We start from the raw sequence: 72,089 nt of genomic DNA on the forward strand, positions 1-72,089 counted from the left end.
GATGAACTACCAAAACACTTACTAGCAATAAGTAGCCAGAATGACTCCAGGGAAAAATCATTTCGGTAGAATTTATAGGGAGAAGTTCAGTTTAACCCATAAAGACCCAGTGCTACTTTTGTGGTAGCTCCCAAATGATTTTTTCTTTCTTTTTTTTTTACTTTTTACCTTTTGATTTGTTTCCATTTATTGCAATGTTATGCCCTGTATTTTGCAGTTTTAAGTGAAAATTGCCTATTTCCCCCTATTTAATTTATTGATCATGTAGATGTCCATTAAAACTTAGATTACAGTTGAGGGTTATTATATCAGAAACAAAGAAAACTGAAGAAAAAGTGACTAATTCAGTGAAATCTATGATTAACTAAACATAAACCAAGTGTCTCCATCCACTGTCATTGATCCAACTCCATGGGTTTTACTGGTGAATCAATGTTGTAGAAGATGACGGTGTTTCCGTGGTAACTACAGAGCCTCTGAACGTCCAAATGAGTCATGAAAAGACGACAAAGTGTATTTTATACCAATTATTTACATGTATTGATGGGATTAATGGATCAACAGTTATTAAGCATTTTAGATCAGTAAATAATGTCGGTTGCCAATGGATGTTTGGGTCTTTATGGGTTAAGTCTATTTCCTAATGCAGTGCTGATTCTTCTTGCAGGACTTCTAAAAACTACTTTGACTTTCCACTGTCTTGAGGACACCATGGAGCCACGTCATTCTGAATGTGTTTGTAGGTGATGGGCCAAGGAAGGCAAACACTACTAAGATAGCTACTTCTAAGATATAATTTTTTAAGTATTGCTGTTGTTGAGTCATGAAATGTAGAAATGAAATGGTGACACTAATAGATGAAATGTCACATCTGCGGTTGGTGTATTTCAATAGGATTTTCCAGGATAAAGCCATTCTTGCTGTTGAAGAATCATACTAATTGTAAAGTCTAGCAGGACAGCGTTGCTTGCACAGAGTTCTTGCATGTCTGCCTGCTGTTTGGACCTGAAGTCTATTCTGAAGCTGTTGTTTTTCTTCCTTTTTGATTTAACAGACTAGTCAGTACTCTAGATCTGGATCTTTATTAGCATTGGTCACAAAGTTTTAGTTGGTGTTTTGGTTACGGTGACCCATTCCCTGACAGTTAAGTGGCTCTTGGTTCTAATACCGAGAGTTGAAGGAAACATGACACCTCATTGTAGAGTCATTTCCTGTATTGTTGTCACATGGTTTCTCCACTATCTGCCCCTTTTGGAGACTAAAGGTATTTTCTGTTCCATTCATTCCAATGGAAGGAGAGACTGTGGTTTACAGATATCAACAGATTCTATTGAAATAAAGGCACCCGAGTAAAAACTGATCCGATCTTTGATGACATTAACATGATGTTTTCTAGACACATGGATCAGTAACAAACTCTTACAAGATCGTACATCACAAATCTCATCTGAGAGACTGATCTCATGTAGTCGCGTTGTATGTCACGCCAGTTCTTGTGGCATTTGGGGTGGTTTACATACTCATTTTCGCATGTGTTTCAACGCCGTTTGATTGTGTGTCAATTTACACCAAGATATCTGGTTCACATAACTCTAACTCTAACCTTCAGTGAATGGTATTTGACGCAGTGTGAAGATACATGGGGAAAGCTTATGATGTGTAGAGATAGGATGCCAATTAACACCAATTAAAAGTGGCATATATATTTCTGTGAGTTATAATATTACGTTGGATCTGAAGTCATTACAAACAAGCAGGAAAAACAAAACAGGTGATGATTATGATAAAATATTAGTTCCCAGTAAAACAAACAACAACTTGCTATTACTGTATAATTACTGTATTTAGTAAGTAAGTACATTTTATTATAGAGCACTTTTAAGACCGAGTCGCAAAGTGCTTTACAGTGCAAAATACAAATAAAATACAATTAAAATACCTTTTAAAAATACAATAAAGTACAGATAAAATACAATTAAAATATGATAAATACATAAAGTGCAATCAATTTGTGGCAGCCCTGAGTCAGTTAGGAAGTTAAAATGCTATAATAATGACATTATTATCCTACCTTTATTGATTCATACCATATTCTCAACCTTTCTGACCACACCCATTCCCAGGAAATATACCAGTTCATATCACTGTTGAAGCATGTGGTGGGTGATCTTTGTAAATGGAGGATCTTTGGTTGTCTCCATGTAAAGAGCTGGTGTCATTCTGGGTCCAATTTTCGAGTCAGTTCTTTAGCGGTCGAAACAGGAAGATTAGGACACTGGTTCCAAATCATCCCACAGTAGGAATAGGGTTAATGAGAGCCATTGGGTTTTAGAGCCAGCATCTAGTGGCCATCAGTGGTTTTACACTTTAACGCAGCTTCCTATTTTTAAATGTAGTCATTGTCACTTGGTTAAAACAGGTTTCTAGTCGACTTAAACAGTATGTTTTCGTCTCTCTATTACCAGGGACCTTCTAAGTCAATGTAAAACTCCTGCCCCCCCCTTGGGATTAAACCAGGTCTCGAACCCCTGCTGTAAAGAGTGAGCCATGGTGTATGTACAGAGTGTATACATGCTGTTAGTCGGTGCACACACACTCAACAACAATAGCATCAGGAGGCAGCAGAAAGGACCAGAGGGACATTTTCAGCCTTTGTCAGCCAGCCCGCTTTCTATTCCATGTCCAGGCTCACAGTGACAATAACCCAACAGGACGGTGTGTGTGTGTGTGTGCGGTGGGGTACAGTAGCAGCTGGTTTATGCAGTGTCAGGCAGCAGGTGAACGCTGTCTTGTGGTCGGCAGCTTCTGAAGGCAAACAGAGAAAAGAGAAAGAGGGAGGCACAGGGAGGGGAGGGAGGGTTGACAGGGGCCAAACGAGAGAGGCTGCATTCAGATGAGTGTTTTAGTACGACTTGTACCCTCTTAAAGTCAAAAAAAAGAGAAAAAATAATCAAAGGCAGAGACAGAGTGAGCAATTATCAAATGAAGAACGCAATGAAAGGGAAAATGAATGAATTAATTGCGGCGGGCAGTAAAACCGAGTGCAGTTTAGAGGAGGAGAATTAAGTCAAAAGAGCAAGGAGAGGAAAAGAGAAGTAGAAGAAGAAGGAGGAGAAAGAGGAGTGGAGAAAGATGAGGAGGAAGAGCAGGAGGGAGAGGAGGAGGAGGAGGAGGAGGAGGGACTGAGGTCTTTGAGAGAATGTAGAGGAATGTGGGGAGCAGGTGGTGAGTGGGTGACATGAAAAGCAGTGGTGACAAATGCAGCCGTCCGGCCGGCCGGCAGCAGAAAAAGCCCTCTGAATGAAATGGTGGCATCGGATTTCACCACAAGCACAGCAACAGCTCCATGAGGAGGAGGAGGAGGTGGAGGAGGAGGAGAAGGAGGTGGAGTCACCATGGATAACAGTACAGGCACATGGTTCTCTCCAGAAAGTTTGCATGGACCTCTTGATAACTTTAATTTACATTTATACACATTTAATCCCCAGTTTAATCAAGGGAAAGGTAAAATGTTAAAAAAAATAGTACATGTTTCCATCGTATATTTCATGGATTTCCTTGCCAGGTCGCATGATGACAAATGAACAACTTATCAAAATATTTAAAGTTAAAGACAGTGGAAAATGGTTAAGTCTCATGAAGTATACACAACAAAAGCTATTGTAGAAGGATGAGCAACTGCACAAAGAGGAAAAGCTCACACTAAAATACATTTAAGCACAAATGTGAAGTTTTGACTCGATGTCTTAACCCATAAAGACCCGAACATCCACCTCTGACCAAAACCATCTACTGATCTGAACTGTTTAATACCTGTTGAACCACTAATCCTATCAATACATGTAAATAATTGGTGTAAAATACAGTTTGTCATCTTTTCATGGTCATCAGATATGACCCATTTGGACGTTCAGAGGCTCCATAATGAACATGGAAACACCGTCATCTTCTACAACATTGATTTACTAGTAAAACCCATGGAGTTTAATCTATGACAGTGGATGGACACACTTAGTTTTTGTCCAGTTAATTATATATTATACAGAAAATGTCAGTTTTTCTTCAGTTTTCTCTGTTTTCAATATGATAACCTTCAACTTTGATGAGCTTTTATGAACATCTGCATGATCAGTGAAAAATACCTGATTCTGACTGAAAAAATGCAAAATACAGAGGATTATACTAGAATAAATGGTGATAAATCACTTAACAATAGCTAAATAGAGAGAAAACTTCATTTGGGAACTTACACAAAAGTAGCACTGGGTCTTTATGGCTTAATCAGATAACCCAAAAAGCAGATACAGGGGGTATAGTTTTATATGTGTTTTACGTGCATTCTGAAGTTTAACATCGGAAAATGTTTATAGAAATGACAAAATTAAAAAAACAAACAAACCCAAAAACAAAAAAACCCAGCAACAGAACAAACAAGAAAAAACATTTTTAGACTTGTTCATGCTTGTCTTTGCCAATTTTCAAGAGTCAATGTAGTAGCAGTTCTGATGTGAGTCACTGATTATTGACCACAACGAGGGATTTAGTTAAATTTCGGTAAATTTCATTATAGAAAATAATGAATAACTCAAGAGTTATGTGAAATATTATAGAACAACTAATTTCATGGAAATTATATGACTTTTTTATGAAGTAGGTAAATAATCATTGTGGTCCACACTCCATACCAGTTGGTGGCAGTAGTGCATCAACTGTCAATAATTCCTCAATAAAAAATTGGAAAAGTGTCAAAACATGAACAGAATGCTCTACTTCTACCCTGGTAATAGAGAAATAAAGTCCTATGGGACCAGACTTTGGGGAAATAAATTACAGTCAGAGGTGAGAGGAATATTATATTATATATCAGTTTTATTTATATTTATTCATCAATTACACATATGGTGTTTGTCAAGAAAGTCATAGTTTGTTATAAGACTGTTGAAGTATCAGAATGTGAAAATACGTACACAGAAACAACTCTACTACTGAATGTTGTAGAAGCAATGTCTTCATAACCTTCTCCAGAATCTTTTCTGAGTTGCTGTAAATGTCTTCGCAGCTTCATCATGACCAGACTTGGAATGATTTTCACCTCGTTCTTGAAGAATGAGGTGAAATTTGCTCAAATAACCTTTAATGTGTTGGTGACGTTTACGACACGTGACGTGAGATGGAGTCGACTGAGCTGTTTCACACAACACTGGTTGTTATTTTATTGTCTTTACAACAAACTGTGACTTTCTTGACTCGTAAAGTTATATGTTAAAGAGACAAACACCTTATGTGTCGTTGATAGAAACAGGATAAAAAAAAAACACACTGACCACTGTTTGTATTTTTTCTAAAGTCAGATCCTGTGGTCAGACACTGGAAGGAGCGGAACTTCACCACTTTATTACAAACATGTAATGAAGCCAATACTGCCAACATCTGACGACGTTATTCAGTCTCATTTATTTATTGGAACCATGTTTATTTAAATGCACATAATTCACATTTTTATTTGTTTGTCTTTTTATAATTTTGCCTCAAATTCACTTTATTTTATTTTGGGAAATGCCTACCGAGTATCATTATGGTTGATACCTTTCAAACTATGCACATGTACAGATACTTTACATAACTGGTTAAAGTACACAGGACCATGATATTGGGGGGGGGGCACTGATCTGCCTTGGCGGAGGTCTGCAATCTCTGAGTGCTTTTCTAGTTTTTAAATGTATTTTTGTAGTTAAGTTGCTGTGTTGGTTCCAGGTATTTCCAGTCTTGCTGGAGAATTATGGTTTCTCAAGACTGATATAAAAGACATTGAACCTGTTTACATACACACCAATACTCTGATCATTATCTGATTTCTGGAGTAATCAGATTATTCGAATGATCATGTAAACAGCATAATCTGATATGCTTTATCAGATAACAGCAGTAATCTGATTATGAGAAATTGGATTACCACACCTAGATTACTCTTCAATACTCCGATGTCTTCCTGCAAGTATACAGGTTAATCTGATTTATTTAGTTCTTTTACATCTGCACACATGTAAAAACAATTAAAACCGTAGTAACTGAAGTTAGTCATGAGTGGACAACAATTAGCCTGTTTACATGACAATAAAAGTCTGATGACTGGGAGTAATCGGATAATTGTAATAATCAGATCTAACACATTTACATGCACTTAAGAAATGCGATAATTGAAAAACCCTGGTTCAGACGTTTCAGTCCATTATCAGATTTCTTTTGGTTGACTCAAACTTCCTGTTATCGTCTTGCACTTACGTTTGAGTATGTAAGTTCTGTTCTCTATGATTTGAATTGTGTTTACACATGCATAGACATGAAAGAATTAAATAAATCAGATTAACCTGTATACATGCAGGAAGACATCGAAGTATTGGGGAGAAATCCAGGTGTGTTAATCGATTTTCTTATAATCAGATTACTGCTGTTATCTGATAAAGCATATCAGATTATACTATTTACATGACCACTTGCATAATCTGATAACTCCAGAAATCAGATAATGATTGGAGTGTTAATGTGCATGTAAACAGGCTCAATAACACAGGGTGCTTGTGCAGGTCTTCAAAGTCTTAAAAAGAATGGAATTTTGATATTCTATTTTCCAGACCTTGAAAAGTCTGGAATTTTATGTGAAAGTCTTAATAAAGTATGGAAAAAAGTTTCTCTCACAGATGAATTTTAGAGTATGCTCAAAGGTACATAATCTTAAGAATAAGAAATACATGAGGAAAGTATATAAACTAATATGATTTCACTAACTGGTCGGTACTGAAATGATTGTAGTAAAACATGTTAGTGTCATATTCATGCACTTTTGTGATTTTCATATTTTTTCAAAATGTTTCTGTCAGTAAAACATAATTTACTGCAAATTATACATTCATTCATTTATACATTTATTAAAATGAACTTTTCTACTACACACAACAGGTACAATCTCAACCAAAAAAGTAAGTACGCACGTATAAAAGTACATAAAGTCAAGGTCTGGGGAAAAAAATAGCAGTTTTGAAAAAGTCTGGAATTTTTATTTGGATAAAACAGACTGATCGAATGAAATTGCGCTGTATGTCACACCAGTTCGTATGGCATTTGGTGTGCTATACGTTTGCATTTTCATCCTTTTGTGTGTTATTCAACGCCATTTGATCTCGTGTCAATGTATGCCAAGACCTCCAGTTTACATATCCGTAACTGCAAAACCTAACCCTAACTGCGATTCGCGTGGTATTTTACGTGCCGTGAACATACGTTATGAAAGCTTATAATGCATATGGATAACATGCATATTAAAAGTGGCATGTTATCTGTACACAATTCATGATATCACGTTGGAAAAAAGAGCAAGCACCCTGCTAACAGGAAGTTTGATTCTACCATCACTACATATGCACATATTCTGAAAAAAATCCAGTAATGGACCAGAGTGTCTAAAACCAGGGTTTTTGATTATCGTATTTCTGAAGTACATGCAAATTCGTCAGATCTAATTATTACCATTACTGAATACTCTCAGTTATCAGATTTTTATTGTCATGTAAATGGGTTCAGTGATATATGCAAACTATGAACAAAAAACAAAGCCATTGTGGTAGACTGTGTTCCTGGTTGTAAAACCTCCAGCTCTCCGGGCAGAGGCCGGCAGCAGCAGACAGCCCGGCAGCAGGACGGATCCTGGAAATCCTTCCCTCTCTGTTTGATGTGGTTTGCTCAGCAATGTCTCCCTCTGCTCCCAGACCACAAACACTTACCTGCGACAGAACCAGAATAGTTTATCGCATGTCAAATAAGTGTGAGCTGATTCAGTCGGGAGGCGTCACAATCCTCTGAATTTTCAGTCTCGACACACAGTTCTATGATACAGGAACTGATTCAGCTTTGAGTCTGACCGCAGATATAACAGTTAATGACCTGATTAATGCAGACAGGACTCATGGTTGGATTCACGATCGTACTGCAGACATGAAGTTAGTTGGTCAGGTTAAACTGACTTAATAATCTCACAGGTCAGTCAAACATGTTGGAATTAGAAGTAAAACCTGGACAAATATTAACATTATTTTTTCACTTTGACTGTGATCTCTGACTTTCTTTTATAAGATTCTTTTGTTGTTTGATTTTAATACGGTATTTGAAATAAATAAATAAACAAACGAATCTCTGAATTATACTGTTTCATCTTTTCCAACTTTATTCCGTCATTTTAACAATATTTATACTATTCCCACTAAATTCAGCCATAGTTCAGCAGTGGTTTTCAGCTCCTTCTTCAACATTCATTTTTCACTTTAACAATATTTTTCTGCTTTAACCCATCTCAGCTTCTACTTGAACTTGAAGCCATGTCATCTCCTCCTTCAACTCAAATTGCTTATTTTAACAGTATTTGTGCTTCAAGTCTCTTAATATTAATAACTAGTGCGTTGACCTGTGGGGAACCACGGGTTTTACATGTGGTAGATAACAAAGTCACCTCTGATACAAGTCATTCCTTTACTTTCTTGGTAAATTCCACTGGTATTTTCAGTTGAATAACCTCTCAGCTGACATGTCTGTTTCTGCACATGAAACTTGACACCATGGCAATGTGGCCCTATTGCTTATCTGTTGCTAGGTAACCCATTTCAATGATGATTCTATGATTCTGGGCAAGGCTATTGTAAGGCTATTGTATTACAAAATGACTAATATCTCCCAAAATACTGGTCCTATCAACTTGCCGTTTTCTGTAGTCTCTTCCTTGGCCAAAAATATGTAAATACGCCAAACTGCAGCAGTCAGTTCTGTACAGATTTTGTGTGATGCCTGAGACACATACACAGAGTCAACTTCCCCTTTATAATATAGACTGCATTTTAATAAAGCTTCAGCTGTCAGCAATCACACACAATCTCATTAAAAATACATAAAACATACATAAGTCTGTAATCTGTACATTAAGTACAGATTTTACAGGGAGCATTGCATTATGGGAAGTTTATAGTATAATTGTTGAGAGGCAGGTGAGTTTATTTATTTTTGGTTATAGTGAGTCTTTCAGATGGTCGACTCTATGGAGTTATAGCTTTTGAAGTGAAACCGCAGAATTTCTTCTTCTTCTTCTTCTTCTTCTTCTTCTTCTTCTTCTTCTTCTTCTTCTTCTTCTTCTTCTTCTTCTTCTTCTTCTTCTTCTGTCACACAAGCTGAGAGTTTCTTAAACCACTTTCCAAAGTGAAGATCTTCTTTAAACTTCAGTGTTTGCAACCACTTGGATGTAAAAAATTGACTTTTTAAAAAATATGTCACAACCTAATTCACAAACCAACTGTCTCTTTGTGCAATGAACATGTAGCTGTGTACTGTATAGAGACATAAAGACTATGTTGATGCCAGAAACAGCAATAGTGGCCAATATAAATAACATACATGCATCTCTACATTTGGTTTGTCTTTTCTGTCACAATTAGCATTTCTTTACGACAGCAAATTACCTATGGTACACAATGATCAGTATGAATACAATAGGGTGTGGGACAAATGCACAAAATCTTTATAATATAAAAACTATACTTCAGAAGATCTAAACCAGCACTTTTTTTATTTAACTTTAATTTTTAACCTAACTTTTAGCTGTTTAATGTTGTGGTAGAATAAATGTGTGTGTTTATGGCATCTAATGTGACCTGATCCACAGCATCTGCAGTTTAAAGATCCACACAAACTACGTTTTTTCTTAATAGATGCGGTATTTAATGTACATTTTGATCATTTCCTTTGGGAGATGTTTACGGAAGCTGCAAAAATACAAATGCTGTAAAAAGTTCATTTTAGGCATTCTTTACCATTTTTTGCTCATATAAGCAATGGAAACAGCTTTTTCAAATGCATTCTCATGTAGTGTAATGCAATTTTTCCCACTTCTTTTCACTGAGCTGATTAAAAAAAAAGTGAATTTCCCTCATCAATATCAGAAAGGTTAATCTATATTTGTACAGTCGAGGAAAAAAGTATTAGACTACCCTTGTTTTTTTTTTTTGTTTTTTTTTCAATTTCTTGTTCATTTTAATGCCTGGTACAACCAAAGGTACATTTGTTTGGACAAATATAATGATAACAACAAAAATAGTTCATAAGAGTTTAATTTCAGAGCTGATATCTATCCATTTTCCATGTTTTCTTGATAATAACCAAAATCACTTCAGTTCTCACATCAATATCTATGGCATTGTACTGACAAAAACAGTGCTTTTAGGCATTCCATGTTTTCTTTTCTGTCTGTTTTAGTCACATGATACACACAGGAGTTAGTACTCGATTGCATAACCATTGTTTTTGATGACTTTTGATGGTCAAACAATTTTTTCCATGACTGTATCTATAATCATGTTATTGATCAGCTGACTGCTCACCTGTTTACTGCATCTTTATTGTGATATATTGTGAAATCACTTCTGGTACAACAGGTAATGTGGACTGATGATTAGACATAATTATTATTCTGTCTTGAAAAAAGCTTTGAAAAAAGACCTCACAGCTACTTTAGATGGAACAGAAACAGCATTCTCTGCTTCCTCTACTCTGTTAAATAGAGCCATGTGTAACAACAACATCCAACGTAGCCTGGATCATTTGCTTCAAACCAGTTCATGTTGTGTTTATTGTGTTTGCATTATCATGAGCTCGGAGATATTTTATAAAACGGATGTTGCATGGACAGATTTTTTTAATGAGGGAGGGGGTAGAAAAACATCCCTATTGGCGTGGACGGGGCTCTATAAGGTGATACATGCTAACATGGCTAAACGTTTAGCATAAGGGGCTTGTCATTGTCATCAACTAGTCTGCCATGTCCTCGACCACATGAAAAAACACTGTGGTTGCGTGTTAATAAGCCCGAAATGTCCTTCATTTTCCACGTTTCAGCTCTTTTTTTAAGGCATGTGCTGGTAACACCCTTAGCAAGAAATGTCATTTTTTTCTATTTCTTTTCTATAAAGTGTATTTTTAATGGATGAACTGAAGTGAACAGTGTGTGTGAGAGTGGGTGTTTAGGGTGTCAAGTGAAAATATCACTATACAAGACGGACACATGGACAGAGAAAAGTGAAAGCATGGTGTAACCCAACAGCAGGCTGCGAAGCATGTTGTCGGTGTGTGGTAGTATGTGTGTATTAGTGTGTGTGTGTGTGTGTGTGTGTGTGTGTGTGTGTGTGTGTATGTGCGCTGAGGGTCTTTGTCTGCTGCTGGTTGAGCTGGCGCTGGCAGGCCTGTGGGAAAGGATTAGACTTTCACGCCTTTTCCTCCACACTGAAGCCCCATCAAAGACATTCCTTGCATAACAAATCAATGAGTACTGTCACACACACACACACACACACACACATGCATCCACACACACACACACTCCTGTTAATCATTAGCCAAACAATAACTTTCAGGATTCAGACAGAACTTTCTTGTTCTACCCTCAAATGTGGGAAGAAATTAGCAGAATTGATAGTTTATGTTGACATAAGCACGGATAGTGAGAGAAATAGAACCTATTATTGTACAAGTAGCACAAGTTTGTATGCATATGTTAAATCTGTAACGCATCCATCATGCAAAGAACTTTAACGAAGCACTTCTGGAGCAATTTCTGACAATATATACCACACATGCATACTTCTTGTAGTTCTTCATTGCAACGACGCTGGCACTAATTGTAAATGTTTGCACATCCAAGAATGAAACAGTCGTGCTTTTCTTCCTCTGTGCTTGGTGTAATATCCAGGTTATCAGCTGATACCATGAACCAACTTGATAACGGTGAAAACATAATAAATAGCACAAAACGACAATGTTTAGCATCAAGTTTTGTACAGGATGGAGCTGTGTAGAGAGGAGTTATACTGTACATTCAGGACACCAGGAGGTCTGTGCTACCATGTACAGCTTCAATTCAATTCTGTTTTATCTATTTAACCCTTTCATGCATGAATTATGAGAACCTTAGTCAATATTTTGTTCTTAAGACATGAAAAAAAACAATGCAATTGAATTTTTTTATGAACCTATTTTTCATGGAGTTACAAAAATGTCCACTCACCTGGACACTATGCATTTAATTTTTGACGCAAACGAAACATGCATTTAAAACCCTCATCAGAAAGTGATATACTGTGTGAAACTATGAAATAAAAACATTTTTAATGTTGCTAATGCTCACATTTAACATACTCTAATACTAGTTATTACTCACTTTAAGGAGATATGAAAAAACAAACAAAAAAAACGCTTTTTGTTTCAGAAAACTTTTAATTACAGTCTAATAATTAGCAATTGATTTACACTAAAACATGTTACTGTAGATCAGGTTTATCTAGAACAGCAAAGTTACAGTAATGGTATGAAGTGCAGTGTTTGGGAAGATGCACAAGTGCCCACTGTGTTGGTTGATATGGAACTAAAATGACAAAACCCATGAATATACAGTCGTGGAAAAAATTATTAGACCTTCAAAGTCGAAAAAAAAAAAAAAGTGGTTACGCAACCAGGTACTAACGCCTGTGTGTATCATGTGACTAAAACAGACAGAAAAGAAACATGGAATGCCTAAAAGCATTGTTTTTGTCAGTACAATGCCATAGATATTGATGTCAGAACTTAAGTGAGTTTGGTTATTATCAAGAAAACATGGAAAATGGATAGATATCAGCTCTGAAATTAAAGTCTTATGAGGTATTTTTGTTGTTATCATTATATTTGTCCAAACAAATGTACCTTTGGTTGTACCAGGCATTAAAAAGAACAAGAAATTGAAGAAAACAAGGGTGGTCTAATAATTTTTTCCGTGACTGTATATACCTAGGTCTTAGGAATATAGAATTAAATAGATTAATTAATATTTTGCTTCCTGAAAATCATACATAAAGGCCAAAATTACAAAATTGAGACTATTCCACCAGAAACCTTTACTACTCAACAAAAGTTCTTCTGATTGTGTTTCTCCAGTTTATATGACATATAGTTTTAGTATAGATTTATCACATTTAATGATTGGCATGTACAAACTATCTATCTATCTATCTATCTATCTATCTATCTATCTATCTATCTATCTATCTATCTATCTATCTATCTATCTATCTATCTATCTATCTATCTATTATCTATCTCTATCTATCTATCTATCTATCTACTATCTATTTATTTATTATTTTTACAAGTATGTACAATGTTAACTTTAAAAACCGAGAACTACTGATTTTGGTTATTATCAAGAAAACCATGGAAAATGGCTAGATATAAGCTCTTAAACTCTTATGAGCTATTTTTGTTGTTATCATTATATTTGTCCAAACAAATGTACCTTTAGCTGTACCAGGCATTAAAATGAATAAGAAATTGAAGAAAACAAGGGTGGTCTAATAATTTTTTCTGTGACTGTACAAGAGAACAGATGGAGAATAGGTATCCACTCTACTGACCACTATGCATGAAAGGGTTAATATCAAATATAACAAATGTTATCTCTAGGTACTCAGAAATATACAGAAACCACACAAATACCCATTGAGTAAACATGGTGACAGTTTGATAAAAAAGAAAAACATCAAACCAGATTCAGAATGGATGACTGCGTCGCCTGGATGAGGTGATCGGAGGCAGGATAAAGAAAGAGACAAACAAACAGTGTCTTTGTTCACGTGGAATATCTGACACATACTGGAGGTAGTGATATCTGCACAAAAGGAAAAACGACAGGAGACAGAAGAGTTATTATCTCACTAATGCATAGAGGGTTAATGTTTATTTCATGTATAAGCAGCTGTACTTCCTCGACACCTCCCCTCCGACCTGGACTCTTCTGTTATTTCACCACATGTGAGACTCTGACCTGGTCATAAGTTGAGTTTCTGACTTTACCAACAGGCATTTAGTATCAGAACATGATCAGTGTGGAAACTTACCAGCTAATCCCTCCAGTGGAAAAGTACTCTGAGTAAGAGCTCGTCTCTTCATACAGACTGATTCCATTTTATTCATATTTTAATAATTTAATATTTGATTTAAGTTAGTGTACAACGATCGATCGGGTAACACAGTCTTAACCCATAAACATCCACCGGCGACCAAAACCACCAACTGATATTAAATGATTAATATCTGTTGATCCATTAATTCTAACAATACATTTGAATAATACACATAAAATACAGTTTGTCATCTTTACATGGTCATCAGATAGGACCCATTTGGACATCCAGAGCATCTGTAGTTACCGTGGAAACACATCTTCTACAACATTGATTCACCAGTAAAACCCATGGAGTTGGATCAATGACAGTGGATGTTTCCCATTCTATGACTGGGCAGTGTTATGTAATCTTATAGCAATCTAATCTAATCTAATCTAATCTAATCTAATGTAATCTAATCTAATAGAACCTAATCAAATCTAATTGAACCTCTTAATCTAATGCAATCTAATCTAATCTATTCTAATCTAACCTAACCTTATCAAATCTAATCGAACCTCTTAATCTAATCTAATCTAATCTAATCTAATCTAATCTAATATAATATAATATAATATAATATAATATAATCGAACCTCTTAATCTAATCTAATCTAATCAAAACTCTTAATCTAATCTAATCTAATTTAACCTAATCAAATCTAATTGAACCTCTTAATCGAATCGAATCGAATCTAACCTAACCTAACCTAATCAGATCTAATCGAACCTCTTAATCTAATCTAATCTAATGTATATAATCTAATGTAATGTAATCTAATGTAATCTAACCTCTTAATCTAATCTAATCTAATCTAACCTAAACCTAACCAAATCTAATTGAACCTCTTAATCGAATCTAATCTAATCTAATCTAATCTAATCTAATCTAATATAATATAATATAATATAATATAATATAATATAATATAATCTACATACAGATGACAAATTAAAGAGAAAATCCTGAATGACGACGCTCAGTCCCAGTATCCAGAGGAGACGAGGGATCACTGAATGGTCCGATAAGCACAAAAATTTATATGACTCACACACTGTCGCCACCTTTGGAGATTTTACACCATCATGTTAGACATCGCTTTACACTTCCATCATAAAAACGGCAAATGTGGGAATCAAGACCAAGGAAACACTGACGCTGAACCATTTGGTGCAACATGTTGTTAAAGCATTTGATGTTGGTTTCCTCTTTACTCTCATGCAGAGGTGTCAAACTCATTTTAGTTCAGGGGCCACATCCCCCCAGTATGATCTGAAATGGGCCGGCCCAGTAAAATAATAACATAATAATATTTAAATAGTGTCAACTCCAAAATGTTCTATATGTATAAGAGAGAAAAAAGTACAATTATATTATAAAAACCCTTACATCTACAAACTATCCTTTAAAATAATGTGAATAACATGAACAACCATGAAATAAAATGACATTTATTAAAATAATAAGTGCAATTTTAACAGTATTATGCCTCAGTTTATGTATTTATTTACACATGTGCATTACAACTTACAGATCACAGTTTATCTACCAATACACAAAACATTTTGTAACAACACGATATTTACAATTGTCACCATGTTTGTGGAATGACTTCTGGCGTCATCTTGTGATAGTAAACAAACAAATCATTGCATTTGTGATTTAATGGAAAAAACGACATTACGCACGTCTGTTTTTTTGGCATTTAATAAATATCGGTAAAGTTTTGCGCATATGTCCAATGGAAAAACAACTAGTGAGTGTAACTGCTTTGTTAGGTACCATGAAGTAATGGTACTAATGTAAGGAGTGATGTTCAAAGGGATAATCCAGTAGTTTCCAACCTTTTTTGGCTCATGACCCCATTTTAACATCACAAATTTCTGGTGACCCCAGACATTCAAAACAGAGACTTTTTTTTTTGCTAAATTTTTTTTTTTTTTTTGATCATGTAATAGTTTACTGTGTTGCAAATAAACATTAATTTTAGATGACATTTAGTCTATATAATGTATATTATTATGGACGGAGGCAGAAAAGCCAGGTGTGGATTACTGCACAAAGTGAGAATTTGATTTTCCTTGTTCAGGATATGTACAGTCAGTCCAGCTTGGATTTACAAGGCTGACAATTAATACTGAACAAACAATAACTCAAACTTTGAATTATGAAAGAGCAGCAGCATCTGAAACCAACCACAATGAACATTTGACAGATAAACAGTACAAAAGTGCTTCAGTTTCAGCTTCACAGTTTGTCATGTCTTTTATGGATTGGAATTGGCTCTCTCAACTCACCACATATTTTTTATTGGTAAGTTTTTTTTTTTTATCAATTGCTAGAAATTTCAGGCGACCCCATTTGAATTCCAGGCAACCCCATGTGGGGTCCCAACACAAGGTTGAAAAACTCTGGGATAATGGGGATGTTAACTGGATCAGCACTTGTGTTGTTCTAATGTTCCAAAAAATGTTGTTGTAATGTTCTAAAATACATGTTCCTTTCACACTGTGTGTTTTTCTTTTGTCTTTTATATATAATTCTTGGATTTAATTTTTTTTTTTTTGCCACTAATGGGTAAGGAACCAGATACGGTAACTTCATTGCCCTTGATTTTCTACATAACAATAAAAAAATGTTGAAAAATTTCACAAAAGTAATAAAGTCTTATGTCCACTGGTAACACACTAAGGCAGTGTTTTTCAACCTTGGGGTCTGGACCCCATGTGGGGTCACCTGAAATTCAAATGGGGTCGCCTGAAATTTCTAGTAATTGATAAAAATAAAAGTAAAACCTTACTAATAAAAAATAGATATATAGTGAGTTAATAGAGACAATCACAATCCATAAAAAACATGACAAACTGTGAAGCTGAAACTGAAGCACTGTGGTACTGTTTATCTTTCAAATGTTCATTGTGGTCGGTTTCAGATGCTGCAGCTCTTTCATAATTCATCATTTGAGTTCTTGTTTGTTCAGTATTAATTGTCAGCCTTGTAAATCCAAGCTGGACTGACTGTACATATCCTGACCAAAGAAACAGAATTCTCACTTTGTGCAGTAATCTACACCTGGCTTTTCTGCCTCAGTCCATAATAATATACATTATATAGACTAGATGTTGTTTATTTGCAACATAGTATAGCAAACTATTATACGATCAAAAACAAATTAATTTTAGAAAAAAGAAAAGAACTCAGTTTTGATGTGGGGGTTCACCAAAAATGTGTGATGTTAAAATGGGGTCACAAGCCAAAACAGGTTGGGAACCACTGGAGTAAGGTTGAAATTCTGAATTTCAGAGTATTTCTATGAGTGGACTATAAAGGGTTAAACAAGTGACGACACAAAAGCTATTGTCAGTCTCTTTATTTGAAAAAGCTAATGCAAAACAGCTGAAAAAAAAAACAAACTACTGTGCTCGTGCCTTGACTGTCCTCTGTGAGTATTATGGTCCTGTGTGCATTCAAGAACATTCCATATTCATTCAGGTGTTTCTCCAACAGTATTATGCAAAAATGGCCACCATGTCCACATGCTTTAAACCATGCTCCAAGCCAAAACACAGCTTTATTCACATTGACACATCAGCAGAATATTCCATCTTTCTTGCATAATAATTCCATGTTGTGCCGTTTTCTTACCAGTAAAGGAAGTCCAGTCTCCCTGTGATTCATGTCGGAAATAAGCACAAAAAAAGAGGAACGTTTCCAGAGTAGCTGAAAAACAGACGCAGCTTTTTTGGTTTGAGAAATGTCAGTTTGTGTCTGCTGCGGCATCACAAATCATAAAGTCCTTTCTGTTTACAGTGAAGCGTTGTCTGTATTATCTGTTCAACTGCTGGTTATAGATTGATGTGGATTATATTCAGTCACACAGAAGGGAATAATGCACATCACTCTTCCACCGCCACCATTTTTTACCCAATTCTCTTTAAAATAAACTTGATAACACTAGTAAACTCATGGTAACTAGTAATGAAGCTCGAAAATTTACCAGTTTGTGACAGTGGTGGAGATAAAATGCATTTTATTTCCCCTTTTGTCAATGGAGCAGAATTAAGTATGAAAGTGGGAAATGCTCGCTAACAGTTGCATCGCATGGTTGTTTCAGTGAATTACTGTGAAAAGTCTGTAGGCGTTGGTTATTATGCGTTTTATTTTTATTGACCACTAAAGTCAGCAGGGGTGAGTGTGCTTTTAACACAGCTGGCATTACATGACAAAGGGCATCAACACATGCATGCATGGAAATTTACCAGCAGGGAGGGTCAGGCAAGAAGGAGTTGGAGACACTTGGAATTATGGAAATGCAGTGTCTAGCATTTGGTTTTTGCTGACACAAAAAGTGCAGGTATTTTAGCGTCTTTACCTCAGTTACATGTCTTGTAGCTTCTCTGTGTCTTTAATTAACATTATTAATACTGCGCTTCTTTTAAAGAATTTATGATTTTTCCACAGAAGGTTCACATTAGATTCAAACTAGTGCTTCTTCTCTCTTGCGTGTGTTAATGCATTAAAAAAGGGTGATTTTCTGTGATTTTTTTTCCAAACACTTGCAGTATGTTGACATCTGTTACACTGAGAAACATAGTTTGTAATGTGATTTAATGATAATCAATTTTTATAATACTATTTTAAGATAAGGAATATTATCGAACTGATTTTAGTCAGGAGGAGGAAGTGCTTTTAGTTTTTTCTACACATTTACTTAAATTTATTTCTTCATTTCTCTTTTCACACATTTCAGTTGTTTGTTTCCAGAAAACATCCAGTTTCTGTCATTGTCATCGTCTGCTTCAACAAGTTCTCATTGTTGTATGTTTTGGATTATTTTAGAAGGGATATGGCATTTGTTTCAAAAATCCTCTTAATAGACGCTTTCTTTCTAATTTTAGCAGCGAGCTTTACCCCAAATCACAGGATTCCTGCTCATTTTTACAGAAAACATCTAAAGGTCCTCATGACTTTTTAAGAATCAGTAATAATTCTATTGATTATTCACTACTGTTAAGAACATGACAAAATATTTACTTTAGTTTATTATTGTAGCCATTTTAATTCTGTAACTGTTATTTTCATTTTTACTTGAAATACTCAGAAAAACTTATTTTAAATGTATTTTCATATATAGATCCAAAATGAGGTAAAAATGCAGTGATTTTAGTCAAATAACACAAACAAAAAAGCATCTCAGCGACTGGGAATTGCAGAAATCCACTGAACAATCTGAGGTCGACTCCATTTGAAAAACCTTTTCAAGACCAATGTCCTTGTCTAAATCTTAGAAATGTGAATTTCATTACAGCGTTGTGAAGAAAATTATTAAAATGTTGACTTTAAAAGGTGGATTTACGGGAAATCTTCACCCTAGAACTCATTGTTCCTCCTAGTGTGATGTTATGTTGTTGATTTCAATGAAGAGGCCTTTCTGACCTAAGGTATGAATAGAATATTTGCAACCTTTGTTTAATTAAATTACATGAGTTTTCCAAACTTTTTAATTGTTGATGACTTTTCCAGCCGTGGAAAATAGGATTTTAACATTCCAAGACTTTTCCAGGTTTTTTCGTGAACTTATGGCACCCTGGAAACTTCTAATAAAGTAAAAATATAGAATAGACACGCCAGTTTTCCCAGACTTCTAATTCATGTTTTATTGTGTAGTTGACACATGAATACACTGTTTGTCCCAGTTGCAGACAACTGACATGAAGTAGACACAACTGTGTGGAATGATTTGTAAAAACAAAACAAAACAGTCTATGGCTTACCAAGCATGACACTGAATCTATTTACAAACTCAAATCAACTCACTGACAGTTTGAAAATTGGAGCAAAAAGCTTTTTTTATAAATATAAAAAGGGGAAAAAGGAAGGAAGGCCACTATGGGCCTAAAGGGGGGATAAAGTCTCTTTCACCGAGACAGCTTAACACTCAACAGAGTTATACATATCCCATTTTCTGTTATGGCACCAGTTTCAAAGCATGCCCTGGACTCGCTGGTTTCCATCATGCTTCACCTCAAGCAGGTTTAACAGAGCTAGTAGGCACTGAACCAACAAGTAGAATAAGAACTAAACAAACAAAACAACTAAAATTAGAGATAGATCTTGACTGTCGCATGAGGTATTGTGGATCAAAGCATTACTGTACATTGTCTCACTTTTCCTTGTTTTTGGAATAGTACGGAAAATTATTTAAGGTAATTATAAACCAAAAAAAAACACAAAAATGATCACATAGAATCTACATAAAACCAACAAATGAGGATGTCAATAACACAATTTTCTATGAGAAAATTCAAACCTAGAATGGCAGTATATATGACATTTATATGTATATAAAACAACCAAAAAATGTAGCAGCAAACAACAGGAGAAAAGCATCATTTTTAATCCATTACGTCTTTTGTCATCTTTTTTCTTTTTTTCATTCTTTTTCTTTTTTTTTTCCTTTTTACACGTAGCTGGGATTTATTTTCTATAGCAGCGGAATACAGGAGTGTTTCTCTCCTACTCTCTATCCTTAATATAAAATCAGAAACCTAATTTACAGTGTTCCTACACACAAGCTTACAGAATCATTTCTTTCCAGGTATGGATTTGATTTTAATGAACCTTTCTGTGTCCGTAATAACTGGTCCATGAACTTATACCATATACATAAAACGTCTTCATATGCGGTATAAAGTATCGACCTGGAAACGCTGATTTTCCCATCCTGTGTAGGAACCCTGATTTGAACTCTACAGCATTAAGACACACCTCGCTGTCGACGCCTTCACCTTTTTGCCACTTTTGCCACCCCCCCATGGTGCTCTTGCCAGCTTTTTTTTTTTTAACTCTCCACTTTTTTTTTTCTTTGAGGCAAGTGCCCAAGAACCGCAGCCCACGTTTTTAAGGTTTGTGCAAAATCATGTCTATCGTCTTAACACTCCTCCTCCTCTTGTTTTAGCTTCATCCCCTTTCTCAAAATCCATGAGCAATATTTGAACTCAGGCGGAGCAACGGAGGAGATGCTGTCCTGGTGATTTCAGAGGCAGACTGGAGTTTTACAGACATTTCTCCTCAGCAGAGCTGCTCTGGAGGCAGAAATACCCTCAGGGGTTGGGTTAAACATCAGCAGGTGGAGCCGCAGTTAGTTAGCAAACTACAAAATGCAAGCTAGAAAAATAAATACTTTCTTTCACTATATAAAAATAAAGTATTATTTTACTTTAAAAATAATACTTCTTTTTACTATTTCCTCCAGTCTTTAGTCACTGAAGCCCTCGCTCTGCACTCTGTGCTTTAACCAAACCGATGACATTTCCTATAATGAGAGTAGCTCTGCCTCTATGAAATGTCTGCTGACCTAAAACTACATCTAATCTGCGACATGGAAGGCAGCTACAGCAAGCCACTGGCTCTACGAGCAGCATTCAATCTTGTTTTAAAAAGGTATTTCTGCCATACTGGTCATTTTTTGTCCCATTAGATGAATCAGTTGCACCAGCTGCAACTGCATGTCTGCAGGGCTGCTCCGACTTTCCATCACCAAAACGACTCCTGCCCAAACCCCCCCATTCCATTTTCATGCTGTTTTACAAACTTAATCACTGTGATTTTTTTAGACGAGCCAGCATTGCTGACTAAAAGTGCTTTTTTTTTTAGAAAACAAAAGTTGGAATGGTACAAGGTATAACTACACAGAGAAAGGAAACATTACAGACTATGGATTGCTCTGCTTGCGTGTGCGTCGATTCAAGCTTATCAAACTACAGCAAGCTGAAATGGATAAAGCAAGTCAATGAATGAATGAATGAACAAACAGTTCCATTTGTTCAAACCTTTACATCAGCAATCCACAGTCTGGATCATTAAAAAAAAAATCAGAGCGCTTCAAACTACACTTGGTTTAGGAAAAAAAAACAGCTTGGAAGAAAAGAGGTATAAGACTAATTGATAAAAGACTAAAATGATATATAATAAAGTGACTAAACATAAGCAAGCAGGGATATATGAATGTCTGCACTGCAACAAGACACAACACAGGAGCTTGGACAGGGAATCTACACATTCTAGATATAAAAGACGTAAAAAACAAAAGCCTCTTCTCTTTAGTAAGTGTCAGATTTCAGGTGAAGTCCTGAAGACAGACTACAGCCTACGAGACACTTTGGGATGTTTAGAAGGCAAGTTGAGTCTGTGGTAATTTAAAGATTCCTAGTTTAATATTTGAGGGAATAAGTAAAAATATCTACTAAAATGTCTGTTTTTGTGGCTACACTCCAGCCCTCACCATGTCATCAATATTTAGTGTCTTTTCTTTGTACATTTCTGTAGTGTTCATTATTTTTCCCGAGATGGGAGGGGACACTGGCAGGAAATGTGACTTGGGGTTCGTCGCGGGGCGAGGGCCACTCTGCGCTTCTTGGCGGCCGTCTTGGCAGCAGACAGCGGGCACGTGAGTGACATGTCGGCCATGTTGGCGGAGACGGCCCATCTGGAAAGGAGGAGGAGAAGGAGGAGGGGGGAGGCTGAGGTCAGGCGAGTCACCCCCTCCTCTGCAGCACCCGTCACCATCCTCCGTCCACAACTTTCCCTCGATCATCAGGTCATTTTGCAGCGCTGTTTCAAATCAGTCAGATGTTGATGTCTCTGACGTCTGTCGGGGTGCAGGACAGGTCCACGTCCTCGTCCACGCGTTTGGTTTCTGTCGTGCCACTGTACTGCTGAGCTTGACGGAGGCTGGACTCCAAAAGAGACTCTATCTGCTCCTGGCATGACCGCAAGCAATCCTGAAAGATCCAAAATCCATGTCAGTCAAGACTGTCACAGCATCAAAAACAAGCAGCAGGTTCTTTTTCTAGATTTGTATGTGTGATTTATATGGACGTTGTGTCTTACCGGGTCACTGCGGATGACCTGTGACAGGAAGTTGGTGAGGTTTTGGGAGGATAAAGAAGCGTCTTGGCTTTTCAGGTAGAGACCTTGAACTGCAGCCACCACGCTGCCTGCCGCCACCATGGACGGAGGACTGGCGATGAAGTTGACATCTGCAGAAGCAGCACAAATAGATGTTATAAGCATGTATTCCATTCTAATACCTATAGCACAGTATGTCATGTCAATCTGCACCTAATATTTAATAAATATAACCTTATGACATGCCAATCCACTGCACCACTGTGGTAACAAATCACAGTTTTCCCATGGAAAAAAAAAACACTTTACTGTGCATGTGCTCCTCTGAACCTTCAACATTTATTAACTAATAATAGCCACATGGCAGCCCTGATCAAAATAACTAGGTTAAAGTGGACAAAAATAAGCTCTTCTTGTTGATCTGCAGAAAAAGATATTAAAACAAAGTGGCCTTGTGTGTTGACTGGAAAAATATAAAACTATTAAACATAACTCTACTCATTAACAGAGAGTAAATAATGGAGAACAAATACTGTGAGATGAGAAAATGCAGCATCGAAACATGTTGAGACATCAGTTAAAGTATTATATGAAAAATTGCAAAACATAAAAAAATGCAAAGACGGAAGAAATACAGGGAACGTCTACTGCATTAATAAAAGAAAAAGACAAATGAGACGGCGGTGTTCTTACCTGTAGCACAGAGGGCCACAAAAGTCTGGGCATGTTTCCTGAGGATCTGCTTGGTGGACGGGTAGATCTTCAGCTTGGACAGGAAGTGCTCGATGAAATCATGAGGTGTGACTGAAGCCAAGTCCCACTTCAGCTTGTTGAGAACCAGAAGCTCCATTTGCTGTGGACGGACCAGACCAGAGGCATTCACTCAACCCACTCTCTGCTAGAGAAAACACCCACTCCTTCCTCATGTCTGCTGTGACAGTTACAGACTGCAGCTGTGGCGCTGTTACAAGGTCTGTGGTTTAGTCATTCCTTACATGTCGGACAGCTATAGATCCTTTAATCTAACAATCCTCTATTGATGAGGTGTGACTCTCAGCTGTTAAAATACTGAGAATCTACAGCAATATTTTCATCTTATCAATGTCTCAAAACTACGCATTGACAACTTACATCTGAAAGATCTTTAATTTCTTGTTTCTTTATGCATCTACAAAAGATACTATGGAGACATATCAAACAGTCCACCATTTAATAACTTATTTGTGTACAAACCTGCTATTACATTATCCCCAAATCACTTACAGCTGGTGGAAACAGCTGCATGTCAGATAAATGTCATTGCAAACATAAGGAGTCCAAGTGTGTCTTTCTAAAGTGCCATTGCCAATAGTCTGCACCTCTGTCTTATGGCCATTAGGTGTCGCTGTGATTCAGTGTTTTCTTGGCAGTCACTGAGACCATTCATGAAATCAGAGAGGCCTTCCAGTCACCATGGGAAAGTCACAGGCAGCCATTCAGACACTGCTGCACCGAAAGCTACATTTACACTTTATGTTTTTCAACATAAAATACAGCATAGGTCATGTCAATACGATCAATACTTTAGAGGCCATGGTGACACTGACTAGCCAGATTCAACCTCAAACCCTCTGTATTCTGGTCATGTGGTCTCCTGTGCATGCTGCTCATGTACTGTATGTGTTATGCAACATCCATGTCTGCAGAACTCAATTACCAGCAGTTCTCCGGGCTGGACCGAGTTGTCGGTGTAGATACAGAGTTTCTCCGCTGTTAAGGGCACAGTCTCCTTCATCTTGGATGCCAGAAACATACATGTAGCTCCGAGCAGCTGTAGTCTTGTTTTCCTCGTGGCCTCCACTGATAAAAATCTGTCCAAATAGTTCATAGCCAGCGGAAAAACCTCCTCCTCACATTTCTGTTCCTCGCAGACCTGGGAGGTGAGAAAAGTGCTTAGAGCTTGTGTCGCATGTTGGAACCAAATTCACGCATATATAACATATATTATAGTCAATATCCCACTGCCTCCATGCGTTATTCTGTGCACAGCTGTATGCATTCAATAGCTGCAGGATCCATTAAGATCCGAAACGAAATTAACAAGAAAATAAACAATTTATGCATTATACCCCCGTTTCATTTTAATGTTTAAATACCTTTCGTCGGTGAACATTTTAAAATAAACTCAATATGACACTTAGCCGACAAGATCTAAAATCAATTTAGGACTAATTTACTGGAATATACTGTTGTAGTAAAGAAAACAGTCGGGAATTAGTTTGCAGTCAGTTCTGACTAAGACACAAAGGTGGCGTCGATGCAAGTTTCACTCTAATTTCAACTTCGTCATCTTTTCAAAAAATATTTATAAATATTTAAAAATTATCAGGATGCATAAAATTATGATGAAAATGATCGTCGTTGAATGCCTGATCGGATGAGAGCAAAATGTGTCGAATTAAACCACAGTTGATTTTAAAACAATTTAATTTGTGAGACTGGTCTTTCACGTGCTGCAGGCGGCTCTTCCTCCGCCTCACCGGAGCCCGATTTCAGAAATTAATAAAAAATATTTATCCGCCACTAACGTCATCCAAGAGTTCATGTAAATGTCGAAAAACATGTCATCTATCAAAGCCGACTGTTCAAATCAATTTTAGTCGCCTGCATTTTCCATAAAAAGCTCTTTTTTCTCATCGACCTTCACAGACACCACTGACTCTTGCGAAGCAAAACAAACTTTTACCAGTTGATACCAGTCGAAACAAGCTGTGGCAGACAACATGCAATTGTCTTATGATAAAGATGCATTTCTGGCTCATTCAACCGAGTTACTGTCATTGTTACTGATATTCTAGATTTTTAATGATATTAAAATCCTTCTCATATACGACAACAAAGATGGCGCGTAATACTGGCACGGGCCAGACTGCATACGTGTACATTGCTGTTATTTAGGAATATTTTCCTCAAGTAATAACATTTAATTACCTTATGGAAAATAATGGCAGTGTCACAATCAATAAGAAAAGCATTCACTGCGGAAAATGATACAGTCTGAAGCCAATGACTAATATCTCTTATAGGTAAGGACCACCCAGCACTCATAGACATAGCCTACTTTTCTGCGTTATGTAACATGCACAGTCAAATAACATATTATTAACCAGTCAAAAGCTCAAACTTTCACCTTGATACTTAATTATCTAAGTTTTAGTTACATAGAGACCTTTAGCGACTGACTACAAGTTAGTAGAGACACTCGCACACAGAGGCAAAGTTGAACTGCAGTAAAAACCAACCTCTAACATCCAGGTGGCAACTATTTTCCTCATTTTGGGCACAATATCTTTCTGAACACACTTGAAGTAGTTGGGTGACGGTAGGTAGTTTTCCTCTGCCTTCAGCATGGTGTGTAGGACTCGGTCGTTAAGCAGGTTGACGTCTTGGTAGGCTCTCCTGATGGAGTCCACCTCGCAGCACAGCAGCTGGTCCTCCATGGTACTTTTTTCTTATTTTATTCTCACTGCCGTCGATATAATGTGTCACTTTTTACCCTGTTCAGACGTTGCCGTGTGATGAAAAGAAGGCGCAGGCTTGAGCACACAGGCGGCTGGGAAATGTTTTTAATCACTTTCGTCTTTGCTGGGCTGCTGCTCTTGCTCTTGCTGCTGCTGCCGCGTGCTGTTGCTCCTCCGGTGTGCGCGAGCCCTCTGAAGAACAGAGCGCTTCCCCCCTGCGAGACAAAACCCTGCCTCGCGCTCAGCCGGCCGCGCGCGCGTACGAGCACGCACGTACACGCATACAGACAGACAGAAGTTGAGCGGTGCGAGGGAGGGAGCGCGCGCTGAAGAGGAGGAGGAGGCGGAGGAAGGTAGTGGCGGTGGTGGTGGGGTGCGTGCGCGCGATGACGTCAGCTGTTGTTAAGAGGGGGGGATCAAAGAGACGAGCAGTCTGCGAGGGAGCGCGCGAGGAAGGAGATTCTATTATATACATATATATAAGGAAAGAGAGAGAGGGAGGTGGAGGGTGGTGGTGAGGGGGTGGGGGGGGACCTCCGCCGCGCGCTGCCCCCCCCCCCCCCTCCTCCTATGGCCCAGTAGCTTGTGAGGAGGAGGTGGGAGGTCCGGGTCTCAGTCTGAGTCTGTCCGCAGTGAAAGAGAGCTGACCGGGGGGAGGGATGGAGCGAGGAAAGGGGGACGGAAGAGGGGAGACAACCCGGGTACGGTGGCCGGTAGGGGGCGATAGTGGCTCACACCCCTTCTTCCTCTCGTCCTCTGTCTCCCAAATGAAAGCAGCAGCAGCTCCCTCACCAAACTGTGCAGAACATGAGGTGAGCACATGGGACAAAAGTGAAGAAACACACAGCCCTGATTTATTTATTTACTCTCACGTGTTCCTGCTCCAAACAACTGATATTAAAATGTGTTCCCGTGCTGCACTTTTTGCACCTGTACCACTGCTGAGAATCATTCAGGCAACATTTTAGACTTATTTAACAACCTGTTGAGTGGTTTCAATGCCGCTGTTGGAGAATAAAAGCAGTCGCGGTGATCATAAACTATAAGCAGAATGTGATGAAAAGTAACAATAAATACACACATGGACTGAATTTAATGGGAGGTCTGTTGTGTATTTGAGTCCGGAGCTTCCATTGTTAGAAAATTTAACATAATTACAGAGAAAAGAGGGCTATTTCATGGAAGACTAGGCTAAAAATATTGGACATTTGCAGTTAAATCCTCTGCGGTGCATTAAATCACACATTCCCTCTGCTTAACTCTATAGTTTTGTTTCTGTTATTTTCTTTTAAAACTACATAAATAAACTTTTACTCACTGTCCATGACCTGGATGGACAACTGAGACATGATTTAGACATGAGTTGGCCTCAGACCAGAAAACCTAATTGGAATGAAGAATAGTGATGTGCAAATAGCAAAGTTTAAGAGTTTTTTTTTTTTTTTTTTTTTCTGTTAACAACCACACACACTCTCTCTTTCACACAACACACAACGGAGGAGACTGGAGTTGCACCAATGAGAGGAATGCTGTTACTAGGCAGATGTCGGCGCAACTTTTCATGTGGGGAAAAGTTCAGTGCACTGGAAAAAGTTCACATTGTTATTGATAACCCCATCAAAGTCCTCTGACATGCAATGGGGTTTCAAATAATCAATACACACGTTTTTGTTTTTTGTTTTTTCATTTACACCAATCTCTCTCCACTGCTGCATCCAGAAATACTGAAGCACCAGGATAAATAAAGAAACCAGCACTGACATGTACACCCCAGCTCTTACATTATCCTTCTATTTGCTAAAGATAAAACCACAATGGGAATATTAGCATTAGGTTGTACACATTTTAATCTAGTTTCAATATGAATCGGACCTTTTCACATTCCTGGAATTCCTCTCTAGGCTATTGGGTGGAATACCGTAATGTTTGAAAAGGGTTACACTGCTGTGGACAGAGCCTGGAGTCACAGAGAAGCATATCACCGGTCTTTTGTTGTTATATGGAGTCAAAAGTACAACATAATTGTACTTTGTGCCATATTATTCCCACTGCATGTACACATTTAACTGTATAATGGAGTTTGTGAGTTTTGCAAACTTATAGCTACTTTCACTTTATATTTAAAAGACTAAAAATCTTCTGTTATTGTTCATATAAATGTTTCCCATAGACACACAAACAATAATCAGCATTTTGTTAAATGGTTAGAACCCTGTGTGAATACAACTAAAGCAGTATAATTAGATAAAGCTTTTATTAGCTTATATTAGTTTTAAAGTTTTAAATTGATAAGGAATTTCACTAGTGTTTTTTTTTTTTTTGCTCTTTTAATCACATTTGCTCTCTTAGTGACAGTTGCACATGTTCTCATCAGTAGAAAACACTTAGAAAAGTACACTTATTTTATGTAATTGTTATCAAAATGTTTGCAAATAATAACATGTCTGGGGGAAAAAAAACATGTGTATCTGTCAGGCACTGAAATTGTGAAAAATGGAGCCAACAGTTCATTCCATTCACCTTCATTTGCCTCAGATATGACTTTTCTGAATGGCATGTGCTGTGCTCTGAGCGCCTCTCATGCGCAGATAAACAGAGGGTTTGTGTGGGAAACAAAGGGAACAGGAGCATGTGACTTTTGCAGTGAGGCTCTTCTAGCAGCTTTATGGTAACGCAGGCAGGAAGTGTTTAAAGGGACAGCAGAGAGCTGAAGTGAAACCAGCAGGGCACAGACCGCCTCAGACTACTGATCACACACCACCACCACCACCACCACGGAGCCCAGGGCTGGAAAAGAAATGATATGTCAAGGCTGTGATTTACCTCATCAAGGCCACTGTGTTTGCCCTGGTTTTCATTCACTTCCAGTGCATGTGACCCCTCATTTTCACTTCTTTCCTTCCTCTTCAAACTATTTTCAGCCACTTGTTGTATTCACTTCATTTCAGCCTGAAACTTGAATATGTCTTTGTAAATTCTGACAAATGAAGTCACACACTGCAAAAAAGGCTTGTACAAAAATAAGGACATTAAAGTTAAAATGTCTGATTTGAAATAAAATGATCTGCCAGTGCTGTAAGAAAATTGCACTGATCAAGTTTTCTTAAAATAAGAAAATATAGAATGCTAAAATTCTTATTTTAAGCAGAATATACTTGTTTCAAGTCTTCATAGTATGGATTTTTTATAGGCAAAACTGCATAACAAAGCAAGTAAAAAAAGAAATTTGTGAGGGCAAACAGTTACTGTGTCCTCCATATTCATCCTCAAACAATGTAGCTTGTTTTGTTATAAATATTGCTTTAAATTGGTTACATCTATGTGGGGGTAACTCAAGATGAAAAATCTTTGAAGAAGTCAAATAATCTGAACATAATTAAGTAAATAAATAAATAAATAAATAGCTTTCAAGATAAATATTCTAATTTCAAATCTGTTTATCTAAGTCAGATATTCTTTTTTTGCAGTGCAGATCGGGTGTTTGAATCTATCTATCTATCTATCTATCTATCTATCTATCTATCTATCTATCTATCTATCTATCTATCTATCTATCTATCTATCTATCTATCTATCTATCTATCTATCTATCCATCTATCCATCCATCCATCCATCCATCCATCCATCCATCCATCCATCCATCCATCTATCTATCTATCTATCTATCTATCTATCTATCTATCTATCTATCTATCTATCTATCTATCTATCTATCTATCTATCTATCTATCTTTCTTTATTGGAGCCCTTTACAACACTTAAAGTGACCAAAGTGCTTTCCAATAAAATCAAAGCATATAATAATCAAAAATAAAAACAATATAAAACCACTTACTGAATGTTAGAAGCCAGTTTGAATAAATAATAATGTGTTTTATACAAAACAAAACAAAGAATGAGGCTGTATTTAGGGACAGAGGTGCTAAATGTTAGCACGCTAACAGTCTCACAGTGGAAATACCAGCAGTCTGATGCTGACAGTGCAATGTTTACACTCCTCAACATTTTACTTTAGCATACAAATATTTGCTAATTAGTGGTGGAATGTAACTAAGTACTTATAGAGTATTTCCATTTTATGCAACATTAACCTTATGCTCCATTACAGCTTAGAGGGAAATATTACTCTTTAACCCATAAAGACCCAGTGCTACTTTTGTGATTTTTCTGTCTATTAAACCTTTCTAAAGTTATGTATCACCATTTATTATATTATTATCCTCTGTATTTTGCTTTTTTGAGTGAAAATCATGTATTTTCTTATATTTAATTTACTGATCATGTATTATGTTCATAAAAGCTCAGCGTAAAGTTGAGGGTTATTACATCAGAAACAGAGAAAACTGAAGAAAAAGTGACTTTTTCAGTAAAATATCTCATTAACTGAATATACACAAAGTATCCCTATCCACTGCCATTTATTAAACGCTATGGGTTTCACTGGTGAATCAACGTTGTGGAAGATGACAGTGTTTCCATGATAACTATGGAACCTCTGAATGTCCAAATGGGTCATATCTGATGACCATGAAAAGACGACAAACTGCATTTTACACCAATTATTTACATGTATTGATAGCATTAGTGGATCAACAGGTATTAAACAGTTTTTACATCAGTGGATGGTTTTGTTCAGTGGTGGATATTTGGGTCTTTATGGGTTAAACTCCACAACATTTTGTCGGACAGCTTTAGTTGCTTTTCAGATTACACTTTTTCATGTCATATATCTTCAAAGGTCTATTTTAAGGGTACAAGTTGAGGACCAACCCTCTTGGATTCAGTGGAAAATGCATGCCACAGATCTGAAAATAGACCTGGTTTTCTGAGCTCATAAAACGTTGACTTTTTGGAGACACTGTGAAGTTCTCACAATGATGCTATATATACAGGACAGTGCAAAAGTCATACACTGCCTTATCTTTGTTATTTTTTGTTCTAATGAGCCTGTATGTCTTGTTCTTAGTCTCTTTATTTATTTTTATTTTATTTTATTTAACCTTTATTTAACTGGAAAATCTCTTGAGATTAAAATCTCTTTTTTGAGGGAGACCTGGCCTAGACAGCACACCATTACAAAGTTACAAAAATTCTAAAATAAAACACATTAAAAACAGACAAAGGACAACAGACACATACAACAAAATCCAGCTTAGGAAAGCAATTGCATTCTTCAGTAACACAGTTTTTTTTTTATCAAATACAACAAGAGAAGGCAAGAAATGTGTGCATAGTATTAATTCAACTTTCAATTCCCTTCAATTCAACTCAGCTTTATTTATAAAGCACATTTCATGCACAAGACAGACTCAATTTGCTTCACAACAGGTATATAACATAAAAAACAATCATAAAAAAAGAGAGTACAAGTGCAAGTAAACCAATCATATGTACACACATTTAAACTTGCACATACCCACACAACCACACATGCACACACACACACACACACACACACACACGCACACACACACACACACACACACACACACACACACACACACACACACACACACACACACACACACACACACACACACACACACAACTCAACAGAACACTGTTGAAAAAAAGTATGTTTTTAACCTTTTTTTTTTTTTTTAAATGGCTACGATGTAAGTCTAATTGTATAGACAGGGTGTTTGATTTGTGTGGGGCATATACGCTAAAAGCTACCCCCAGAAATGTTGTCATGTTTTTAATGCTGTTTACCTATTCCTTGTGTATTCAGCTGTGCATGTATTGATACATAGACTGAGAAATGTACGTTTGGTCATTAGAACTTTGCTAAAAGAGCAACTGAAGACCCTGGTGCTAAAAGTACTGAAGTCACAAAAAAAGTCTGTTAAACATATTTAATATTTATAAGGCGGACTTAGCTAAACAATTACAACATGTTTATATGCTCAACTTGAACTGTCCAAAAATGTGACTTCAGTACTTGAAGCACCAGGGTGTTCCATTCTAATAGTGGCCTAAGACATTTGCACACAGCTACATATGATATCTATAACTGTACATAACATCTATGATTTACATTTTTATAAAGTAGTTCAAATGAGTTCAACCTTACCTGTAAAGTAATAAACTGTAACCTATATATGAATTTAGCCATAAAAAGAATAATAAAACACTCACAGAGGCCATTTTACTGCAGTGACAACTTTTTTTTTTTCATCCTTTATGTAAATTTTGCTGATGGCGCTTTAACTTCAGTAAGATTTTGAATGTCTATGTAGGTTCTCATTTGCCCAGGTTATCATTCTTCTTGGTAGTTCTTCTCGGTTCAACTGGACTTGTTTAGCTTTTTTCAAAACGTTTCGTCTCCTCGGTTCTGAAGAAGTCTCTTGGATGAGAGATGAAACAATAAGAGACGAAACATTTCAAAAGAGCTAAACAAGTTCAGTTGAACCTAGAAGAACTACTAAGAAGTAAGATTTTGAATGAAAATTTACAGTAACTAATAGTATTTTATTTAAATAACAGATTTCAATATTTCTTTCAACATTTAATTGGTGCTTTAATGGGACAGTGAGTTGTATTGCAGCGGTAAACCAACAGAGCAACCAGATGACTGGTGATGTTATCAGTTTCTGAATGAACTCCTTTATATTTTAAATGCAGTTATGATCACCTGATAGTCAGTCAGAGAACATTACACTATCAGTATTAGTTCTGCAGACACACTACAACTACAGTCACAGAAAAAAAATATTCAACCACCCTTGTTTTCTTCAATTTCTTGGTCATTTTAATGCCTGGTACAACTAAAGGTACATTTGTTTGGACAAATGTAATGATAACAATAATAGCTCATAAGAGTTTAATTTAAGAACTAATATCTAGCCATTTTTCATGGCTTTCTTAATATCACTGGAAAAAATCAAAATCTTACCAGGTGTATTTTTCTCATGTCTAGTCAAAATATCTCATCACACTTACAATCAGACAATCACCTAAAGAGTAACTTTTCAGTGAGATATAAGAACTTATTTTCAGACAATAGATCTTGAAAATCTTATTTCAAGAAATCTTACCAAGATAAATTAAGCAAAACAATTGAATTAAGAAAAAAAAAATCTGTCAATGGAACAAGTGAAAATTATCTTGGTAAGATTTCTTGAAATAAGATTTTCAAGATCTATTGTCTAAAAATAAGTTCTTATATCTCACTGAAAAGTTACTCTTTAGGTGATTATGTCTTATTTTAAGTATGATGAGATATTTTGACTAGAAATGAGAAAAATACACTTGGTAAGATTTTGATTTTTGCAGCGAATAACCAAAATCACTTCAGTTCTTACATCAACAACTATGGCATTGTACTGCCAAAAACAGTGCTTTTAGACATTCAGTGTTTTCTTTTCTGTCTGTTTTAGTCACATGATACACACAGGAGTTAGTACTTGATTGCATAACCATTGTTTCTGATGACTTTTGATGGTCTAATAATTTTTTCAGCAACTGTGAAGTTAATGTTAATGTTGGACTTAAGTGAACTTCATCCCAATACAATATGACTGTGTATGTTATAAATGCAGTCCCTAACGACTAACCCACCGTTTTATTATCTATGTAAGTTAATTTTCTACCTTTATATGTATTGATTTGTCTTCTGTGAATACAATGTGAGGTCAGTATCATAAAGTTTGTCAGTTTATTCACTCCATCACAACCAACCATCCATTCATGTCTTCATTCATTCATTCCATTTCCCGCTTATGGCCTTTCATTCATTCAGTGGATTGGCTGTTATATGTGTCAGTCCCTCCCCCAAGCTTTTTGCTTCTTTACATTTTTATTTTGTGGATCATAGTTTCTGAATTGTGTTACCTATCTTTAACACACACACACATACACTAACCTAACACTCAAATCTACTGCGTGTGTAAAGTTGCATTGTCAAAGTTATGAAGTGTACCATTTATACCGACCCAAAAGTGAATGTCAAACTTATTTTTAACTTATTTTGGAGATGACATAATTCAGCCAAGTTGTTTCCTCATTTTCACTGTATCTGTATGCACATGTTGGGTCTGCTCTTTGTGTTTAGTTGCTTTAAATGGAAGTTTCTAGGCCTCTCTGTTGCCTTTCAGTCATCTTCAACTTAAATACCCAAAAGCAAAAGGGCTGTTGAAGTGCTGACATTTGTCTTCAACCTCATCTGTGTGCAGCTTTGAAGTCCCGATGCCTCTTCATATTCTAAATATGACCTCTAATAGCACACACACACACAGTAAGTATCTGTGTGAGAGCTTCCCTTCCTCCAGCCATCATCCAGGAGGGACTGGGTGAAAAAGAGAAGCCAGAGAAAGAGGGGTTTTCCCTGTGAATGAAGCTCCTTTCTCAGCTGAGGGCAGGTCCACAATGACCCTGCAAAGATGGATAGGGAGATTGTCCTGTGAAGTGATCCGCGAACACAGATAGGTGGGGGTCAATCTGAGTGTGTGTGCGTGTGTGTGTGTCTCCGTGTGTGTGTCCTGCACCACAACTGACCTAACAGCACCACTGTTCTGGCTAGATGGGTGGGTGCTCGAGGGGCCGTGTAGGGCCAAGGGCAAGGATAAGAGGAAAAAACCCTGGCACAATGGGTCAGTGGGAGTTTGGGAGGGGGTTGGGGTGGGTTGGAATGCATGCATCCCATATCACACACAGGAACGCTGCTCATGTCTACAGGGTGCTGCATTGACAAGTGCTTGTGAATAAGGGTGGTGCTAACTACTAGGAAGCCTGTTACTTGACATACATATGCATGGGGGTTACAAACTGGTCCAATACGACTCCAAGTGTCTGTATCCTGTGTTACGGATGTGCCATACATATGAACAGAAATATGAGCCAACCTGTGGCCAGTTCACATTTCACACCTGGTTGTAAAAACACAAGCACATGGTTCCTCTTTTTTTTCTTAGACACACAGGAAATTACTCTTTTTATAGAACAGCCAGAATAGTTAGCAGGAGCACCCACCGATGGCAAACTGGATGTAAAATAAACAATACAAGAAAGACAATCTAATAAGGTTTAAACCTAAAGAAACATCTTGGAATAACTCATCGCTTTCATGTATCTTGGTATTTTCTCCAAAAATCTTCCATATTGCTGTTGGGTGCTTTATGCTACTCCCTTCACAAAACCTTGGGCTTTGTTTGATATTATAGGACTCCCCATCTTCCCTCTTTATCACATTTCAGAGCTGTACATCGTCACATTAACCCTTTCATGCATAGTGGTCACTCCAGTGGACAGCTATTCTACAGCTGTTCTCTTGTATATTCATGGATTTTGTTGTTCTTTTATTTATTTATTTATTTATTTATTTATTTTTTGACACATATCTTTATTAAAGTTTTAAGACACTACATATCTTTTCTGGCATGAATTGGTAACATTATGAAGATCTCTCCTGAGCATAAACCCCCAGAATCACAAGCCCTCCCCATAGTTTTCACACAATTTATCAGTAAATACATGTTTCTGTGCATCAAAAATTAAACGTGTGGTGTCCAGCTGAGTGGACATTTTTGCAACTTCATGAAAAATAGGTTCATAAGAATTTTTTTTCATTATTATTTTTTTATGTTTTTTTTTTTTTTTTTTTTTTTTCAATTTATTTTTCAGAAGAAAATTTTCAATCACATTGTTTTTTTCATGCCCAAAGAGGAATAAAAACACTCAGGAAAAAAATTTGATTAAGGTTCTCATAATTTGTGCATGAAAGGGTTAAAGGTAAAGGATAGTATCTGGTAAGGACTCAGACTCAGCTTTATTGTTATTCAATCAGTAGTACATGATAGAACAAAACTGAAATGTAGTTACCCAGGTCTCGGTTTTAGCATAGAAAATAAAGAATAAAATCTAAAATAGAATATATACAGTAAGTATTGTAGAATAAAACTACCATAATAAAATATGCGAAGAAAAAAACACAGACAGTATCCTGAGTATTCTAGCTCGTAGACTAATTCTACTTCAATGGAAAGATAAACAACCTCCAACATTTAAATCTTCTTTTCTGGATCTTTCACATCATTTAACATTGGAAAAAATTAGATATTCTATAAGAGGATACGCCAGTAAGTTTTTCAGTACCTGGCAACCTGTTCTGAATCACATAAAAGCGGTAGATCCCTCACTTATTCCAGAGTAGTCTTATTAATACAAGTCTGTGACTAATATCTGACTACCTTGTTTTTAATTTATTTATTATTATTGTTAATTATCATCTTTTTTATGGTGCAACAGGGTGAGAATGTTCATGGATTTGGGTATAAAAAAAGATACATATATTATGCTTTTCTGGATGACACAATGTGTAATAAAAACACTTTGAAGAAAAAAAGAAAGTATTCTGAGTAGTATCCTTCATGCTACAAGAACAGGGGTCACATTTTTTCCCCAGATTGGTATTTGTGTCTGTGAAAGCCCACTTTTTACTGCTATCCCTGGGCCCTTGACAGAAAAGGTGTACGCTCCACTTTAAGATTTTAAGAGTATCCAACATACAACGGTTTAAAAATGATCTTCAGACAATCACCTAAAGAGTAACTTTTCAGTGAGATATACAAACTTCTTCTTAGACAATAGATCTTGAAAAACTTATTTCAAAAAATCTTACCAAGATAAATTAAGCAAAAAAACTGAATTAAGTAAAAAAAAAAAAAAAAATCTGCCAATGGAGCAAGTGAAAATTATCTTGGTAAGATTTCTTGAAATAGGATTTTCAAGGTCTATTGTCTAAAAATAAGTTCTTATATCTCACTGAATAGTTACTCTTTACGTAATTATGTCTTATTTTAAGTGTGATGAAATATTTTGACTTGAAATAAGAAAAATACACTTCATAAGATTTAGATTTTTTCCAGTATGTGACTCCCCTGAGGTGGTTGTAACTTATCAATTATACAGTTCTTGAAGCTAGTCTAAACAGTCACAAAAAAAAAAAAAAAAAAAAAAAAAAATTGCCTCATTGCTTTAAGTGAAAGTTTGTTACAACATCCAGGATAGCCTCTAGTCACATGAAGCAAACATCATTTTGTTAGTCTTCAACAAATGCAGCTCCAAAGTAAATGTAATTTGTCTAAAGATGCTGATTCTGTCTTTTTTTCCCTTCAGGACAAACAGTTTAAAACTGTTGAGTAACAAACACCACAGCTCAAAAGCATTCTTGTGTTTACCATCAGTTTTTACAATCACTCAGGGCAGTTGAATGGTGGATCAGCACAATATATATGGAAGGTTTATATCATTGTAAAGGCAGAATACTTCCTGTGGATTGTCTGCTCTGTTAGAATTTCCCTGAGACAATTAATTCTGTCACTTGTTAATATTAATAAATCATAAATAACTGCACTGATGGATTTCTCGTACGGAGTGACATTAAAAGAAAGGATGTTGTCAACTTCTCCATTGCGTTAGTTTGTTAGACTTACAAACTACTTAACCCCATAACGCCAAACGTATCATATTTGATACATGAGTTTTGAAGCCCTCTACATGATCAATGTGATATTTTTTGTCTTGAAAAACCTGATGTATACAATTAGATACATGCAATACACAGATAATCCACCAGGGGGGAGGAATTCGTTCACCACAGGCCTTTCCAGTGACACTGCAAGACTGTCATTAATGAGGAAGGAGGCAGAACTTTGGCAATTTTGAAAAAGAATTGCCAATTTGTTAGACATGTTTGTGTTATATTATGTTTTTGTTTGTTCAAAAATAATAATATATGAGCATTGAGACCTGATGTATCAAATATGATACAAAATTGAAACTCATACATGGAAACTGATATTTAAAAAAAAATGTTTTTGGTTGTTCAGAAGGACCAATAAAGGCTCCAGTTTCAAAGAACTGGAATTTTCTGTCAGTGATTTAATGGTTCAGGTTTTACAGGGTTAAAGGCATCATGTTTTGCTAAACCCACGTTTATTAGTCTTTGGTACATATATTTGTGTATTTGGACCCTAATAGTTCAAAAAGTTTGAATTTGAACCATCCAGGCGCTGCAGTGGTATCTTTATATTCATTTTGGCAAAAATCGAGTGGATTTCTACAACCCGTTATAATTCCTTCTTAATTTGTTGCATCTATAACTAATTATGTTACAACATTTGCACATATAAGGTCAAGACTTCCGACGAACATTTCTCCAAGTACGACATAATTGTTTGTCAGCAGCAGTGGTTGTAGTAAAAAGTGAAAATATGTCCAAACTTTGAGCCGATTATCTAAAATGTTCAGTTGCACTGCAAACATCAAAATCTTATCAAGTGTATTTTTCTCATTTCTACTCAAAATATCTCATCACACTTAAAATAAGACATAATCACCTAACGAGTAACTTGTCAGTGAGATATCAGAAACTTATTTTTAGACAATAGATCTTGAAAATCTTTTTTCAAGAAATCTTACCAAGATAATTTTCACTTGTTCCATTGGCAGATTTTTTTTGCATGAATTAAGAAAAAAAAAAAAAAAATCTTGAATTAAGCAAAAAATCTGGAACAAGTGAAAATCATCTTGGTAAAATTTCTTGAAATAAGATTTTCCAGATCTATTGTCAAAAAAAAAAAAAGTTCTTATATCTCACTGAAAAGTTACTCTTTACGTGATTATGTCTTATTTTAAGTGTAATGAGATATTTTGACTAGAAATGAGAAAAATACACGTCGTAAGATTTAGATTTTTGCAGTGTTGGTTGAACGGGACAGAGTAGCGCAGCCAACAACCTGGAGGGGGTGGGGCATGAAATGGCTCATGTGCATTTAAAGGGCCAGCGCTCAAAACGACCTTTTTGGTGTCATTACTCAGAAATAAGTTTGAAGATGGACTGTGGAGTTGAATTAATGAAGAATTCAGACCCAAGCATAGCATTTACAGTTTATGTAGACCACAGGGAAATGTTTTAAAATGCATAATTCCATTTAAAAACAGCAAAATATCAGTCCCTTAAGGCAGGATCCCCCTTTATTTGACACATATCCTTCAGATGACACTGATTACAGTACTATTGAAAGTAGTGGAAAATTCCACACCCTGCAGCTTTAACCTGACAATAGATATGCACATACTTCAGAGAAAGCAGGATAAAAAGAGTATTTATACTGCACACCACTGAATTCAGCATGTTTTTTTTTTCCACTTTCAGATGGTATCAGCCAAAGTGACACTCATTTGCTTTTAAATACTCTGACAAACCTCCACCGTCTACCAACAGCGATGCAGATAAGACTCAATGGGGGAGTTGTGCATAAAGGATTGTTGTGTTTCCTTTGGGGTTCTTATCAATGCTATCTCCTCACACTATGTTTCTGCATCCTTATCTTTGTGTATTCCTAAACTGATTATTTTGTCTAATCTTTTTAAGGATCATATAAAATGTTTGCAAATGGATAATGGCTGGAGGATAACGTTTGATTCCTTAGAGGGGATTAGAGTTTCATATAAGTCATAAAGACCCAAACAGACCAAAATCATGTTATGATCTAATATGTTTCATACATGTTGATCCACTAATCCTATCAATACATGTAAATAATTGGTGTAAAATTTAGTTTGTCATCTTTCATGGTCATCAGATATGACCCATTTGGACATTCAGAGGCTCCGTAGTTACTGTGGAAACACTGTCATCTTCTACAACGTTGATTCACCAGTAAAACCCATGGAGTTGGATCAATGTCAGCGGATGGACACACTGGGTTTATGTTGAGTTATTGATATACTTTATAGAAAAAGTCACTTTTTTCTCAGTTTTCTCAGTTTTTAATATAGTTACTCTAAACTTTAATCTGAGCTTTTATTAACATCTACATGATCAGTCAATTAAATATGGGAAAATACCTAATTTTTACTGAAAAAATGCAAAATATAGAGGATAATATCATAATAAATGATAATAAATCACTTAAGCAAAGTTAAATATAGAGAAAAATTTATTTGGGAACTGACCCAAAAGTGTCTCTGGGTCTTTATGGGTTAAGTCATTGTTAGTCATTCATTTTTTTTACAATTAAATTCAAACCTCTCCACATTTGCAAATAGTGTAACTATAATACATTCAATAAATGTGTAAGTTTATTTAACATTTCTAAAGACGTGTTACGAGAATTCATGAGCTGCTTTGAGTGCAAACGTTAAATACTGAAGTATCTCTCACACCACTGAATCAGGTTATTGTTTTCACTCGCTCATGTCTGTCTGAGTGAGTTTGACGTGAATAACTCATGAATGGATGCATCGATCTTGATGTAACTTGGCAGAGAGTCTGTGAATATCCAGAGGTGATTAAAGTTTGGTGCATCCAGCTTGAGAAAAGTTATGTACTGTCATAAAACTGTACTGTTTTAATCAGATAGCTGGGTCTTTCCATGAAACAGGGTTTATTTTGGTATGTTGCACTTTGCCAGCTTTTTTAGACCCAATAATAACAGAAAAATTTAGACATATTTCCCCCCAGGATGTACCTAATGATAACCTCAGATAAATGCAAAAAATTTTACTCTTGCTCTGAGCCATCCCAAAATTAATAAATTTTTAATGAAATATTGGGGCCAAAAATAGGACCAAAATTGGGACATGAAAAGCTACCCAGGTGTCAGTGTATTTGATTTGGAAAACATGGCTATAAATAAAGACACTGTGTTTAATTTGACGATCCTAGTGGTTTTTCTAATCCAGACGTGGGTTTGTCATGAATCTCAGTCCCATTCCAGGTTTCGTGCGTAACCCATTGTGTCCACTTGCATTACATGCAGAACCTGCCCATTTAAACACAAATAAATCATGAGTGATTTTGCAACTGGGGTCATTTTTGTGAAACACTCTGCCTTGCATATTTACTTCGATTCCCAGAATTTACCTGTGAGAGAATAAAAAGATATTTAAAAAAAAACAGTAGTGCGTAATTTGGAGGATTCTGTTGGGTTTCTGTAAATTGGCTTAGAGTCTGGTTTTGACCAACTATATATGTAAAGTGTCATGAGATAACTTTTGTTATGATTTGGCACTATATAAATAAAATTTGATTGATTGATTGAATTTTCGTGTCCGTTTTACCTTGGTTACATCGGGGTAATCATGGCATGCAGAATCATCCGCACACTGCTGGAATACTGACTAGTCATAATTTCAGTCATAATTTTTGTGGATTTGCCTTGTGCAATAGTGTGGGTATTGGGAAAAAAACCTGAATGAAAAAGACGAGGGAGTTCATTATAGAAACCTGGTGTCTATTACATGCAGATTTTTGTATGTGCACATCAAATAAAAATGTGTTATACCTGAATAATAGTTTCTCTTTTATCTCAGTAAATATTTATTTTTAAAATAGAGCCAAAGTGCTTCCAAACTTCCTTCATAACATTAGTCTACATCTTGTTTGAATTTTTGGTCCCTCTGTCCTGTTTTTAGAAGAAGCCCCATCTATATTTTCAGCCACGGTCAGCATCCTTTCTTGTATTTTGCAACACAAGCAGGTTCGCTCTAATGTGTTGTTGGATCATGATGAGCCTTCAGGAACACTAGAACCCTTGAAGACATTTGGTTTTGTGTTTTTAAGGCTGTGGCAACCCCTTTTTCCTATTTATCTCCACTGAGGAGGCTATGTTTTTGTTACTCTTTGTTAGTTGGTTTGTTTGTTTCTCAGCAGGATTATGCAAAAACTACTGCATTTTTTACATGAAACTGGATGCAAAAGCAGGGAATAGGCTGATTTAATTTGATTCCCCACTTTTATTTATACATATATATATATATATATATATATATATATATATATATATATATATATATATATATATATTTTTTTTTTTTTATATATATATATATATATAAAATTGCACAAGAGGTCATATGATTGGACTTAGAAAAATGTGCGCTTGGATTACATGTACATGTTCCATCATAATGCTTTGTTTCTGCTGTTACATTAGCCCATAAAGACTCAGTGCTGCTTTTGTGGCAGTTCCCAAATGAATTTTTCTCTATTTTTAACCTTTCTTAAGTTATTTATCTCTGTTTGCTCTAACATTGTACACTGTATGTTGCATTTTTTTTTAAGTGAAAATCAGGTATTTTCCTATATTTAATGTACCGATTGCATAGATGTTAATTAAAGCTCAGGTTAAAATTAAGGGTTATTACAACCAAAAGAGAGAAAACTGAAGAAAAAGATCAATTTTTCTGCAAAATATATCATTAACTGAATATAAAATAAGCATCTCCATCCACTGTCATCTGTCAAACTCCATGGGTTTTACTAATGCTAATTTACTAACTGCACTCATCTGTACATATTGCTTATCTGTACATACGGTATTTAACTGTATTATACTGCACTTCTGCTATTTGCACTTCTGATTGGATGCTAACTGCATTTCGTTACCCTGTATTTATACTGAGTAATGACAATAAAGTTGAATCTGATCTAATCTAATTTAATCTAATGAATCAATGTTGTAGAAGATGACGTGTTTCCACGGTAACTGCGGAGCCTCTGAACATCCAAATGGGTCATATCTGATGACCATCAAAAGATGACAACCGGCATTTTACACCAATTATTTACATGTATTGATAGAATTAGTGGATCAACAGGTATTAAACAGTTTAGATCAGTGAATAATTTTGGTCACCAATGGATGTTTGGGTCTGTGCGTGTTAAAGCCATTAGCTTTATTTAATATTTTCATAAAAACATAATGTGGTTACATTTACATCATGTTTAATCTCATGCTGTTTAGGCTATGTTTGAGCCACATGTAAAACAAAGAAACTAAAGCCTTTTTTCCTTTCAAATACATGCATGTTGTCCTTACACACCTAAATCTGGCTTAAGGTTAGGGTTCCATGGATGTTAAAGGGTTAAAGCTGCAGATTCATCATCTCTCAGCTGGTGTATGTGCATACCCCAAGAGCACCAAACCCCCAAAAATGCAAAAGAGGTCACATACATACAAACAGACCACAACAAAGGCATGAATCATCTCTTTTGTGTATGTTTGTCATGACAGCGCAGCAAAAATCCACATGCATTATAAGTTAAGATCAACTGATGCTATCACACAAGCATAAGAGGATAGAGTCCTTGTGCTATACATTAAACATATAAATAAACATTATCTGTAAGAGAGGTTCCAACAGCAGAGTCAGATGAATGAGTACAGCTTGCTTTGCTTGCATGTTGAAAAGTGAAAACAGAAAAGTCATGATGTGGGGTGGCTTAAACACTGAAACTTACAAACGTACTTAACTGATAAAACTACATTTTTACACAGTTTCCAACATGCCCAGGGACTTTCTTCACCTGTGAAATCAGTCGTCAAGATCAGACTCAGCCTGTTTGATTTGCCTATTATTTGCATAAGTTTTGCATCATGGCGTTAAAGTATTTAAAACATTCCTGAAGTCACATGGACACTTCTTTTAAGAATGACCAGGAGCGTGTACTGTCAAGATCATGCAAAAAAAAAGTCTTAACTCTTTAGCACCTTCTGGTATGTCTAGATTCAGATTCAGAAAACTGTATTTATCCCATACGGGTAATTCATTTGCAGCTTATCACAGACATCAGTCAACATTCAAAGTGCAATGTGACAAACATGAATCAGTACACAAATACCAGATAGGTCATTGGAAGGCAACTACAAATAGGTATATTAAATAACACTGGGTTACAAAAAAAATGGTTTTTGGAAGTTGTCTAGGTTTCTTCAACTGAATTAGGACCATTTTGCACCGCCAAATCCAAAAATGACATCTGTTTTTCTCAATCAGGTCAGGTTTTTTTGCTAATTTGATTTTGAAAAATTTGATCTTCTCACAAAATTGATTACATTTTTGTGACTTTATCAGTTGATTTTTTTTATATAGTTCTCAGCCAAAATAGGTTTTAAGAGAAAAAAAAATCATTTTCTAACAGGATTCCTATTAGGTACAATGGTGTATTCGGAGCAGTGTAGCAGAATTATGTCAGGCTTATTTTTGCAAGATCTTCTAGTCGAAGCCATTTCATTCACCTGTAATATTAAAAAAAGCTATTAATCATAAATTGGCAAAAGTAAAATCTTCAGAACTCATTTATTGCAAGAAATATGAAAGAATTTTGTATCATATGATGTGAAAATGCCCATAAATGTAAGCAAAAATGTCAAAAAGCCAATATGTAGCATAGTTCAGAAAGTTGACCTGATTGAGCAAAATTAATGTGATTTTTGGATTCAGCACACCAAAATTATCCTAAATCAGCTCAAAAAACTTAAACAATAAATTTGTTGTTGACCAGTGTAATCAACAATAAATAAACAATAAATACCAATGCAGGCTAAAAGACTAAAATACCCTGTTAGTTCTGGAAACATTAAGTAGTAGAAGTAGTTTATTTGGTCGTGAATTACTTTAAATAACAAACAAAAACTAGAAAAGCACTTGGAGAGCGCAGACCTCCACCAAGGCAGATCAGCCCCCTCTGATCACCACCAAAATTTAATCATTTGTTCCTTGTGCCAGTATCAACATTTTCTGAAAACTTCATCCAAATCTGTCCATAACTTTTTGAGTTGTCTCACTAACAGACAAACAAACAAACAGACAAACTCTGATGAAAACATAATCTCCGCTGTTCCTTGGCGGAGGTAACAACATATCCATTGCTCCATATACAATGCGACCGAAAGGGTTTAGGCTGAAGTTAAGACTTATTTTGCCTAACCCTATTTACAATTAACACAATGTTTCCACAAAAAAAAATAAACAGCTGCATTTCAATGTCTTCCTGGCTAGATATACAAAAGATGAGAATACATATTTAATTTAATTCAGGTTAATCATGTCCTTATCTCAACTACCGAAATTGATCCTAGACTTTTAAACAATTACTTTATTTAGTCAATCCTCAGCTCTGTATTTTTGAATAATAGTTCATTTGTACATCTTTTTAAAAGTTTTGTTTTAGACTGTTTGAATCAATCCTACAGGCCTTTCCAAAGATTAACCCCTCAAACAAAAATACATCTACTTCTAATTCATCTAATTTATTCTTGCCTTAGCTTTTTTAAAATCTCGTATAAAATGAGTGCTGTCAGAGTGTAAAAGTGTGAAAGCTGAAGGAATGAAAGATTTTGAATATCTGTTGGTTCTCCTCATGGTAGCACTGGCCTGAAGGCATCAAAGCAAACTCCTTGGACAAACATGGTGTAGGACCTCTGATGATAGTCTCTGCTTTCCTCACTACCTGAAGCTCCCTACGTCTATGTGAATCTAATGTTTTTAAAGGGACAGAGGTGAACCTTCTGACAGTCAGACCATTTTGTTTAACTCACTTCCCAGCTGCAGCAACTGTGTTGGTAATGTTGACATCCCAAAATGTATTATTTTTTTTTATTTTTGTGATAAAATAGAACACATGATGAATACATGAAGGCAAGGCAAGTTTATTTGTATAGCACATTTCAGCAACAAGGCAATTCAAGGTGCTTCACACAGGACATTGAAATAAAAGAAACAAAAAGAAACACATTTAAAACATTATAAAAGAAACATGTAAAAGGTGATTAAAAACAGCAAGTAAGAAAACAACACATAAATTAAAAATAAATAAATAAAATGAAATAGAATAAAATAAAATTAAAAATAAAAACACACACATATTAAAGTAAGAGTTGTAGTGCAGAGTTTCAAAGAGAATATAAAATTTAAAAAGTCAAAAGCCTTTTAGTCAAAGGCAGCAGTGAACAGGTGAGTCTTTAACCTTGACTTAAAAGAACTCAGACTCTCAGCAGACCTGATATTTTCTGGTAGTTTGTTCCAGATATATGGAGCATAGAAACTGAACGCTGATTCTCCATGTTTAGTTCTGACTTTGGGAACACAGAGCAGACCTGCACCAGATGACCTGAGTGGTCTGGATGGTTCATACTGGACTAGAAGGTCTCTGATGTATTTTGGGCCTAAACCATTCAGTGCTTTATATGCTAGTAAGAGAATTTTGAAGTCTATTCTCTGAGACACAGGGAGCCAGTGTAGAGACCTCAGAACTGGACTGATGTGGTCCACTCTCTTGGTCTTAGTGAGGACTGGAGCAGCAGCATTCTGGATCAGTTGCAGTCGTCGGATAGACTTTTTAGCCAGACCACAGAAGGTACTGTTACAGTAGTCAACTCGACTAAAGATAAATGCATGGACAAGTTTTTCAAGGTCCTGCTGCGACATTAGTCCTTTAATCCTAGAAATGTTCTTGAGGTGATAGTAAGCTGACTTTGTAATTGTTTGTATGTGGTTTTTAAAATTCAGGTCTGAATCCATGACAACACCCAAATTCCTGGCCTGGTCTGAGGTTTTTAACTGAAGTGACTGGAGCTGCATGCTGATTTTAAGACGCTCCTCCTTGGGTCCAAAAACGACTACCTCAGTTTTTTCTCTGTTTAACTGAAGAAAGTTATGGCCCATCCATTCAGATATTTGCTCCATGCATTTACCCAGTGCTTGTATGGGGCTATGGTCACCTGGGGACATTGAAATGTAGAGCTGTGTGTCATCTGCATAGTTATGGTAATCTATTTTGTTTTTTTCTATGATCTGAGCCAGTGGAAGCATGTAGATGTTGAACAGAAGGGGCCCCAGGATGGAGCCTTGGGGGACTCCACGTGTAATTTTGGTCTGCTCAGATGAAGTGAAATACTGAGACAGTCCAACCTATTTTTGCGGGTAACTGTTCTAACCCTCCAGTCATTACATACTGATGCTTGGTCACGACCTGTTGGTGTCTGTTTTCAATGCACCAGGTCCTCCTATTGCATCAGTTTTCTAATTCAGAAGTCAACGTAGCTCCTTAGACACTGCAAATTGGTCACACTGGCTATGTGACATTGTAAAGAAAGAAAAAAACAAAACAAAAGGAAGGCAGTTGAGGACTGATATGGGAGAAGACACAAATGTGAAGGTTTCATATCTTCACTCATAAATACCAGTGCTACTTTTGTGGCATTTCCCATATGAATTTTTCTTTCCGTTTAACCTTTCTTACATTTATCACTATTTATTATAATATTTTCCTATATATTTTGCATTTTCACTGTAAATCATGAATTTTCTTATATTCAACTTTGATGTTCATAAAAAACTCAGAGTTCATTCAAATGTTATTTTATCAAAACAGAGAAAACTGAAGAAAAACTGACTTTTTCAGTCAAATATATCATTAACTGAACATAAACCCAGTGTCTCCATCCTCTGTCATTGATTCAACTCTATGGGCTTTACTGGTGAATCAATGTTGTAGAAGATGACGGTGTTTCCACATTCACTACGGAGCCTCTGAACGTCCAAATGGGTCATATCTGATGACCATGAAAAGACAACAAACTGCATTTTACACCAATTATTTACATGGATTGATAGGATTAGTGGATCAACAGGTATTAAACAGTTTAGATCAGTAGATGTTTTTGGTCACTGTTGCATGTTTGGGTCTTTATGGGTTAATTATTGTGTTTTCTGCCTGCCTTTATTTCTCTCTGTCTTCCTCTGATAACTTTTTCCGGATCCTTCTTCCTTAACCTGACCATTTCATAAATATGGCATCATCCTGACATCTTTGGGTCTGTTCTACATATCGAAAAGGGATACTGTAAGAGTACACTGTGCATCAAATAGTGACACCCTTTCCAAGTATGTGATGACTTTGGACTGAGAAAGTTTAGTTGTAAGGCTTCCACACAGAGTCCAAAATGTTCTAATGTCTGAACGTTACTGGATCTGAGTCAGTTCTTTGATCTTTATGTTTGAGAACATGCTTATGTTAACTCCCTCCACTGTATAACCTGGAGAATTTGTGTCTTGTAGTCTATTTATTTTATTTAAATGGGTTACCCTTGCAATGCTGTTACCACCGGGTATGTGCAGTTCTTTCTTTTTTAAGACAAACTTGTTTTCTTCATCAGTCAAAATGAAAAACTTTGGGTGCTGTGTTGTTTATGAGGTCGACCAGTTGTCACAATAGTAAGGGTAGGATATATTTATATGCAACAATATCTTTGTTTCTGAAATCAGGAAAAAGGTTTATGTGTCAGTGACTTATAAGTTAATAAACGAATACTATAACTGTTAAGAATCTTCTCAGCTATACTCTAGTTTCTTCTAAGTGCACGTGCATGGTAGTATCCATACAGGCCAAAGTGTGCAATCACTATCAAATCCTTATAAATATTAATGCTGTGGGCTAGAGGCCAGGGAATGTGACCTTTTAACCAGAACCCAACTATGCACAATGCACTGCAGTTCAAAGTAAATCAAAGTGTCTTTATCTAGTCCCGATAGTTGGTGGAGCAGCGTAAACCTGAAACAGAAAGCGTAGATAAGGTACATTTCAATTTACTGGGATCAAAGTTTTGAGTTTTCACACAGGTCTAACAGACGAGACAATCCCATGTTGTTTCATGACCAAATTAATGAATCATTTAAAGTGGTTTTGACACTCAAAAATAATACTGTTTTATAATCTTCATGTTCTGCATCAGCTGATAGTTTACATTATAGCTCTTTTAGCTTAGCTCGGTTTTTAGACAGAAAACAGCCACGGTAAAATTACAAATCACCTCCATTTTCTGTACTGTTTGTTTTAGATATAGATACAGATAGACTTATTTCGAACATAAGTAGGCAAAAAATTTTAAAGGATACACCAATATATGGAAATAAATCAACCAAAAAGGAAAACAAATATAACACAAATTATAGCTATTTTATTGTGGCCCTTTTAACAATAATTTATGTCCAAAAAGGAGTAGGAAGAAGTCGACCTTGTATTGTCCAACCCCAATTTTACAAAACTTGGCTAATCAGCTAATGTATACAGTCTGTAACAAAGAATAGGTGAGTCATTTAATTACAGAAAAAATAGAACAAATGATTACATACCATCAATATTACTGTTGTACTCCCGTTCATTGTTACTATATCTCTGGAAAATAAGGTTTTTATATATCTTTTTAAACAAACACAATATGAAATGCACATCTTATTAAGATTTGTTCTCACGAAATGTTTCATATTTAGTTTCTGTCTGTAGTCATAACCGCCCTCCTTAGTACTCTGGCATCTTTGACAGAACTACAGAGCTCTTTATTCTTAACAGTAATGATCATTTTAGACCAGTAGTTCATAATCTTATGACAATATCTATACCTGAATATACCTACCAAGAAACCAACCTCCTAGAAATTATGGTAACATATGCTATAGCTAAATTGCAACTACACTTACTTTTTTTTTTACGCATTGGTGTTGCAATATTATATTTTAATGCAAACATAATCTGTGTCTTTATTTTTCTGTGGGGAAACAATGTGACATTGAGGGATATGATACTTTTGTAGTTCTTCCACAATTATGAGGAGTATAGGGTGGCAAGACTTGACATACCTACCAAAAAAAGTTACACCTATAATATTTATAATTGTGTTGTATAATTTTTTTCAAATTATTTTTTGCCTTTGTCGATAACTTTACAACTGGAAAATAGCGTCAAATAAGTTGATTCTGCCCACATTTACACGTATCTTCAGCCTTTTGCTGTTTTGGAACTACATTAATTGATAATATTTACTGATTAAGTTGAAACAAAACAAAAAAGCTGATTGCATTGGGTTTCTCACACTGAACTTGTAATTTAGTTTCTATGAATCTAATTTTTCACAAAGTGGAGGAAATCATTACCCCAAGCTTCTTTAGCTTTCTGATAATCATGCTAGCTCCTTGTTTTCAGTTTTTTTGTCCTCCCATAATGTTGTTACGCCCCTTTAAGAAACGGTGGTTGTCAGATACCTTGTCCCATTCTTTAACCCCCCCACCCAGTTTAAGTGGAACCATGATGACTCAACTCAATCCATATGGTAATGCAGTTTTCTGTTCAGGCTAAACTTTACTGCAGGAAACCAAACCTTATTTACACAAATGATACAAGAACAGGGACTGATCAGACACATTCTGAAGCCGTTTTACTGTTGTCTGACCAAACCTACCACTGAGGCATCAGATGCATGTCGGGAAATATTCGAAGGGGTGAAAGCGCTTTAAGGCTGATACAATAAAGCAGTTCCGAGGAAATGTTGCAGAGATAACGTCAGTGACAGGTTTCTGTTTGTCCTGTACATTCTCTGCTACAATAGAAACCTGTTAATGAACCATGTCAGTGGGAGTGAACAGGAATTTGCAGCTCTTATTCAGGGAGATTGACCTATTAACTGCTGTAAATGTATGAAGCAATTGGCATGTACGGCATCTATCAGTGTTGGTTGAAGTGATGCATTGATGTGCACATAAGGAACTGTGAAACATCAACTCTAATTTAATAAGCATCAAACAAATGGGAAACCCTGTGCAAAGTATATGAATAATAAACAAAGACACTATCTATCTGCTCCTAAAATAGTAAAATTAATTTAGTCTTAATACAAAAATAATCTCTAGTAAAACTAATACAGTTGTGTACAAGACATGAGAAATCATTTTTACTGAGGATACCAATATAAAATATATCCAAGTTTTGTAAATAAGTCAAAATAATTAGTTTATCAATGAATGTACATTGATTTTGAGTAACATTTTAAACAATGCAATTTTCTAACAAAGGTATTAATTTGTTGCTACAGTTTGCAAATTGTTGTAATAGTGACACAAGGTCCTAAAAGCAACAATTTTTTCACCTCCTGAGTTATTTTGCTTTATTTTATTAAATTCTTTGTACAGGAAATGAATAGAGAGTCAGTTGTGGAACACCCAGACCACATTTAGATGTGCTGCGAGACACATATGAACAAATTATTTCAGTCATGTGAACATGAACGTGTCCAAAGTAACTCCAGGAATCAAATCCAGGTAAGTGTAAGTCAGCATGACATTAGTGTCTTATAAAAGGATTTAAAGATGTCTGAAGTTTTCAGAAAGTCCATGGAGTCATATTAAGTGTGCTTCATGCCTGAGTACTCTACCACTGTTTTTTATTTTTGTTATTTTTTGGAATCGTATAGTGAAAACATCACTGAATTAAAGTGATCCATAGCTCTTCAGTAACAGCCCAGGGGTTAACATGATACTTAAACAACCAAATTATTGCACTAGTTCAACTAGAACTGGACTTAAAAAGTGCATGTAGACATATTAGCTTGAGCAAATTTAAAGTTCTAATGGTCAGACTTAGTCAGACACACCCAGATATTGCAGTTAGAAGTCGATCTACTCCTGTATGTAAACAGACCAGTCAGGGTACGTTTACACGGCAACACTCCGCAAAGATTTCTCCTTTGCGTTATAAAATCATTCCGCGTTAAGACGAAGCCGCTATGATAACGATCTGCGTTAACATGAGTCCGCGAGGACGGTTGAATACGCTGTAGTGGCCATGTCAGACCAGTAGCTGGCGATATAGAGCTGTAGTGAAACAGTGGCGGTAAAACACGTGCCTGCGCACAAACGATTTCCGGTTTAGACAGCCTTTAAATGAGGACAAGAAGAAGAAGAAGACGAGGCGGACAACGCTATTTACAAACAACAATGGCGAGTGGTCGTACAAAGACGCAGGACTTCTTTGTCTGGACAGACGAGCTGAGCACAGTTAGCAGCACGTATGTTGTTCTGAAACCGGCCATTGTTGTTGTGGTTGTTCCTTCTTTTTCTGCAGCTTTATTGTGTCAGAGGCTGGCAAACCAGCTTGGAGGCGCATTACCGCCACCAACTGGCCTGGAGTGGGTTAACTGGCGGTTCTTGGCTGCGCGCGCATGCGGTGACGTCATATTTTACCCCGGAACGCTCCGATTCGCGTTAACACGGAGCTGAAATGCGGAGCGTATCGATAACGTTCCACCCTGGACCCTGGTATCAAAAGTTTCTGGATTCAGGCACTCAAGGCACCGTTTCCATGTTAACAGAAGGCTAATCCGCGATGAAATCTTCCCGGAGTTGACTGAATCCGACGCCGTGTAAACGGCCCCTCAGACTGACACGGGAAGATATGTTCTGTACCAAATCCTGGCCTGGAGGTTGAACATCATGCATCTCCTCTGCATAAAAAGTGGAGCAGACAATTGTCCATTGTCATGCTAGTTTACTCATGGGTTGATGACTTGGTCGCTTGCTGTTGACTACTGTTGTGGTCTGTAACAGAGTAGGTTAACAAACTGAAACAGTGCATTTTAAGATGAATTATTTTGTCAGTATATACGTAGATCACGTGTAGACTTGCACTACACACGGAAATTGACCTTTTGCACTTAACCCATCACTAGAACATGTAGGAACACACCACACACTTCAGACAAGGAACAGTAGCCTTGCCATATCAAGCGCTTGGGGAGCAAATTGCCACCTATCGTAGAGGAAGCAACATGATTTCAACAACAAATCGATTACACTTTCATGCATGCTGGCTGAAACAAAGACAACAGTCCAATTAAATAGTTTATTCGAGCTGCAGTTGTAGTTTGACTAACCTGTGCATGTAAACATGAGTGAATTAAATGTGTAAGAAACTTAACAAAGTCTGTCTGCTATCTTGAAATGAACGATTGTGCCACATTTTACCTTGATTTTCACCTAAAAATCCAACCCAAGGTCTGACTGTAAGGTAAGCATTTGGTCCAGTTGGTCCATAGTATACATTTACTTCAGTTGATTTTGCTTTTATGCTGCCATATTAAGAGCAAACTAGAATGTCTTGCCTTCGTTATCTACATGTGCTGCGTCCTCTTACATAATTGGCTCATTTTAATTTCTCTATTTTCAGTTTGTATTTCTTCTTTTGTTTATCGTGATTGTCTTAGGTTGCTTTCACACTGCATACCTGGATACGCTCACACCTTTCCTGCAAATGTTGTGTTCACAAACACGTACGTCGGCACGCGCTCGAGTACGAGTGGATGTTACAGGGCCAAAACAGTAGGTAGCGGTGTGGAAGGAATTCTGTCGCTATCCAACAAATGCGGAAGTCTGAAGAAAGCAAACCCTTACGTCATCAACCGAGCAACTGTTCTGTTCATTTGTTTACAGCGGCGGCAATACTTGTCTATCTGTTAGCCTGTTTGAGGCAAAGTGAAGAAGAACAACCTTCGTTGTCCCTGATATATTACTGAGTGGTTCGGTCAATAAAACGAGCCTTCGCCGCACGGATCCGAGGCTTTTTCAGGAGACAACCGGAACACTGTCTATGGTCTTGTGGTGATTAGGTCACATCTGTTCTTGGGCATGGATCACTTTCACACTGCAATGTACCATACTGGAGTCCACGCAGTCCATACCCAGGACTACCTTCTCAGCTGGACTTGGGTACGGTACTCGAGCACAGAATGTTTGCATTCACATTGATAAAATGAAGCGGACTGTGGGGTCAGATGTACTCAGATATGGACCCGGGTATGCTGTGTGAAAGTGCCCTTACATACCTTTCTGCGATAAGTATTCTGACCATTCAAAGAGTATTACACAATACATCAAGTGATCCATTTACTTTCAAGCGGACCTATACCACCTCTTCTGGACCTCTAAGGACCGGCTGTTCATTTCTGAGGGAAGTTTCACACCTGCAAATTTGGTTCGTATCAATCTGGAAAGTCCTAACTCTTTGGTCCAAGTGAGGTAAATGTGAAAGCACCCCGGGGCTACAGGTGATCTAGTTTATTTGCATATGGAGTGACCAGTGGAGATCCATTACTAATGCCAGGTGTGAATAGATCCTGTTCACTACTGATCAGGATCTAAATAGTCTATTGTCCGTTTACAAACATGGCAGCTTCCTCTCATCACCACACACAGTTACCACTCACAATATTCAGTGCTATGTTATGCAGCTGCCACCACATGGACTGTAGGTAGAAAAGAACTGTGGGAGTGTTTTGATGAGATGAAAATGCTCCTGTTTATTGTTTAAATGTGGAGCAGTTTGGTGGGCTGGGAATACTTGTGGTTTCAAGGAGGTGGCAGTAAAACAGAGGTTTACTTGCTTCTAATTTGACAACATGCCCTAAAGATTCTCATTACCTAGAACACCATATCACAGTGTTTCAGCTTGTTTGTGCCTGTTTAGATCTACAATAAAAAGACAGTGGAATGTGTTGTCTATATATTTTAGTGCCTACCAGGCTGCTGCTGAATGGTTTGGGAAAGTCTAACAAATGTGCATTGGCCATACCAATCAGTCATCATCGTTTAAGTCTTTTGTCTCGTAAATCTGTAAGGTATTGTCTTAAAATGTGTCTGAAAAAATGTGGATTGTGCAGTCTGTCCAAGTATGCTGCCAACTTCACTTTATTCTGATATGCCAGGTGGGCTATTGTGTTCATTTATCACGTATCCCATTGGATTGTGTGTGCTGAGGAACTATGTGGTTGGGTCACAACAAAACTGTAGATTTTCTTACCCGTTGTGGGAATAAATTTCACCACACTGAACTGGGTTGACTTTACTTTACTCCCAGCATGAGGTGTTTCAGTTTCCACCGCAGGTATCGTACCTCCTTAGCGGAAGTGGAAGTTTCGGAGAATTCCATGATGCAATCATCGATGAAAACACTCAGGAATAAATGGAGGATATCAAAGCGATGACGTCCTTCATTGTCGGTCTAACAGATTTTGATTTTAACAATGTAGATAAATGTACATTAGCTAAATGTGCATGGGACCACTACTACTATCTGTTGACCTTTAGTAGTTTGTAGTAATTGTGGAGGTCTTGAGGGATCTTAATCCTGCATGAATATACAATGTTTCTAATTTGTAAAGTAAAAATTGCTTGCACAGTGTCAGCAAACACGGATCCTGTGATAAAATTAGTCCCATGTGAATCGACATCTTTGTGATTTGGTGGGATTTGTGAAATTTTTGGTTTCTCCTGTGCCTTTATTCACCAATTTAGTGTTAGAAATTAAGCTGCTCTTGTGCTTGAAATGGTTGTGTCATTTTATATACATACATACATACATATATATATATATATATATATATATATATATATATATATATATATATATATATATATATATATATATAGGATGATCTAGCATGGTTATTCACTGAAAGACCAAACTTAAATTATTCAGAAGAGCAACATTTCAGTAGATGATGAGATATGTGACATGCATGACAGCAATCAGTAAGTTATCTGTCATCAGAACCAGCAAGTAATGTCAATGAGTTCAAGGGAAAAACACACGTCATTTATCCCATGTGAATGTGTTGCATGAAACATAGTTTGTAAATGACACTCTCACGATTATACTAGTCTTGTTTAAATAGGTTTATAGGCTACGGTGAGTAGAGTATAGTAGATTTACTATATAAAAATGGTTGGTTTGTACATTTTCTTTTTTGTATAGTGTTGTTTGACCTGTCAGTGGGGGGGTGGGGGTGGGCATGGGTTGGGGTGTTGACGTACTGTCCACAACTGCCCAAAGAAAACCCCAAAAGGCAAGTAGAGTCGAGACTAGCTGAACCAGTTCCATTGGACAAGTTGCTACAGGTGACTACGTGAACTTTGCAGATGACAAAACTCACCTGGTCACACTTAAGGACTTGCAATGAGTTATTTTGTCTCCTTCATTTTTAAACAGGACCTTTTTCCAGTGCATATTTTCTTCTTCCCGCCCCACTCGCATCTAACCAATTAACTCAGTGAATGCTCTCATGTGGCTTTTAGTAATCCATTTAGTCGCTTTGAGTTTTTGCACGAAAAGAAATCAAACTAAGAGGAAAATACACCCTGTCAATAAACTCAACCATGAACTTTGTTCCAAACAAACAAACTGTTGACCTAAAAAGAGCCGATAGAGATCAAAAGCTAAACTTTGGCTTTGACTTTTTAGAGAAACTCTTTCCAAGCATCATCATGAGAACTAGTCTTTGGATATTGCATTGTGGCTTCCCACTACTTTAAATAAATCTCTGATTGATCAAATGCAATAGATGCATAAGATATTAAAGGATTACACTTGAAACATGCAGAAAAATTGTTTATTGAGAAAAAAAAAAAAAAAATCTTCCCCAATTTCCCTTAATTCAGAGCAGTTTGCATTGACTGTAGCTGCTGAGGGCAATTCAAGTCAAATGTTGTAGAACAGGTCAATTAGCATAAAAACTCTAAACTGATAATGTGGTCCAGAGGATCGGAAGATGCAGTATTGCACAGCTGCACAACCTCACTCCTCATGTGGTTTGTACTTCAGTTCTGAAGGGCACGCACACACTTTCAAGAAGGACATCCTGGCAGAGTTTTCCCTTTGCAAACTGCTGTTAGCAGGATGAAGTTTCATTGCCCTTAGCTGTGGTCTACCTCAGCCTTCCCCTTGACCTAACACACACTGATGCACAGAAGGTAGTGGGAGTGGATGTGGTTAAAAAAACAAAAAAAACAACAATAACGGGCTGCATCTGCACATATGTGTGTCTTACATCGGAGGAGACCTCTCATTTTCTCATGTTTTCAGACCTGCTATTACCACACATTCTACCCTTTGTGTGTACGAGTGAGATTACAGGTAAATGCATGACAAGCAGTCTGGAAGCCATTATATTGTCACTATTATGTGAGCAGCTGTCTGCTGAGAAGTTTTCCTCCATTTGATGTATGATTGAATAGAAAACCTGGCCTTTGGTCCAAAGCAAGACACCAGATTGACCAAACTGGTCCATCACAACACCCCCCTTTTATCAACCCGTGTTTCTTTTGGTATCAGTAGTTCCAGCATGTGGAAAAATGTGGAATCAAAAATGTTAAATGCTGTTTCTGTAAAGAAAAAGTATTCTTTTTTATCAAATATTTAAAGTGATATATATACATATACATATATATATATATATATATATATATATATATATATATATGTACATATATATATGGTTGTAATTTAAGCTAATCAATCTCTGTAGTAAATGACTCATGTAGGTAGAATTTTGTACCAACATAATACAGGTACGATATAACTGTTGCCTTTTATAAAGAAAAATATTCCCTTTTATGGGATACTTAAAATATGATCAAATGTGCATTACTTTAAGAACATCACCAACTGGAGTAAATGACTCAACTATGTAGATCTGATACAAATATGATCACAGGACACAAATGAGCAAACATCTCTTGGGGGAAGAAATGCTAACTTGTTGATTGCAAAAAATTGTTTTTAATTTTATTGTTGAAGCTGTAGCCCTGCAATGAAGTGGTGACATGTCCAAGGTGTATGATTGTACCTTTGCCCAGTGATAGCTATGATAGGCTCTCTGTGACATTCCAGAGGATTAAAGAGTTCAGAAAATTTGTGAATTTTAAAGCAATTCCATGTTCTACAATGAACCCTCTAAACAGTAGCATTAACACCTTCCTAGACTGACATCATTACTTACATCTGTGATGATGACGGCCAGTAGACTTTATTTTAAAGGACATCAATTGGAATTTACATTAAAATCCTTAAATGCTTTATGCCATAAAGATTTTCTTTTCTTTTTTGTCATACAGATAGAAAAAGTTTATTTTTTACCTTTACATGTTTAGGGTACAACTTGTAGCCTTCTTAACTATTTCCTTTGTCTTGTTGTAGCCGAAACATGTAAAGGTTAAAAAATGAACTTTTTCTATCTGTCTGACAAAAAAGAAAAGTAGACAGCATGAACTTGATTGGACTGCTTTATGGCATCTCCAATAAGCAAACAGCTCCCAGCCTAACACAGACTGTAAGTATTTACATATTAAACATACAAATCACACACATTGCACTTTTAATACTTTTCTAGAGTTATTTCATTACAATAATCTAAATATACATCACTTAATGTAATGCTAGTACACCTTTAACAGCTCGTCTATAACCATGATTTGTAGATTTGATAATGTTGGTGAAAGCAACAATTCCTATGAACCTTTGTAATGTCACAGTGCTATGTTCTTCTCTGTTGTTAATGTTGTGAGTTAGAAAACCTTAGCGTCAGAAACAACTGGGTGTATAACTATGCATGAAACATGGGCTTAGATAGGGTACTCATCACTTCACTTGAAAGTGCACAAAATGAGTAACATATGGTAAAAAGCAATGACTTATTCATTACTTGTTATGATGCAGTGTGTGAATAAAGTGGCAACTATGTCCATTCATAGAAATGTATGAATCATTACCTAATGATTCAGTTTTGTTATGCATCCCAGTCTGCGTCTTATACCTCGTCAGTAGCTGTGACATAGTCCTCAGGAACTTCTGATTAGTGATAAAATATCAGCTCATTCTTCATTCTTCAAGGACACCAGATTCTGTTGTTTTCCACTAAGCTTTATAGGGATGTAAAAAGGCTCAACAGCAAACATGTTATTTAGAGTTTGTCACAATAATTTAATTTTGTATTAATGAGAAGAGGGATATAATCTAAGAGGAAAACTGAATTTAAGCATGCATTGTGTCAGAACAACTGGAAAGAGGATGTGTGTTTCAATCACAGAACAGTCTAAGAGATTAATTAAAGCAAAAATGAAAACATAAATCAGTTTAAAGGAATATATAAAATGCACATTTTAAACAAATATAAAGGATGGGGAAAAGTAGTTTAATCCAGGATGGTAACGTCAGTGATTAAATAAATAGTTTTGTGCTGTTTTGTTCTTTATGGTAAGTAATAACTTATTCTTTTTTAGTAACTTTGTGCTGACCTGTCTTTTTTATGGACTGTATTTCTTAATCATGTAAAATTCTACTACATTTCGAACATAAAGTGCTGTTGAGCAGCCACAATAAGGTAGTTGTACATTGTATGACTTTTTTTTTTCTTTTTTGTTAAATTGTCTTTGATATTCTGGAGTGCTCTGGTTAAATTTGTGGTTACTCTTTGCTGTTTGTTCACCTTTATATTTAATTCTTACTTATGTTCGAAATAAAGTTTATCATTATCACTATCATTAAAAAGGAAATAAAAACACCCAGGAGATTATACACCCATTGTAGGCGATTTTCCCACAGTCAGTCCTTTGGCTCGCCCACTAACACCCATATCCTCCATTAAAACTCTGAGGGTGATTTAAGTTTTTTTCAAGTTTGCGTTAATGATATATACATGAAAACAAATGACATTCTCAAAAAAATGTTTGTCTCAGAGCGACCTGAGCACGACCTTCTGTATTGATCCCAGCAGCTGCTCCCTTATTGACTAAACATACCCTGCTGCTTAATTCCTCATCAAAATCATGGTAATATGGGTTATTGATTGTGGAATTATCAGTCTAGCACATACTCAAGGACGTCCACTGTCCGACAAAAACAAAGGATTCTGAATTGATTTGGCCTGTATTCTGGGCCTTATGTTCTGCACTTGGACACAATCCTTACACAGGGTCATATCATGTCATCTCAGTAACCAAACAGATGCTTCAAACAGGATTAAAGCTTTGAAATTACAGTCTAAGGTTACGTTTACACACATCCAGGTATTTTAGGAAACAGATATTTCCCGCTCTCTGTTAAAAACAACCAAACCTTGTGCAGATGTGACCGTTGTCAGAAAAATCTGTTTACATGGTTTTTATATCTACACCATCGAGAGCATGCCAGGCCTGTAGATGGCAGTGTGGTGAGATGATCAAGTACCATTAACCAATCAGAATCCTGAAAAGAATCACAATAAAACGTTACTTCTGCTGTGAACCTATGGAGAGGTAGTTTTTCTGGTTCCGGTTCAAACAAACCTGAGATGTGTAATTGTTTATTTTTTTGTTTGTTTGTTTATTTTGGTCATGAAACAACAGTCAGTACAGTACAGGGTTCATTGATGTAACACCAATGCGATAGCAAAATAGGAAAGAAAATAATATATATTAAAAAAAAAAACCCGAAAAGAAACAAAAAACAAAAACATCTCTCTTGGTAGTTAATACAATACAATGCAAATGGATGAGCTGCTGACTTTTTTTACAATCACAATCTGCGTTTCTGATGTGTCTGAGCGAATGAAAAAGGGTTTGACTTCGTTGAGTCGAACCGTGTTAGTTCTGTAGTCGTTAACAGCTGCGTCTGTTTTTCAGTCATAGTCTTCAGTTCATGAAGACCGCTGTGCACGGATGTAAATTATTACTTCATTTATGTTCCACTGAACTGGACAGAACAGATAAAGCTCTTTATCTTTTAGTCTTTTCTCCTGCATTGGTATTTATTGATTATTTATTGTTGATTATTTAATTCATTTATTTGTCGTTGCCTTCCAGTGTTTGTGTTTGTGTACTGATTCATTTTTGTCACATTGCACTTTGAATGTTGACTGATGTCTGTGGTAAGCTGCAAATGAATTGCCCGTATGGGATAAATAAAGTTTCCTCCTGTAATCAAAACCAAAGATGGTGCAGTGAAATATTGCATGTGCAACTTTTATTTTGGCTGGTTATATACGTGGGGGTGCGGTCCATAACTAACATAACTAATGTTGGCGTGAAACAAAAGTTATACTTTACATACTTTCAACGTCCAACTTATATTCCTCAATTATAGTGGATCATTAAATTTTCACAACTTCTAACCTGTATCCACTGGACACACAAATGCTGGGCCCCATGAATTTGTCATATTCACCCCCCCCCCCCTTTACAACACCCCAGTCCATGGGGATGTTGAATTCTGAGACTGCCGACAGTTCGGTTCAGATGAACGTTAGCGCCAGTAATGTAGGATATAGGTGGAAGAAAACTGTCACAACCTACCTGTTATTTACATTGGTTGATTGCCGCCCCCCCCCCGAGGATGAAATTCATTGAGCAGAAGTAGGGATATAAAAACCAGAGGGGGGGTTGATCCCCATCCCCCTAAACAAATCGCACCCTGAGAACCTCTGCTCTATACTGTATCATCACATGTGAAGTGTTAGAATATTTCCTTCAAAAAATGTGACATCCGCCTGACATCTCCATTTCCCTCAGTGTACACGCAAACGCAAAAACGGAGATTCATGCAGAAATCACTTTGGCCTGAGTGTTCAGAAACCATAATTTTTGGTGCATGTGCCCGTCATTGTCGTATGAATGATAGGCACAAACGTAGAGAAACATCTCAGTTTTTCCAGATACCCGGCTATGTGTAAACGTAACCTAAATGATTCAGGCGGCCTCCATAGCTCCATATGTGTAAAACTAGTGGGCTTTACTTAAAGTGCATGTGGTATCTGTGGCCGACTGTGTGTGTGGGACAGGTTGGCGTTCGCATACTGTGTACTCAAAAAAGGCCAACAAATATGTAGCTGCACACGCTGGTTGTCTGCCTGTATCTGTTTGTCGTTATGTCTCTCCCTTTCTCTCCCTCTTCCCCACCCACACTGCGGTTCCTCCACCACCACATCAAGAGCTCAGAAAATGCACAAAGCATGCTGATAAAGGGAGCCTTCCTACTTGTGATTACTGCGTGTGTGTTGGGTGCATGAACGCGTCTCCAACGTGTGTGCGTTGTCGCATAATTTCGGCCTATTGCTGCAAAGAAAAGCGGCTGTATTGATTTACTTCTGAAGTAAGGTTTGGAAAGAGTTGCGTCGCCTCTTTTCTTAAAGGTCTATTGTATTTTTTTTTTAACCAAATGTAGCTCTTAAATTTTGTGGTGAACCTGAAAAACAAAGAAAAACTTGGCTCGGCCTCATTGCTATCACTATGAATATGATATGGTGACTAAAAGGCTGGTGCTGTGCTGTGGTTGTGTGTCTGCGGTTGTGAGTGTGCAGTGTGACACATTATTAAGTGGCATATTTCCATATTGACTGACTTCTAATCAAACTAGACTAAGGGAGCTTTGATATGTGAAAATCCAAGCCAATGTTTTTTGTTGTTTTCTGTGCATTTGATCCAGTTCGTTTTACTTTCACGCTGAAATTTTAGGAGCAGACTAAATAACTTAGCATGTTCGTCTTCATCCACGTGTGCTGTGTGTCCCTTTATTTGGTTTACACATGGGTGAGCATCTGACATTGGCACATTGATTTTTTTTTTTTTTTTTTACAAAAAGACATTGATCTGATACAGGCAAAGGCATATTGTACTTTTTTTTGGGTATATTTTCTGTTAGTTTTTCTTCTTTTCTTATTGATGACAATAGCCTCGCTGGATTTCATGTAATTGGTTAACCCTTAAATACCTGGAACTACAGTCATGACCATAAGTTTTGGAAATGGCATAAGTGGATTCTTTGTTTAAATGGGATTTATTTATTAATAAACGTCTTTGAAATCTGTAAAATTCTTGTAATTGTCAATGTACCTCAGAGGCACACAGAATAATTGGCTTAAGAGTCTGATTTTAACCAGCTCTATATATAAAGTGTCATGACATAACTTTTGTTATGATTTGGTGCTATATAAATAAAATTTGACTGAATAAAAAGAAAAAAAACAAACTAGATGACAAAAAGTCAGACTTCTGAGAAAAAAGTCAGAATTTTGACTTCATAATAATAATAAAAACTATATATTGGACCTTATTTTTAATTTTTTTTTCCCAGTAGCCCTAATCCTCTTCCATAGTTAACACTATAAACACCTAAGTCTCTTTTTGGTTCGGATTCCACTGAAAACTCATTGAAGTAGCAAACTAGGTTAAGACAGAACAAATATTATGCTGGGTTGACATGGATAAAGCGACTGTAGTAGGAGGAGAAGGTTAAAGAGTTAAAAGTCAGTTGTTAAATAATAGTTTATCATTCAGCACTTACAGACCACACTGACAAACCATGGCTTCATTTTTTCTTTTTTCTTTTTTTTCTTTTTTACCCTTTATAGTTCACTCATAGAAATACTCTGAAGTTCAAAAATGTCCACCTTAGTGTGTTATTGGAGGACATAACAAGACTTAATTACTTTTGTGAAATTTTCCAAGGTCAATGAAGTTACCATATTTGGTTCTTTACCTGTAAGTGTCAAAAAAAAAAAAATCCAAGGAGTATATATAAAAAATCCAAGAAAAACACATGTAAGATTAAAAGAACATTATTTTTTAGAACATTAGACCAACATAAGTGCTGATCCAGACCCCTGTCCACATCCATATTCTCCCTTTGAACATCATTCCTTACATTAGTACCATTACTTCATGGTACCTAACAAAGCAGGTACACTCACTGTTCATGCAGAGGTGGACCTTACAGACCCTGTAGACCACATTGGACCTGAGATTGTTGACTCACTGTCCTCACTGGAACTTTTGTAACTGTCACTTGCTCAATCAAGGGTTAATTATTAGCTATAGACACTTTTTCCCCACTGTTTCATGAAGCTCTGATCTGCACGTAAAAAAGGAATTAAAATCAGTCTACTTCACTATGTCATATACATATCATTATTTAGTAAAACAACTTATTCCAATATTTCATTATTCAACTCTTTCAGCACACACTAAACTATTATAACCAACGCTTTCATGTGGCTTCACAATATTTACAGGAATTGAATGTAAATTTGTCTAGTCTGAAACCTCTCAAATAAAGAGTTCCTCCTTTGTTGGCTGCAAACACTTTTCACCAGCCACACATTTATTTGTCATGGGAATAAACCCTGACAGTGAGTCATTCATTAAAAGGCTCAACACATGCCAGGATGGGGAGATCAAAAAAGAAAACAGGAGGATCATTCTGACCACCTGAACATTTTAACCCTTTACTGGGCAAGGGACTATTTTTGGTTATTTCCACATACAAGACAGTGGCAGCGACAGTTCCAGTGAGTACAGTGAGTCAACAATCTCAGGTCCAATTTGGTCTCCAGGGTCTGTAAGGTCCACCTCTGCATGAACAGTGAGTGTACCTGCTTTGTTAGGAACCATGAAGTAATGGTACTAATGTAAGGAATGATGTTCAAAGGGAGAATGTGGATGTGGACAGGGGTCTGGATCAGCACTTATGTTGGTCTAATGTTCTAAAATGCATGTTCCTTTCATCTTACATGTGTTTTTCTTATATATTTTTTTATTTTTAATTCTTGGATTTTTTTATTTATTTATTTATTTTTTTGACCATTAAGGTAAGGAACCAAATATGGTAACTTCACTGACCTTTCAATAGTCCAGTTAGGTTCACACTGTCTACTAGAACTTATGAAGTTTTCTTTTTCCTATTTGTCAGACAGTTGAAAAAAAGTTAATTCCAGGCAACAGGCAAACCAGGATACAACAGCTGACAATGACACGTCACAGTAACATCAAGTGACCCTTCTGAGGAAAGCTACAGGTGGTAGCCAAAACATGTCAAGGTAAAAGAATTAACTTTTTTTCTGTCTGTCTGACAAATAAGAAAAAGAAAACTTCATTGACCTTTATTTTGAAAAATTTCACTAAAGTAAGTCTTGTTATGTCCTCCCATAACACACTAAGGGCGCTTTCACACTGTGTACCAGAGTCTGTACCGTACCTGGATACGTTCACACCTTTCACGCAGATGTTGCGTTCACAAGCACGTACTGCAGCCCGTGCCCGAGTATGACTGGGTGTTACAGGGTTGAAACTGTAGGTGGCGGTGTGGAAGGAATTCTGTCACTATCGAACAAACGTAGAAGTTAGAAGAAGACAAACCCTTACATCAACAACCGAGTGACTGTTCGGATCATTTGTCTGCAATGGTGGCAATAATTGTTTATCTGTTAGCCTGATTGAGGCAAAGTGAAGAAGAGCGACCTTCGTTGTCCCTGATATATCAGAGTGGTTCGGTCGATAAGGCTTTTCAGGAGACAACAGGAGCACCATCTATGGTCTCGTGGTGATTAGGTCACATCCGGTCTCGAACACGGATCATGTATACACTGCAACGTACCATGCTGGAGTCCATGCAGTCTGTACCCAGGACTACCTTCTCAGCTGGACTCAGGTACGGTACTCAAGCATGGAATGTTTGGATTCACTTTGATAAAATTAAGCAGACTTTGGGGTCCAATGTACTCAGATACGGACTGGGGTACGCAGTGTGAAAGCACCCTATGGTTGAAATTTTGAATTTCAGAATATTTCTATGAGTGTCCTATAAAGGGTTAAATGGACTCCTGGAAACATGTGGCTTCACAAATTTAGAATTGATTGAGAGGAAATGTTTATCATAAAAATAGATGAACAGGTGCCGTAAACGACAGCACTGAAAAGTCTTTCCTTTTAAAGTCTAACCTTTGGAAATCCCACCACACTTCACTCTGGCTCATTTTTAACGTAATTACACATGGCCTTATTATAAAGCAATAAAAAAAAAGTTTATTTATAATGATATATTTACATCATTCAGTTCACCAGACAATTCACTCTGACAAATCAGAATCAGATGTGTGTGAAGTGTTGTTTCTCAACAGCGTATTGTTGCAGCGCAGGAAAAAGCCCAGGTTGATTACAATAACATTTTCCACTGCATTCGTTCACTTCCATCTCTCCTCTTCCATCTTTTTTATGGTTTGTTTCTGTTTCTGGGAGCCTTGTGTTTTCAGCAGTAACAGCTAGACGGCCCAGAATGCCTTTGGCGCGCCCACTTCCTCCCATGGTGCCCCTAACTCATGTATGATTGGTCCTGCTGCCTTTCATCTCGGCCCAGACCTTAATCACTGTGTGAGCATGTGTGTGAGGTTTTCGTCTTGGCACTCTTGCCAGTTTTGGGGGGCCTGTGAAACTGGAGAGAAAAGAGCTGCACAGAATAATCTGGCAGATGAAATGTGAAACTTTTACATTTCTCTCTACTTTTGGCCGCAACGATCATGAGAAAATATGTCACATGACTCACCTGTGGACGAAACCAGAAATGAAGTTTTGCATAGAACTGAAGGTGGAGTTCGATGACAGTCTCTCAAAGAATTTAAAGTGCAATTTTTCAAACCATTTTATTTCCAATAGACTTTAACAGCAGAAGGTTATGTGTGCAGTGACTTAGTCTGACTAATCTGTAACACTTCCTGTCCCTGGGGATTGTAATTTCCTGTTCTGGGACTCATCAATAACCAGCAGTGATGCATAGAGAACCCTTTAAGTACACGTGGACTGAAAATAGAAACAAATCAAACTTGTCCAGAGGCTGTGCATTGGTTTAATACATCATTTTGTGCTGTGTAGGTCTTTGTTTTCAGAACTTTTTTTTTTTTTTCATGTTTGCAACATATAAGTTCAAAGAGTTGCAGCATTGAAAGAAATCCTCCAGTCGACCAACTGCACTGATGGAACCGGATCTTTCCATGAAACAGGGTTTATTTTGGTACCTGGCACTTTACCAGCTTTTTAGACACAATAATAAAAGAGAAATTTAGACAGATTTCCCCCCAGGATGGTACCTAATGATGACCTCAGATAAATTCCAAAAAAATTCTACACTTGCTCTCAGCCATCCCAAAATTAATGAATTTTTAATAAAACATTGGGGCCAAAACTAGGACCAAAATTGGGACATGAAAAACTATCTAGGTGTAGGTGTATTTTATGTTGAAAACATGGCTGGAAATGGTCTTATATACTGCTATAAATGAAGATACTGTGTTAAATTTGATGATCCTAGTGGTTTTTCTAATCCAGACATGTGGGTTTTTCATGAATCGGCAGTGTCATTCCAGGTTTTGTGCATAACCCATCGTGTCCACTTGCGTTACATGCAGAACCTGCCCATTTAAACACAAATAAATTGCGAATGATTTTGCAACAGCGGTCATTTTTGTGAAACACTCTGCCTTGCATATTTGCTTCGATTCCCAAAATGTACCTGTGAGACAAAAAAAAAAAAAAATTAAAATATTGGTGCGTAATTTTCGTGTCCTTTTTACCTTGGTTACGTCGGGGTAATCATTGCATGCAGAATCATCCGCCTCGTTTAATAGTGTGCATATTGGGGAAAAACTCCTGAAAGAAAAAGATGGGGGAGTTCATTATAGAAACCTGGTGTCCATTTTACATGCAGACAACACTCTGCCTGGCATATTTACTTCGATTCCAAAACGTATCTGTGAGAGAATAAAAATATTCCAAAACGTAGTAGCGCGTAATTTTTGTGTCCTTTTTTCCATGTTACATGCAGATTTTTGTATGTGCGCATCAAATAAAAATGTGTTGCATCTGAAAAATTGTTTCTCTGTAATCCCAATAAATATTTATTTTTAAAATAGACCCAAAGTGCTTCCAACCTTGCTTCATAACATTATGATCATGTTGTTTGAATTTTTAGCCCCTCGGTCCTGCTTTTAGGAACCAGTTTCATTGAAGTACCCAACTTTAAATGGTCTCTGGTCGTATTTTCTACTATGAAGTTATGACGCTGCACACCAGTGGGCTGCCAAGTGCCTACTCTACCATGTGCCTTTATAAATATTTAGTTAGACAGTGATAACATCTGCAAACTTTTCCACTTTTATCACATTGTAAAATAAAGAACTGGATGTATCTTTTCTGTTTATACATTCACTGGCCACTTTATTAGGTACACATTGCTCCTACCAGCTGTACCTAATAAAGTGGCCAGTGAGTGTATATTTTTCTGCTTCAGTCCATCTGCTTCCAGGATTGAGATGTTCTTCTGCATACCTTCTTTGTAACCAGTGGTTATTTGACTGTTTCTATCAGCTGGAACCAGTTTGGCCATTCTCCTCTGACCTCTGGCATCAACAAGGCATTTCCAACTGAAAGAACTGCTGCTCACTGAATGTTTACTCTTCTTTTTAGCGTTTTCTGTAAACGCTGAAGATAGTCACACCTGAAAATCCCAGTTTTCTGTAATACTCAAATACTCATACTCATTCAAAGTCACTTAAATCACCTTCTTTTCCATATTCTGATGCTTGTTCTGGATTTCAGGAGTTATTTTAATCTTGTTTACAAGTCTTAATGCATAGAGTTGCTGCCGTTTGATTGTCCTATTAAATATATGCAGGTGAGCAAGCGTACATAATAAAGTATGTATATGTATATGTTTATTTGATTTATATGCAATTTTACTGCTTATGCACCTTTCTTTCTCCATAAATGTTCAGCATATTCATGTTCAACACTTTATTAGACATGTACGACCTGACTGAATCCACTTACAAATGTTGTCAGTTTAAAGAAGTGATGTTTTGCTTTTTTAAATGGAATTATGCATTTTAAAACATTTCCCTGTGGTCTACATAAACTATAAATGCTCTGCTTGGCTCTGAATTCTTCATTAATTCAACTCCACAGGTCCATCTTCAACCCTATTTCTGAGTAATAACACCAGAAAGGTCATTTTGAGCGCCGGCCCTTTCAATGCAAATGACCCCACCCCCTCCAGGTTGTTGACCGCGCTTTCTGTCCCGTTCAGACACTTGTGCTCGTTAATACATCCAGCAACTGAACATTTTAGGTAATCGGCTCAAAGTTTGGACATATTTTCAGTTTTTACTACAACCACTGCTGCTGACAAACAAATATGTCGTACTCTGAGAAATGTTCGTCAGAAGTCTTGGCCTTATATATGTAAATGTTTTGACGTAACTAGCTATAAAACGTGACAAATTAAGCAGGAATTAAAACAGGTTGTAGAAATCCACTCGATTCTTGCCAAAATGAATATAAAGATAGCTTTGCAGCACCTGGAGGGTTCAAATTCCAACTTTATGAACTATTAGGGTCCAAATACACAAATAAACGAACCAAAGACTAATAAAAGCGGGTTTAGCAAAATATGACTCCTTCAAGTCGTATTTCTATTTTCCATTTTTTTCCTGTGATTTACAGTGAGCGAAGATGACATGTACATTTATCCCTTTAGACAAATATTATGTGTTGATAGATTTATTCAGTTATTATATAGACTGTTTAATATGAATGTTTTTTTGTGTGTTTACTCATTTTTTACTTAGTTAACCCTTATCAGACAAGTGAATATTCCCTTATCGTATCCTTTCGTGTTCTTGTTGTCCTGAATTGTTCTTGAAATACAGTAAAACAAAAAAGCAAAGACCAAACTGTGATAGAATGAGGCAAAATGTGTAACTATGACACTTGTTAACAGTTTGTTCTGACTTCTTCATCCTCCGTCAGACCTCATTAATAGATAAATACAATGTGTTCGACTAATATTGCTATGATGAGTATGAGTTGATAGTCACTGACACCGACCCGGCACATTATCGATTCACCCTACAGAACCTATACATCACTTCGTCTAGATATGACAAATGCTTTGATATGAACAACTGAGGGGAATTAGCAGAAGCCTTGTGCAATATGCCCACGGAGCGGCATATGTGTGGGCTAATGAGTATTCGGGTCAGGTGGCCAAATGGAGGCCAGTTCTGGACTGTCAGTACGATGTCCATCTCCTCATTCACCTGCTAATAGGATCAAACGAAGGAAGGTCGCGGCCGGGCGAGCAGCGGGGCGTAGGCTAATGCCGAACGCGCGCCATCCCCACCCATCTGCCCCAGAAAGAGCGCCGAACCCCATCCCTGGGGATTTAGGAAGATGACTCACTACTTCATGTGTGTGTTGGTTGCAGGACGGGTATGGATTGTATGTAATTACCCAGTGGATCATCTCCAGTAAGTTTTCCATTGTTCGCTCTCAACTTTCAAGATGACACATCCACATGGATTATCCCCCCTCGTACCCACTAATCTGAGGGAGGCTGAGTGGCTGGTGAACCCGGTGCCCACTCAGGAAGCGCCAAGGCCCGTTTTATTTAAACCTAATTACTTTGAAGTCAGACATAATATTGAATAATTTGAAATCACAGAAATTCATGAATGGTTGGATTGACTCTGATTGATTTTTGGGGTTTTTGGGCTATTGTCCTCATTGCTCAGTTTTGACCAGTTGACCCTACCTCAGTTCTGCTCATGTAGTTTGACATTACATTCAATCTAATTACATCTATGTCTACATCCAGAAGTTCATATGCAGCCCATGGTTACAGTTCTATGTGAGTCTGGTTGAGATTGATGCATTTTAGGTTGTGTTTCATCTACATTAAACACAGAAACTTGAAGAGGTTCCCTCTCATATGAAGTCTAATCCATGCAGTTTGCATTTCACATTTGGGTTTCTTGGAAAAAGAAAAAAAAAAAAAAAAAAACGATATGAAAAAAATTCTATATAGAAATGTAACATCAGCAATTCAATTCAGTTCAGTGCAAATAATTCAATTCAGTTCAAAGCAAATAATTCAGTTCAAGTCAAATAATTCAGTTCAGTTCAATTCAAATAATTCAGTTCAATTCAAATAATTAAATTAAATTAAATTCAAATAATTCAGTTCAATTCAAATAATTAAATTCCGTTCAAGTCAAATAATGCAATTCAGCCCAATTCAGTTCAATTCAAATAATTCAGTTCAGTTCAATTCAAATAATTCAATTCAGTTCAATTCAAATAATTCAGTTCAATTCAAATAATTCAGTTCAGTTCAATTCAGATAATTCAATTCAGTTCAATTCAAATAATTCAGTTCAGTTCAATTCAAATAATTCAATTCAATTCAAAAAAATTCAATTCAGTTCAATTCAAATTATTCAATTCAAATAATTCAATTCAATATTCTTCTGAAGATGCTCACGTCTGATGAATATGAACATTTCCCTTATATTCCTGTTCACATTCCCTGATTGACGTAAACTGCTCCCATTACATGCTCTATATCCCATGATGCCCTTTTCCCTCATTCACATGTCATTGCTTCAACTACCTTAGTGGAATTGTGATGTTTGCACATAATCTAAAACCTGTTGATACCCAAGTCCTCGTCAGTTTGGTTTCCTTCTGACTTTATTTGTAGAGCCCAATATCACAACAAGGTCACCTCACCGGGCTTTACAGGATTAGATAATTATGAGAATAAACAACAGTCAAATAAACAGTTGATGAAGTAGATGGATTAATGTCCCCTGTCCTTAGACCCTCCTTTTCGGCAAGGAAAAACTCCAAAAACCCAGCGGGAAAAGAGAAACCTCGGGGAGAACCACAGTGAAGGACAGATCCAATCCCATGGACGGACAGGCTGTAGATAAACCAGGACTGATGGACGTCCAGTCTGTGAAGATGCAGTAGGGTGGGGGCACATGAAGGGGTCCATCCAGACAGGTGAGGGTGAGGGAGGAGGTCTGGGGTTACAGGTCAGGACAGGACACATTTCCACAGCTCCATCATGAAATCTGGAAAAGGTTTGAGTGCAGCCATTGAAGATAAAACCAGAGATACTTTAAAGGGGTCATATTTTTCTAAACCCACTTTTATTAGTCTTTGGTTCATTTATTTGTGTATTTGGACCCTAATAGTTCATAAAGTTTAAATTTGAACCCTCCAGGTGCTGCAAAGCTATCTTTATATTCACTTTGGCAAAAATCGAGTGGATTTCTACAACCTGTTTTAATTCGTTACATTTTATAACTAGTTACGCCACGACATTTACACTTATAAGGTCAAGACTTCCAATGAACTTTTCTCTGAGTACGACATAATAGTTTGTCAGCAGCAGCGGTTGTAGTCCATACTGAAAATATGTCCAAACTTTGAGCCGATTACCTAAAATGTTCAGTTGTTGGTTAAACGGGACAGCCAACAACCTGGAGGGGGCGGGGTCAAGTACATTTAAAGGGCCAGCGCTTAAAATGAGCTTTCTGGTGTCATTACTCGGAAATAGGGTTAAAGATGGACCTGTGGAGTTGAATTAATGAAGAATTCAGACTCAACCATAGCATTTTATAGTTTATGTAGACCAC

At 36.7% G+C, this 72,089-nt stretch overlaps 1 protein-coding gene across 1 annotated transcript; it reads right to left on the reverse strand.

Moving 5' to 3' along the window:
* Positions 1-19,643: 19,643 nt before the first annotated feature.
* On the reverse strand, positions 19,644-26,396 carry ccnd1 (cyclin D1). Its single transcript, XM_030127800.1, has 5 exons — positions 26,199-26,396; positions 24,614-24,829; positions 23,611-23,770; positions 22,900-23,048; positions 19,644-22,790 (listed from the first exon to the last, which is right to left on the reverse strand). The coding sequence occupies exons 1-5, from the start codon at positions 26,394-26,396 to the stop codon at positions 22,635-22,637; spliced, it is 879 nt and encodes a 292-aa protein (XP_029983660.1). The 3' UTR covers positions 19,644-22,634.
* Positions 26,397-72,089: the final 45,693 nt, after the last annotated feature.

Source organism: Sphaeramia orbicularis, chromosome 3, assembly GCF_902148855.1.
Source record: "Sphaeramia orbicularis chromosome 3, fSphaOr1.1, whole genome shotgun sequence".
NCBI lineage: Eukaryota > Metazoa > Chordata > Actinopteri > Kurtiformes > Apogonidae > Sphaeramia > Sphaeramia orbicularis.

Bases quoted from the DNA above. Each gene is read 5' to 3' on its own strand.
- ccnd1 (XM_030127800.1), bottom strand. From the start codon at position 26,396: ATGGAGGACCAGCTGCTGTGCTGCGAGGTGGACTCCATCAGGAGAGCC. The intron at 24,830-26,198 runs GTTGGTTTTTAC...CTCACCTCCCAG, and splicing joins TTGCCACCTGGATGTTAGAG to GTCTGCGAGGAACAGAAATG. The intron at 23,771-24,613 runs GTAATTGAGTTC...GTCCGTCCACAG, and splicing joins TCCAGCCCGGAGAACTGCTG to CAAATGGAGCTTCTGGTTCT.